A 72,089-nucleotide genomic window follows, 5' to 3' on the forward strand; every position below is an offset into this window, starting at 1 on the left:
GAAAATAGTGCCTAGCCTATCTACATGTGCCCGTGTGTCATGCAAAATGCAAACACAATTCCTTGATTAAATTAAATCATTTGTCTCTCCTATCATCATTCATCAACAAGACAAATATTGTACTCCACTCCACCCTCCCAAAATTTCATAATTTCTCATGAAAATAACGGTCCTCATGATATTGACCAAGAAAATTAACCCATCTCACAATTTGCAGCATCCTTCATGACCCTCAAACTCTCCCAACCACCTTTCCCACTCAACCAAAGGTTCCTAACTAAGTGATGAGAATCCCAACTTTTGTGCATGCAAGAAACAATACATGCACAATGAAAGGTGCTCCCTCAAATACATATGCATCTAAAGTTTACTGCATATAGCTGCAACAGGCCTCATGCTGTGCTAGTGTCAATGATGGTGCAAATTGTGCATCAACCAAAACCCATGGCATGGAAGTAATTAATAAAGTCAGGAGATGACCCATGAGTGCAATGCATCAAACAAGTACAATGTGAAGTGCTCGTGTGTGAACCCAAAATCCCTATGATGTGCAAGAGTCTCGGTAAAAAATCATACATGTTCCAAGATATTCGATGGCTATCAACAAACTCCAACTCCAACCTATCCAAAAAAACTCCAATGTGGACCAAGGCTATGAAGTTTCCCACTCAAAAAATCCGAACAAATAGACAAAAATAATTCCTAAGCTAGACAAACACAAAAAATCCAACTACAAAAGGACGAAAAAAAAAACCACGCAAGTAACTAAGCTAGCATAAAATCAACCAATCTACAGTTTTTCTAGGGGTTTTTAGTTTTCTAAAAAACGCTCGATGACATGATCAAGAAAGAAGTTCATTGTAATGTTGACTGTGACTCACAACACATCCACCTTGCCATAGGCAATGTTAGAATAGTAATGGCTTTCAGCACCATAACCACCCAAAAGCCTGTAGTGCCACTGATAGTTAACCCTAGTGTCAACCCTAAGGAGGGATGTAGTGCACCACAACGTACACCCATTGTGAAGTCCCACTAGCATCTTGAAACTACACCCAAATCTACATATCAAACAATCAAGTGGATCCCCATGTATAGACCATAGCCTCACAAAAGCCAATCATTAGGAACTCATAGTGTTCACACCTCAAACTCTAGACCTAAATAGAGGAGTTGGCACTCCTATGGTATACAGGTGACTAGGCCGCCCCGTTGGGTCCCAAAATCCCTATTGTGTGCCGAAGGTCACTACGAAGGTAGCATCTTGGTGTGGCTACCCAAACTCATAAGTAGCATGTATGCCCCTCAATCCTAGGCTCCAAAAACTAATGCCCAAAAACACAAATCAAAACAGGATAAGAGAAAATCCAAGAGGAAGGATTCACAATTGATGAGTGCTCCAATGGTCTATCGACCAACAAAACCTCAACCAATGGTCAATGAGAAGGCAATCATCAATGAGCTCCCACCTAATAACTCTGATGTGATCACCACTACACAATCCAATGACAAAGAGTCAATCGAAATTCAAACCCAATCAACTTCTCAAACCATGCTCACCAAACCTGATGAGAATCCCAAAGTAGAAACACCACGTACCAACCTGTCCAATCCAATTAAATCAAAGTCACCGGTAGGCCTTAAGCCATCAAAACAACCTAATGAGAATCCCAAAGTAGAAACACCACGTACCAGCATGTCCAATCCAATTAAACCAAAGTCACTGGTAGGCCTTAAGCCATCACAACAATGATGATCCATTCTTAAATTGGCTTCCAACATGGCCATGGACACAAGAGATGACTTAATAATGTGCATCTAATGATTGGACTTAACTTTTGCCTTGTTTTCTAGAAGTTACGAATGCTTAGACCCAGGCCTACTTGACAAACAAATAGAAAATGAGGTACGTTCATTGCCATGTTCTTGAGAAGAATACGAATTGATCTTCACAAAGGCCTCCACCATTGTAGAAGAGTTTATTGCCAAGGAAATTTTTGGAAAACATGCCTTAAGCCAATACTTATACACATCCCTCAAGAAGAACAAAATTTCCATGACACCACAGGAACTTGCTGAGCTCCAATGATTAGTTGAATCTAAGTACAATTTCTTACACAAGTGGTATACTCTATGGATTCAATGGGAATAAGAGGGTTATCAAATCATGACCAATGCATAGCAACACCATGCTGTCAAGACTTCCAAGTATGACCAAACATATGTGGCCCCAACTTCATTTAGGGTATTAGCAATGACAAGAAATTGACCATTAGAAGACAATATCATGCTACATCCATACTTGGATAGGATCCTAACAAAGGAGAAACTCCACATTGCAAGCTGAATCAACTTAGATAACCTCTTGACCAATGTATTAACTTATATCACACATGTGGGCATTTATCCACAGCATATGAACCATCATGCAGCGTTAGAGTATAACCCAACCTTTTGTTGAGAATCAGCAATCACACTCAAACGGCCTCTTTGTATGGAGTCTCAGGGTCAAGGACATGCAGGCTAACTTATCCCATATGCACAATGGTGCCTACTGCAGTTTCCTACTTTCCTATAAAGCATTGTACTTGCTTCCTTTCTTAATGCAATGATAGTACTCTTTTCATTTTCAGTAAAGTGTCAATGTCATTGTCCACATATACAAGATTGTGTTTATGAGTCCAAGTCTCAATCTTGGAACCTAATTCACTTGTGTAACAAACAGTGTCCATTCCATCATGAGTCTACACTTCTCCTTCCATCCTCCATAGCTTCCGGTTATGCCATGCTCTAGATCCCGCATTTCTCACATGGTATCAGAGCACAGCTGAGCATGGCTTAGCATGTCTCAGGTCTCCTCTCTGCTCTTTTAGCTCCTCTTCATCTCTGGACAGCTCAAGATTGGTGTATGACTCTATTTCCAACTTCATCCTCACTCTTGTCTGCCATAGCCAGACAGTACCCAGCTCACTTGGAGCTTCTTGATCTACTTCTACAGCCCATATTTCCCCACGCTTCCTTCTGGAGAAACTTTCCTATGGTCCTAGTGCAACTCCTTGTCACATCAAAGCCCGACATTGGTAAATCCTAGCTCCAGCATTGCACAAATTGAAAGTCGCTGCCCATTCTGCGCCATATTCTGGTCGTATAGTTCGTGCTGCCTCTGCGTGCTGTGATCTGGTCCGTGTCCATAGGGCAATTGAAGCTCATTACCCAAGCTTCCTTCCCATCAAGTCTTGTGCAAAATGGTTACGTCCACGAACTGCACGAGCTGGAAAACCAGGCTGCACCCTGCAAACCCTAAAGGGAAGCCATAGCCCTTGAACCAAAGCTCATAAGCCTATTCAATTTCTCATTCCTTTGGGCTCAACCAATAATTTGCAACTCTGATCTACTCAGTGCCTCATTCAAATCAGCAAGGGAAGTGAGAAATCATAGCTCAAGAATCAACATCAAGTGCTTGAATTACATAGTATCTCTTGATACTAGTCTAGTGATTCTTGGCACTCATGTTTTTTTAACACGTTCAAGATCATCTAGATTGCTGGTTATTCTCAGTCATTAGAAGCTGATTCCTGGTCATACTAATGCCAAACATGAAGTCTTTAAGTGGATGCTTCTCATGAAGAGTAGCATTACCCTTGCTACTCATTTCAATTACATAGAAGATATTTTTACTCTCTGAAGTTCATTTAAGTACTGTCACTCAGATCTGAAGGCATCAACATCAAATCAAGAAGGGGAAGATAACTTGGAGTAAAAGACTTTTGCAGATTTGGTATTCATTGACACTCAGTTAGTGCTTTTTAGCACTTGTGTCTCTCAATCAATTCTTCTGTTGCTCAAATCTAATAAAGTCTGAAGTTGATTTGCTACTATTCCCGTAAATCTAACATGGGCAAAGACTCTCCAAATGCTCGATTCAAAGGAGTCGGATTCCACACTTGGCAAACCCGCATCAAGCTCATCCTGATGAAGAAGGGTCTCTGGGCCATCACAAATGGCAAAGAGAAGAAACCTCGGGACGCGGACCTTGCAACTACTTGGCAAAAGAATGATGACAGAGCCCAGGCCATTATCAAATTGGAGCTAGACGACAGTTATATCCATCACGTGGATAACTGTGAGACCTCACAGGATACATGGAAAAGACTTGACACCCTGTTCGGTGCACAATCTAAATCATCAAAGTATGGTCTCCTAATTGAATTCTTCAGGCTTGAAATGAAGTCCAGCACATCACTTGCCACACATCTTAATTACATGGAAGGACTCCTAACCCAACTTGCAGGAATCAACATTAAAATGGATGAAGATGTTTGCATCGGTGTTCTACTTAAGAGCTTGCCTCCTGAATATAATAATGTATCAACAACTTTAATCAACATGCCAAATCCTGAACTTGTTGATATCCAGGCATCACTGTTAGAAGAAGAAAAGAAGCTAAAAACTAAAGAAGAACCAAGTACCTCTAGAGATGAGCATGCATTATATGTTGGCAACAGGTACAAAGGCAAGAAAGATCAGCTCTTTTGTGACTTCTGCAAAAGGACCGGACACACCGAGAAGTTCTGCCACGCAAGAAAGAGATCCCAAAAGGCCTATCTAGTCGCAGTCAAAGAAGAAGAAGAAAATGAAGCAAAGGAAGAAGAAGATGAAGACCACCAGGATCGGAAGGACAAGACTCATCAGTCCTTGTACTCTCATAATTCTGATAGACTGTTTTAATAGCCTTGTATTTTTCCTTGCCCTAATGCTTCCTGCCATAAGCTTTGTAAACTCCTTATGTAACTTGGCATTATAGTCCCTGTACACTTTGTGAGGCCCCTGTTACAGCCTCTGGATGTCCACCATGTTTATGGTACCCACACTTAGCTTTTTCTGCGACAGCCTCTGGTGTTTTGCCATGTCTGTGGTATGCCCACACTTTGCAGGTGGTTCTCATTACAGCCTCTACACACTTTGTGCCTTTCCTAGTTGTGATTGAGGAGGGGTGTTGAGAATCAGCAATCACACTCAAACAGCCTCTTTGTATGGAGTCTCAGGGTCAAGGACATGCAGGCTAACTTATCCCATATGCACAATGGTGCCTACTGCAGTTTCCTACTTTCCTATAAAGCATTGTACTTGCTTCCTTTCTTAATGCAATGATAGTACTCTTTTCATTTTCAGTAAAGTGTCAATGTCATTGTCCACATACACAAGATTGTGTTTATGAGTCCAAGTCTCAATCTTGGAACCTAATTCACTTGTGTAACAAACAGTGTCCATTCCATCATGAGTCTACACTTCTCCTTCCATCCTCCATAGCTTCCGGTTATGCCATGCTCTAGATCCCGCATTTCTCACACATTTTACAACCAGCTCTTGAAACAGTGAGGTACACCAAGGACACACTAAAGGCCCTTACACCTTTACTTTCACAATCCTAGGAATGATTTTCATCATTTTTAAAGGGAAGGGGTAAAGTGGAAGGTGAATGAAAAATCAAAATAGGAGTTGAACTTCGAAAGAAAAGGATGAATTAAATTTTCTTCCTCTTTTAGTAAAAATTCTCCATGAAGTTCTTGCATGGAATGTATGGATTGATTGATGTGGAAATTTTCATTTCATGGTTTATACATTTCACCATCTGATAGCATTTATTTCTAATCACTTTATCTTTTATGCAAGAAATGTCCTTCAAAGAGAGCTCATTGTGGATTATTGTGCAGTGCAAGAACTCAAATGGCAAGGCAGCAAGATAAAACCAACAAGCTCCCATTCTCAGAGGAAGAATATAAAAAATATTGCTTAGCCACTAGGACACATGTCTTCAACAAGCTAAAATATTGTAGCATCCATAACCCAGAGGAGTTGTTGACATCGGAAGAGGTAGTCAAACAGATAATAGAATAGTGCAATCTTGCTAAGTACCTGGAGAAGGTGGGCAAGGATATAGATGATAGAAAATGCACCTAATTTTTGGAAAAAAGAATACTGGCATGATGACAATCAAATAGGGAGATGCCATTAGGAGGGTGGAAGTCAAACTTAGCCCGGAGTTTTGGAGAAGGCCTTAGGGTTAGTGGACAAACTAGAAAAGAGACCGAAGAGAGATGTCTATGGGATGTTAGAAATGGATAAGAAGAAAGTTTACACAAATGGCGAAATCAGCTTGGCTGATATTCTCGAGCCCACCATCAAAATGCAAGTGAAGATGGTCCATACTCTCTTCTTGAGTCAAAGATATAACACCTTTATGAATAGAATAGGAGTGCTCTTTTACTTGAAAGCCTTGCAACACATGCACAGGATGAGATAAACTAGAATGCTTATGTCTGAAAAACAATCCAAGCATAAGCAAAGATGCTAGCAATAGCTCCAAGGGAAACAAGAGGAGTCTCTGGCTACAACAGCGAAATTAGAGAGGAAAAAACCTGCATTCAAGGCATCAACCGTAGGGTTTAGAGGGGTGCTCACAACCATAATACAGGAAGCTATGGGCATATGGAAAGAGAAGAAGTAGTGGAGGAGACCCCTAAAGCATCACTGATCCAAGAACAACATCTCTCTCCCACTCTAGCAAGCCTCCCACTTCATTCTCAATAGGAAATTTGGGGCAAGAAGAATTCAATAGAGTTCAATATGAGGAGGCAAAACAAGCTACTAAGAAGAGAGAAGCTGACCGCCAAACTCAATAATAAGAAACTTCAAGTAAGAGGATGATTAATGAACAAGGGGAGTAGGATTCTGCACCATTAAGCCACAAAGAAATGAGAAAAATCATGTTGAGAATCCCAAGCAGAAATGTCAGACCCACAACAAAAAAGGGGGTAGAGACCTAGAAGCCGCCCAAGCAAAATCTAGGAGACTGGAAGAAGAACGCAAAAAGAAACAAAAGGAAGAAGATGAGCACTTCCAAGGAGCAAGAGAGAAATAAAAAAGATCTGAAGAAGAATTCAAAAAGAAACGAGAGGAAGAAGATGAGCACTTGCAGAGAGTGGAAGAGGAGTCAAAAAGATTTGAAGAAGAACATAAAAAGAAACAGGAGGAAGAGGAAGAAAGGTTGAGAGGAGAGGAGGATGAGCTGATGGCACTTGCCATTAGAAGATTAGTAGAGCAACCCTCTTGATCTGAATAGCTAGCCATGCATAGCCCAGAACATAAAGATGTGCCTAGCACAAGTGTTGCCACAAAAGAGGTAGAACAAAGGCTTGTAGTAGTTGGCGAGGGAAAGGCTCCCCTATACCCACCCCCACCAGTCATGGTCACCACAACCACTTCAATGCAAGGAACCACAAAAAGGAAAGTCAATAAAAGTAATGTCATGGCTTGGGTGTAGTATCTTGTAAACAAAGTGTAAGAGCTTGCAACTGCACCAAGCAAAGGAGCTCTACTCGCAAGAACTAAAAGGCCAGCAACAGCAAATCACGCCAGGGACCAAAGATACTCCACCTTGAAGTATCTATTACTTTGGTGCCCTCAGTAGCAATGCACAACATAGAAGAATATGATGAGCTGGTGAAAGAACTTCAGAGTCAACATGACAAGATGAATGAAGAAAGAAAGACCACACTTACCAAGCTAGACAAAGAAAGGAATGCCTTTACAAAACTACATATTAGAAAAAATGAGACAGATAACCATAATAACCAAGGAAGTGATTGCATTAAAACAGGCCTTAAAGGCAAGGTAGGGTGAAGAGAGCTTGCAAGACCTGCATGATGAAGAAAGGGAGAGCCACATTGCTCTAGAGACATAATGCACCCTCACATCTCAGGACAGGAGACACCTTGAGGAAGAGGTCAATAGCTTGAAGCAACAAAGAGAACAATTATCTAAAGAACTATAAGAGGCAAAGGCACAAGGTGAGCAAGAAGCAAGGAGAAAGATGGAGGAGCTTAAAAAAAGCTACAGGGCAAGATTCTCCAGTCAAGAGTGGCTAAAATAACAAGTAGAGGACTAGAACTAAGAGAGATTTGAGAGAAGTAACAAATGAGTACATTATGGTGAGAGCAAGAGCAAGTAATCACTACTCTCGCACAATACCAAAACCAAGGATTGGAGCAAATAAAAGGGAAGCAAGAAGAATGGGTAGCTAAAATTGATGATAGGATTGACGATTTAGCTTACCATCTGGCACATTCAAAGAGTGAATCCATTATGGTAGAAAGTAAAGTTGAAGCTATGGGGACATGGATGCTTGTATAACAAAAAGCCTTCTTGAACACACAACATTGAATGCCACCTAGGCAAGAGAGGAAGAGACAATTGATGAACTCAAAAGGAAATTAGAGCTAGCAAGGAGAGAACTTAAACATCGATTCCATGTGAAGGCACCCAAACCTAGTACCAGCTTAGGTACGGAGCAACAAAGAGCTTATTTGATCACAACTGGATTATCCATGCAAAAACTTGAAGTACTAGGGTTTGGGGGGAGCAGGAGTAGCAAACAGACCCCCCCCCTAAGGAGCTAAGAGAGTTAGTATACAAAGAGGGGCCAAAATTTGAGCTAATACATGAAGAGGGGCCGAACTTTGAGCAAGACCATGATGAGGAAGAGCAATCACATGAACCAAGCTCCCCACTGCAAACACAAGCACAAATAGAAGAGCAAGGTGAGGAAACCATACCCCCCAAGAGAATGGTGGAAATAAAGCACAACCAAAGAGAACATGTACAGATAGCATGAAGAAAACTCCAAGCCAAGCGACAACAAGTTCTGAATGTGGACGTTCCTCAAGGAGAGGAGTGCTATCTTGTGAACTGAAACCAGGAACTTGCGGTATGGGAGCAATAGGAGAATCATAGCCGACCATTTGAATTCCCGTTTACCTTCCCTTGAACATTGAACAAAGTGTTATCTCAAAGGGTAGTGGAGGAAGTGACACAAATCTCAGTAAGGAAAGAAAAGTGAAGATCAAAGGAAAGAATTAGACACCCCACAAGGTGGCAATAGGAGCTTGCAAACTTGGTGCGCAGATCGGATGCCGTATGCTTGCGTAGTGAATGCCGGAAGGTCCCCAAGAACAAAAGAACTCTACTTTTTGCACAAAACTCAAGGTAAAAAGCATTCACGACATGAACAAGAGACCAATTGGGTGCAATCTCCCCCCATGCCTTGTGTGAGCGCTCCACAAAGCATGTATTTTATGTATTAATCATCTTCAAGCTCAAATAATAGCCCAAATTACAAAATAGCAAGCTTTTGGCTTTTGAGTTTGCTTTAGCACAAAATAGAAATAAAGCTAATGGGCGGTGCTCAAAGAGTCAGGCGTACCCAATACAATGTCCAAGTACAAATAACATAATCGTGCGCCCATGCGTATACAAAATAATAAACAAATATCCAATGCCTCAATAAATAGGCGCGAAAAAATATAGGCGCCATGCCTAAGGTATGCGCCCATCAAAATATAAGTGATAACTCGAATAATCGCTATCCTCCAATGCTTTCCTCCGCCACTGCTGCTGTCTCTACACATCAACTGAAGCATTCACAATCGTTAGTAAAATAATACAATTAAACCGACAAAAGTGAATACCTAGCAGTCTTCAACTACATAAATAAATCAACTGCTTAGAAATCAATCCTAACCTTAATTTATTACGAGTGCGCACTCTAGACTCATAAACGTTTATTAATTTAATATGCATTTTGCGGAATCACCCGCTATGGAATCACCCATGTACACACTAAATTAATGAAACTCCCGAAAAGGATAGGCGTCCCCATCAACTTCTCGCACAAAGAATCCACTTTGTGTATGAGCCCCGGTCAACAAAGTCTACAGAATCCACCGTAAAACCTCATGGAATCCACCGTGAAATATGCCTCCTGGCATCATACCCTCGGGGTGGGATAGCAACTGACCTCAATTGCTATTAGCTCAATGTGGAGCTAACAGAGTGGGGAAAGCATTTAAGTCTCTAGCGTGCATCCATTGGGCTTCTTCTACAGGATGGTTCTTAAACTTGACTAAATATCTAGAATATCTTCGGCCAGTTCTAGTGGTCGTAAAGTCAGTGTCTATGATAGTTTCAGGTTCAAGTATTTCAGTCTCTTCCTCTAACAAAGGTGGGTTTTCATAAACACGGTGTACAGGTAATTGGCCTCTAAAGGGTCTTAATAAACTAATGTGAAATGTGTTGTGAATTTTCCAGTGAGGTGGTAATTCTAACTTGAATGCATTGTCATTAATTTTGTGAATGATCTTAAATGGTCCATAGAATCTAGGGGCTAATTTCACAACTGGATGTTTATCTACACTTTGTAATCTACGTTTTTCTATTCTCAACCAAACATAATCATCAAATTTGAAAATCATTGCTTGTCTTTTCTTATTGGCTTGCTTGGTATATGATTGTTGGGCTTTGGCAATCATGTCTTTAACCTCATCAAAAATAGTAGCGTGCATAGTAGCAATATCATCAGCACTCTGAATTCTATTTGATAAAGATGCAACAGGTGTAGACAATCTATAACCATAAATCACTTCAAACGGTGCTTTCTTTGTAGATGTGTGTGGTGTATTGTTATATGCAAACTGTAATAAATGCAAATGTGTGTCCCATGTCTGTGGTTTAGAAATAGTGTAAGCACGTAAAAGATCTAAAATAGTACTATTAGTGGCTTCTGTTTGTCCATTAATTTTAGGATGAAATGCAGATGAGAAATCAATTTTTGTTCCTAGGTTAGCAAACAAAGTAATCCAAAAGTTACAAAATCTAGAATCACGATCAGAAATAATAACTTTTGGTAATCCATGGTTAGTAAAAACAGTTTTCAAAAACAATTGTGCTGCCTGAGATGCTGTTAAAGTTTTCTTACATGGAATGAAATATGCTTGTTTACTAAACCTGTCTACTACAGTCCAAATCATATCATGGTTAGCTTAAGTATTAGGTAAACCAGTAATAAAATCCATAGAAATCTATTCCCATGGTCTTGATGGAATAGATAAAGGCATAAGTAATCCATATTGTTTACCATGATGTCTCTTAACTCTTTGACAAATCAAACATTCAGAAACAAAGTTAGATACATCAGTGTCCATATGTGGCCAATAAAAATCTTCAGTTAATGTACGTAAAGTAGATATGATACCTCTATGACCTTGGTATGGAGGACAATGAATCTCATTCAAAACAAAAGATCTGAATGGAACTGTAACACATAATCTCTTTTCATAAAACATGAATCCATCATTATAAGACAGTGAATCAATAGGAATCCAGTTATTTCCAACTAATTTATTCCAATCAGCATGAAAAGTAATGTCTTGATGATAAGTATCTTTCATAGGAATTAAAGAATCAAATGATATAACAGAAATACTATGAATAGTGGGTCTTCTACTTAATGCATCAGCCACTACATTTTCTTTACCGGGTTGATATTGAATAATGGGATGAAAACTCTGAATAAAGACTGCCCATTTGATATGTCGGTCAGATATTTGGGGTTGGCTAAGTAAATGTCTAATACTTTGTTGGTCGGTCTTAATCATAAATTCAGAACCCATTAAGAAGTGTTTCCATTGTCTTAAAGCTTGTACTACAGCTAATAATTCTTTGACATATGTGGAATATTTAATTTCAGAGGGTTTCAGTTTACAACTAGAATAGGCTATGGGATGATTATCTTGCATAAGTACGGCTCCTATTCCAGATCCGCTAGCATCAGTAACTACTAAAAAGAATGGTCTATTAAAATCAGGTAGTTGTAATACAGGAGCATGGGTTAATGCATGTTTCAATAAGTCAAAGGATTTCTGTTGATTATCAGACCAATGATAAACAATACCTTTCTTTAAAAGTTTAGCCAAAGGCAAAGCAAGTAATGAAAAATTACGCACAAATTTCCTGTAAAAACTAGCAAGACCTAGGAAAGATCGTAACTCATGTACATTTTTAGGTATAGGCCAGTTCAACATTGCTTCTATTTTCTTAGGGTCAACCTTAATACCATCTGATGATACGATATGACCTAAATATTCAATTTCTGTTTTAAAGAACTCACTCTTTTCCGGATTAGCATACAATTGATTATCTTTCAATAACTTGAAAACCAAGGACAAATGTTCATAATGTTCTTTCTCATTTTGACTAAACACCAAAATATCATCAAAGAAGACAATAACACAATGCTGATATTTCAAAAATATACGATTCATCATTCTACTAAATGTAGCAGGTGCATTAGTCAATCCGAAAGGCATCAGTAAAAATTCATAATGACCAAATTGTGTTCTAAATGCAGTCTTGAATATGTCAGACTTATCTAATCTTACCTGATGATAACCAAATTTAAGGTCTATTTTACTAGATATGGCAAATCCTTGCAGTTTATCCATAAGGTCATCGACTCTAGGAATTGGATACCTATTCTTTACAGTGATCTTATTTAAAGCACGATAATCAATGCACATACGATAAGTATTATTCTTCTTCTTTACCAACAAAATAGGTGCACCAAATGGAGAACTACTAGGTCTAATTAATCCTCTATTTAATAATTCCTCAACTTGATTTTGAATTTCTTTTTGCTCTATCTGGTTATGCCTATATCGTGCTTTACAAGGTGGTTCGTGTACTAGGAATCAAATCTATTTTGTGGTCTTCTGGATGTGAAGGAGGTAAACCAGGTGGTAGATCTCCTGCAAAATAGTCTTTAAAGTGTGCAAGAAATTCTTTATGCCTAGGGTGCATATGGTTTTCTTTAACTTGCAGTTCATTCACCCAAATGAGATACGATTTACTAGTTTTGCGTAATGCACGTTTAGCTTGAGTATGCGAAAGCAGTGGAAAAGCATTAGATGCATGCATACCATACAATGTAATATGTTTTCCTTGAAATTGAATATTAATTGAATGTGTGGAATAATCTATATCAGGGTTATGCTGATGACGCCAAGGCATACCTAAAATAATATCACTAGACTGTAATGGTACAACTAGAAAATTCCTTCTTTCAGTGTATTCACCAATTTGAATTTCTAAGACATGCACCTCTTATGTTCCATTATACCTTGTGCCTAAGAATGTTGCTTTAATGCGATAATGCGTAGGAACTGTTTGTAATTTCAATTCTTTTACTAGGTTTGCAGAAATAAAATTATGAGTACTACCATCGTCATACAAAATAATCTTTTCTTTTCCATGCACTAAACATTTCATTGTCAATAAAGAATGTGGAGTTGGCATACCTTGTAAAGTATCCGAAGGAGTGGTAATGTCGTTTTCATCTTCCGTGAAATCGGGCATTTCTTCATGTTCTTCATCTTCCATTGCTCCAAGGTAGTTGATGTGGACAGGTGGCTTCTTCGATAGGCAATTGGCTGCTAGATGTCCAGGTTGGTGGCATTTGTAACACACTATAGGTTTGGCTTTGGTTACATTGTTTGCAATGGCAAGAAGTCTAGGGATATTAGGATTTGGTTGTGGAATTGGCTTGTGATTTTGATTGGTATTGGATGGTAAAGCAGGTGGTTTTGCCCAAGTCTTACGAAAAGATGATGAAGGAAAACGACCTTGATTAAGTCTTCTAAAATTTGAGTTGAATTGCTTAGATCCATAGTTACCATTGGTTTGAAATTGTTGTGGACACTTATCTCTTCCTCGAAGCTTGTCTTCAGTGTCATGGGCTAAAGAAATTGCGTCTTCAAGAGTTGCAGGCTTGAACATATTGACTTCAGTGTAGTAATGCCCAAGTAATCCAGACATATACTTGCGCTTGTGTGTCGCTTTAGGTACGTCTTCAAGCATGCGTAACTGGAGTAATGCATTCCAAAAGCGCTCGGTGTATTGAGGAATAGGCTCACGATCTCGTTGCTGAAGAAGGTCCCATTGCTTTATGACTTTTTCATGAAATTGTGGAGGAAGGAAATTCTGCATAAACTTCTTCTTGAAATTCTCCCAGGTAGTGGGACAATCTATACTCTTACGAACCACGGTCCACCAAAGAGATGCTCTATCCACTAAATGATTAGTGACACACTTGATTTTATCTTTTTCTGCGTATATTTCCTCATGAAAGTAATCATCAAACTAACTGATGAATGCAATAACAGTTTTTCCATCTCGAGTGCCATTGAAAGTACGGAATTTGAAATTTCTTTTACTTATCTTTGTTTCTTTGCGGATGGATTGAGCTTCAAGAGTTGCGTCGATTGTACGTCGAATAAGATCTTCAGATTGTGGTTCCTCTTTGTCAGTAGTCGATCTTTGTAAATTGGCCAATTGAACTTGCAATGCTTGCCGGGCTCTTCGTTCTTCGTCCAAATGCATCATAATTAAATCCAACTTTTGCCCCATCGTAGGTCAGGAAGATCGCCTTCAGCCATTAAATCATCCATATTTTGTTCCGTCATCCTGCAAAACTTCAAAAGACCTCACACTCTCAAAATCCAATTAGCGGGATGAGCGTAGCTCAAGATCGGGTGTACAAGGCTTATATATTTTTGTGTGTGGCTTTCACAATCTTCGTCTTTGGCTATTGCGGGATTTGTAATCTTTGAAAAACCTAGCAGTCTTCAACTACATAAATAAATCAAGTGCTTAGAAATCAATCCTAACCTTAATTTATTACGAGTGCGCACTCTAAACTCATAAATGTTTATTAATTTAATATGCATTTTACGGAATCACCCATGTACACACTAAATTAATGAAACGCCCGAAAAGGATAGGCGTCCCAATCAACTTCTCGCACAAAGAATCCACTTTGTGTATGAGCCCCGGTCAACAAAGTCTACAGAATCCACCGTAAAACCTCAAGAAATCCACCATGGCATGGAATCCACCGTGAAATATGCCTCCTGGCATCATACCCCCGGGGTGGGATAACAATTGACCTCAATTGCTATTAGCTCAATGTGGAGCTAACAAAGTGGGGAAAGCATTTAAGTCTCTAGCGTGCATCCATTGGGCTTCTTCTACAGGATGGTTCTTAAACTTGACTAAATATCTAGAATATCTTCGGCCAGTTATAGTGGTCATAAAGTCAGTGTCTATGATAGTTTCAGGTTCAAGTATTTCAGTCTCTTCCTCTAACAAAGGTGGGTTTTCATAAACAGGGTGTATAGGTAATTGGCCTCTAAAGGGTCTTAATAAACTAATGTGAAATGTGTTGTGAATTTTCCAGTGAGGTGGTAATTCTAACTTGAATGCATTGTCATTAATTTTGTGAATGATCTTAAATGGTCCATAGAATCTAGGGGCTAATTTCACAACTAGATGTTTATCTACACTTTGTAATCTACGTTTTTCTATTCTCAACCAAACATAATCATCAACTTTGAAATTCATTGCTTGTCTTTTCTTATTGGCTTGCTTGGTATATGATTGTTGGGCTTTGGCAATCATGTCTTTAACCTCATCAAAAATAGTAGCGTGCATAGTAGCAATATCATCAGCACTCTGAATTCTATTTGGTAAAGATGCAACAGGTTTAGACAATCTATAACCATAAATCATTTCAAATGGTGCTTTCTTTGTAGATGTGTGTGGTGTATTGTTATATGCAAACTATAATAAATGCAAATGTGTGTCCCATGTCTGTGGTTTAGAAATAGTGTAAGCACGTAAAAGATCTAAAATAATACTATTAGTGGCTTCTGTTTGTCCATTAGTTTTAGGATGAAATGCAGATGAGAAATCAATTTTTGTTCCTAGGTTAGCAAACAAAGTAATCCAAAAGTTGTTACAAAATCTAGAATCACGATCAGAAATAATAACTTTTGGTAATCCATGGTTAGTAAAAACAGTTTTCAAATGAATCTCATTCAAAACAAAATATCTGAATGGAACTGTAACACTTAATCTCTTTTCATAAAACATGAATCCATCATTATAAGACAGTGAATCAATAGGAATCCAGTTATTTCCAACTAATTTATTCCAATCAGCATGAAAAGTAATGTCTTGATGATAAGTATCTTTCATAGGAATTAAAGAATCAAATGATATAACAGAAATATTATGAATAGTGGGTCTTCTACTTAATGCATCAGCCACTACATTTTCTTTACCGGGTTGATATTGAATAATGGGATGAAAACTCTGAATAAAGGCTGCCCATTTGATATGTCGGTCAGATATTTGGGGTTGGCTAAGTAAATGTCTAATACTTTGTTGGTCGGTCTTAATCATAAATTCAGAACCCATTAAGTAGTGTTTCCATTGTCTTAAAGCTTGTACTAAAGCTAATAATTCTTTGACATATGTAGAATATTTAAGTTCGGAGGGTTTCAGTTTTTAACTAGAATAGGCTATGGGATGATTATCTTGCATAAGTACGGCTCCTATTCCAGATCTGCTAGCATCAGTAACTACTAAAAAGAATGGTCTATTAAAATCAGGTAGTTGTAATACAGGAGCATGGGTTAATGCATGTTTCAATAAGTCAAAGGATTTCTGTGGATTATCAGACCAATGATAAACAATACATTTCTTTAAAAGTTTAGTCAAAGGCAAAGCAAGTAATGAAAAATTACGCACAAATTTCCTGTAAAAACTAGCAAGACCTAGGAAAGATTGTAACTCATGTACATTTTTAAGTATAGGCCAATTCAATATTGCTTCTATTTTCTTAGGGTCAACCTTAATACCATCTGATGATACGATATGACCTAAATATTCAATTTCTGTTTTCAAGAACTCACTCTTTTCCGGATTAGCATACAATTGATTATCTTTCAATAACTTGAAAACCAAGGACAAATGTTCATAATGTTCTTTCTCATTTTGACTAAACACCAAAATATCATCAAAGAAGACAATAACACAATGCTGATATTTCAAAAATATACGATTCATCATTCTACTAAATGTAGCAGGTGCATTAGTCAATCCGAAAGGCATCAGTAAAAATTCATAATGACCAAATTGTGTTCTAAATGCAGTCTTGAATATGTCAGACTTATCTAATCTTACCTGATGATAACCAAATTTAAGGTCTATTTTACTAGATATGGCAAATCCTTGCAGTTTATCCATAAGGTCATCGACTCTAGGAATTGGATACCTATTCTTTACATTGATCTTATTTAAAGCATGATAGTCAATGCACATACGATACGTATTATTCTTCTTCTTTACCAACAAAACAGGTGCACCAAATGGAGAACTACTAGGTCTAATCAATCCTCTATTTAATAATTTCTCAACTTGATTTTGAATTTCTTTTTGCTCTATCTGGTTATGCCTATATGGTGCATTACAAGGTGGTTGTGTACCAGGAATCAAATAGAAATTCTTTATGCCTAGGGTGCATATGGTTTTCTTTAACTTGCAATTCATTCACCCAAATGAGATACGATTTACTAGTTTTGCGTAATGCATGTTTAGCTTGAGTATGCGAAAGCAGTGGAAAAGCATTAGATGCATGCATACCATACAATGTAATATATTTTCCTTGAAATTGAATATTAATTGAATGTGTGGAATAATCTATATCAGGGTTATGCGGATGACGCTAAGGCATACCTAAAATAATATCACTAGACTATAATGGTACAACTAGAAAATTCCTTCTTTCAGTGTATTCACCAATTTGAATTTCTAAGTCATGCACCTCTTGTGTTCCATTATACCTTGTGCCTAAGAATGTTGTTTTAATGCAATAATGCGTAGGAACAGTTTGTAGAGGAAGAGCAATTACTTTAAAAAAAGCCTACTGCTGTAGAGAAAGAGCAATTACTACCTCTCTTATTTGACATTAATACAAGGATAGATAGTTGTGCAATGACCTACCTCATGATGAGAGCCACCCTCTTGCCAGCATTTTGTATTAGCTTATTAGAAGATATGAACAATAGTAGGTTTACTGGGTGCATCTACCTATTTTTGTCCACCATACCTCTCAATTTAAGAATCAATTTTAAGGGCTATATGCAAAGCTTATCAAATCCCTCAAGCCTCTTGGATCATGCCCATAAATGAGATGCCACTTTAGCGTGCTCTCTTGTAACCAAAAAAAAATTAAAAAAGAAAGAAAAAAAGTAAAAAATAAAAAATATATCTCCATTTATATTGTATAAGTGTCACAACCACTACACCTAGGGACCACCCTAGCCCCTCCCCCACTTCACAACTTAGGGCACATCAAGGATAGGATATTTTGATAGACATGTCTCCCTAAGTCACACATACCACCTCCCTGTACACAAATCGGGTCCTCACGTGTGGGCCAACACCTTAGGCTTGCTTATGGTTCGGACCCATCTCCTAGTTTCACCATCACTTGCATAGTGCACTGTACGTTAAGGTAGATACACCCCCTAGGAAGTGCATTCATTCTTCTTTTCAGGTACATTGTGCAGGAATGCAACAAGCCAACAACTACGGAGGCCTTCTTCAACCACCGATCTATCTTTGACATTATCAGCCTTAAAACCTACTTCATAAAGTGTCTCCAACATGACCAACCTCCCCAAAGGCTCCAAGAACCATTTTACACCAACCCTCAATATCTGCATCCCATACCATCAAGTGCCATGGGACTAGCACTTAGCTAGGAGGGGGGTAATGTTAACCCTTGGAAAACCAAGACAAAAAATCTAGAAAATCAAAAGCGGAAGACAATCCCAAGGCAAGAGAAAGACGGAGGACAAAGGTGCACTAAGGAAATTTTGAAGACACAAAGCACAAGAAAAAATTCTAAATGTAAAACAGAGGCACACAAGAATAAGTGCATATTAATATTTTTACAAAAAGAGCATCAGGTGCATTGTAATTTATTTTATAAAAAAGTATTGGTCTTTCTCCCTGCAAGTTGTAAAGAATAAGAAGCATGGGTTAAGGCCAAAAGTGAATGAAAAAACTCATTCTTGGTGTGTGGCCAAACTTTCTCTCTTCTTGTTTCTTACTTATTGCTTCATTCTTATGTATGAGAGAGAGAGTGTGTGTGTGTGTGAGAGTGAGGGGCTGTGGAGAAGCTCTTATTCTTCTCTCTTTATCTTCTCATTCTTCTCTTCTCTTTTCTCACACCTTGAAGCTTGGAGCTTGGAGATGGAGCTTGCTTGAAAGTGCATGTTGGATCATGGAGCTACTGATGGATTCGTGGGAGGAGGCAACTCAATTGGATTCAAAGGTAAGCTCACTACACTTGTGTGTGTGAGTGTGCATGACTATATAAAAGGCAGCCATAGCTCTCAACTTGAAATGCTTGAAGCAATAAGTGGTATGTGGGACTTGGCGGTGTTCTCGTGAGAGTGCCAATACAACCTTATGATCTTGATTTTCTATATGGATGCTATATCGATTGCTTGTGAAAGCAACCTTATGATTTTGATCTTCTATGTGGGTGACATGTTGATTGTTGGGAGTGCTCATGATGAGTTGGATGCCTTGAAGGGTCAGCTCAAGTAGATCTTTCACGTGAACAACATGGGACAAGCCTCACATATTCTTGTAATGCACATTATGTGTGATCACTCTAAGGAGCTCCTTTACTTTTCATAGAAGGAGTACACTCGGAAGGTCCTTGATTAGTTTCATCTACAAGATGTTAAGCCTATTGGCTATCCTTTACCTTTTCATATGAAGATTAGTCATGTTAATTATCCATAGTTTGATAAGCAAAATTTTGAGATGGACACGATCCCTTATACATCCTCTAACGTGCCTGCCTATTGAGGGAAGCGGGCGGGCGGAACCCCCAATGGATCTGCCTTATAGTAGGGTGGTCCTAGAGAACTGAGAGGCTTCTCGCAAGTTATCTTGATCTTAGAAAAATACTAGGTTAGAAGGGGACTGGAATGGGACTATGCCTTATGGGCAGAGAGGTCAAGCGATGCATCCCTCTCATTTCCCATTCTCTTTGAACCAAGTGCACCATGGATCTGCTTCAGCTTGGGTATCTCTGCATAAAGTAGGATATCCAAGACCTTGTTGGGGTTAAAGGCCCTTAGGCCTGCCCGTGTACACTGACCGCCCATATTCTTTATTCATATATATGAGATAGTGCAATAAGGCTATCATATCATTCTTAATAGCGCCTACATTGTGTGTGCTCTTCTCTCCCGCATCTTTCTCTTCTCCTTCTCCACTACCATTGCATCCCCTTCAACTGGTATTAGAGCTTTGGATCAGAGCTTGATCGTGGATCTTTGCCCTGTATTACTTCAACCCGGATTGAAGACCTAGAGCTTGGAGCTTCAATGCCAGCAATGGCTTCTTTCCCCCGAGGTGAGATTTCATCTCCCGCCTCTCCCCGGCCCTCATAGGCTCTTTGCATGTGTTTGTTGGCTTCATTAGGCACCTTTTATGCCCCCATTTTCCCCCTTATACTCAGGATAACTAGCAAGCCCCACAGTAGTAGCTCACATTTTTTTGCGCCTGTTTCAAAATTTGGCTTAAAAACCCCATTGTTTCTCATATCTCGAGCATCTGGAACCCGATTTAGGCAAGGTAAGAGTCTAACTTGGGGTTTTGGCACGCTCCAGATGCAAAGGCGATGCCAGATTTGCCAAATTTTGATCATAGAATTTTTTACAACAGATCTGAGTTGATTTACAATAAGAAAATATCATGTTCTTAACTTACGTGATGCTCCTGAGGCTTGGTATTTGATGCCCAGATGCTTTGGGATGTTTGCCCAATGTTTTGAGATGCTTTGGGACTTGGTTTGAGCTTCCATAGCTTAATTTATGCAAGGATTTACTCTTGTACATTGTTTGGGCAGTAAGGTTTTATCAAGGATGGCTTATGCATATTGCTCTTTATTGACATTCAGGTGTCCTATTGGATGTATTGATGCTTGTTCATTATGGTTTATGCCTGGATATGATATTTGAGAGCTATTGAGCCTTGATTTGGATGCGGACACTTCGTTGTTGGTTGGGATTTATGCGACCTTGGTTGACATGTTATTTTACCTCTAGTTTGGTTATGCATATGTCTACGGGTGCTCCCGACTACTCGAGATGATATGTTGATGTATTTGGATGATGCCACTTTGATGTTTATGCTCCCAGATGTTTCTTGATCAAAGAGTAGAGCTCAATTCTTGGTTCATTGTCATTTTCTTTGCAGGTGGTATTTCACTTGACAAGGTTTATGCCGTTAACTGTGTAGCATATTTTATACAACCATACTCTATATTTCATTAAACAATATGGAAGCCTACCTATCTGGTCAACCCAAGGCATGGAAAAATCACATTATCAAGTAAAAACAAAATACTTTAGGCACGCAAGATATGGAAGAGGAAGTGTCAACGCAAATAGTTTATTAAAGGTCTTTCAATGATTTTATAGACAAATTTGATATAATTCAAGCTTAAAGATATAACCATATTATGCAATACATCATCTTTGGTAAAAACCATACAAATGGTTACCCAAAAAAGGAAAGAGGGATATCTAAACTCTTATGCAAAGTAGAGATTTTCAGAATGGTTACAAACTAAACAAAGGGAAGGAAAAACTGATGTGGATGCTTTTGGGTTTGGTTGCAATATGGCAGAAGCTTGGGCTTGAATCGACTTGCATTTGAGAATTTTGTGGAGCAGTTTGCATTTGGTCGGCTTATCACTTATGCAGCTTGGATGCTATTTGGGCCTTAATGCCCCGATTATGGATCTTAGATTTACTTGGATGTAGATAAATGTTTGAGCAGTGCTTGCTCCATTGTCTTGGTAGTTGGTTATTGAGATTTCATTGCTCATTGATGCTTGGTTATTTGCGGGTTACTCCTTGATCATTGGACTTCTTGACAGTACTTGGGTTTAGTAGTTATAGCTTTATTGCTTTTGTATTGCCTAGCTTCTCTGCTAGTTGGGTTGCTTTTGCCCATCTAGGTCAGAGAGCGGTTGATCTTGATGCTTATGCGGCTATGCACTTTGTCTACTATCATGTACTTTACAAAGCCACTTATTTGGATGTTGTTGTACAAATACTTGGGCTTTTCTTGGAGCTTGACTCTTGTAGGATTTTTTGCCTCTTTCTGATCTTGGCTTGACTTGGCTTTTCTGAGATGGCATTATGTACTGCAGAGCTATGCTTATGCATATGGTTATGGACTGATTTTATGGCTGAAATCCTTAAGCTCTTATGACAGATGTCTTATGCTTTACTGTACTATGGTTGGTTATGTCATGCATTTGGCTATAACTCTTCTTCATGTGGAAGCTTTTGCATCCTTGGTTGATGCCTTTATGTCCTCCCATCCGTTGAGGTTTCATGAGCCTTTACAGCATGCTTCTACCACTGATGTACTTGCAGATGATTGTCTTCATGAGCAATTTTCCTCCGTTGGGACAAGCCTTGACTCCTTGAGCTCCATGGATGCTATGGATAGCCCTATTCATGATGACTTGGATTCCTTGTCGTCTTCTACATGTTCTTCAGATTGGCTATTGGACTCTATGGCATCTTGTCATGTTACCCCTCATAGAGCATGGTTCTCTTCTTACAGGGAAGTTGACAAATGTATTGATTTGGGCCTTGAGCAGAATTATGCTATTGTTGGTACAGGGGACATACACCTAGCTGTGCCTAATGGGATTTCTCTTGTGCTCCATGATGTATTACATGTTCCTATGCTTAGTAAGAGCTTCCGTCAGTTATTGTATGATGCATGTTACTCTGTTTCTCTTCAGGATAGGTCATGGAAGATCTATCGTGGTTGCTTGGTTTTGGCTAGAGGTTCTAGAGTTGGTTCTCATTACCCAATGCCTCTCTCATGTGAGAGATTCTATGGTTGCAGTTATTTGGATACCACATGCATTGTTATGGCATTATCGCCTAGGCCATATGTACCACAGAGAGATGGAGATCTTGCCTCATTTAGACTCATTGCTGCCTCCTTTATCACATGAAAATCTTGATACTTGCCTTGATTGTACTTGTGGTCCTTGTAGAGCCCCTTTGGCTCATGGCGATTGTGAGAGGCATGATCCTCTAGATCTTATCCATTGTGCAGTTTATGGACCTATGAATTTCTAGTCACTTAGTGGAGCATCGTACTTTATGACCTTCGTGGATCATGCTGCCCACCGTGTTTGGGCTTTTTCCTTGGTACGAATTGAGGATGCCACAATTATGCTTGTTGGCAGGTTTATGGATTCTGCTAGTTGCAAGCCTAGGTGCTTGCAGATGGATTATGAGAGTCATGCTATCTCTCCAAGCTTTCAATCCTACTGTCAATAGTCTGGCATTGATTTCCTATACCCATGGTATTACGGGATTGCTCATGGTATGTGCCTGACTCTACAAGCAAAGGTTACTTCTATGCTTACCACAGTTGGTTTGTCTTATGGCTTTTGGGTGAGGCCCTTATGACGGTAGTCTATTTGGTTAATAGGATATCGTGCTTGACCTTGGATCATATTACACCCCATGAGGCATGGAGTGGCATGCTGCCCTCCTATGATTACTTGAGGATGTTTGGTTGCTAGGCATCTGTATGTATGCCACATGAGCATATGTTACACAGATGTATCCTCCTTGGTTATGGAGATGGCGACTTTCAAGCTTACAAGTTATGGGATTTGGATGCCCAACAAGTTATACACATGTCATGCTGTCTTTTATGAGACATAGACATCTCTCAAGCCTCTTGATGTGTATTCAGTGTGCTTTATGGTTGATGCTACAGCCGTATGTCAGTCTTCCACTTCCCTGAGGCCACATACTATCTTGAGACCTCGTCTCTGGGATGCTAGCCCTTCTTCTATGATTAACTTTGGAGAGTCTATGTGCTCTCAGCTATCTCCTATGCGCCACACTGATGCTATGTGCTACTCTGATGCTTATGCATTATAGCCTTGCACTCATGAGTTGTGCTTACTTCATGAGAAGCATTATTGGATTTCTCCACTGTATGGAGCTGCAGGATCGCTTATCTCCTGGATGTCATAGACTCGAGGATGCTTGACTCTTCTTTCACAAAGGTTCCCACTTATTACACAGCTCGCTTTTTGATTGGGCGTTGGGTGAGATGTCATAATTCCTCACCTTGTCTCTTTTCCTTTTTTCTTTGTTTTTTCACCCCCTAGCCCATTGGCCTTTTAGTGGGAGGTTGTTGGGGTAAAAGGCCTTGGGCCTGCCCATGTACACTGATCACCCATATTCTTTATTCATATATATGAGATAGTGCAATAAGACTGTCATTCATTCTTGACAGCACCTACATTGTGTGTGCTCTTCTCTCCCACATCTTCCTCTTCTCCTTCTCCATTGCCATTGCATCCCCTTCAAACCTGACACTAGAGTGCTATCATGAGACCTTAATCACTAGAAACCCAAATTTCAGGTTGATCCTAGTGGGTTCATTCCATTGTGGGGTGAGCTCAAGAAACCCTAGGTGACAAACCCCGTAACATTCCATGTGAATGCCAGGCAGCATCGCTTAGATTCATCTCTTGATGGATCACTAAAATGTGCTTGGACAGCCAATAAAAGTGGGTGCGTTAGAGTTGGTATCAGAGCAAAACTTCATAATGATATGTGGTTGATTAATGTATGGTTCATAGACATATCCTAAACAGAATAACCTAAGTGGTATGGCTTGATTCTTAGGCACCTTTTGCACCCACAAATGCTGACATGCAAGAGAAGAAATTCCATCTCAAGCTGATTAAAGCACCCGAGTTTGGTGGAAAAGGAATAGACATCGTAGCGGAGGTGGAGATATGGATTGAGTCGATGAATGATTATTTCTATGCTACCTAAAGCAGTTGGAATTAACCTTGGAAGCTTACTACTTAAATTTTGTATCCCTACTAAAATACGCACCACCTATGGATATTGCGCAGCAAGTATCCAAGTCTTGCCATGGCCTGTGAACACTCCTCTAAACTACCATCTTGAAGCAATGCATCCAACAAATTGCAAGATGCATTACTTCAAGCAAAGCCAATCATCCAAGAACTTAAATCAGGCAATTGTGACAAAGATAATTCCCGAGATCAAGACAAGAAATGCCACATGTGTGGAGAGATAGGGCACATTCATAAGAGATGTCCCAACCATCGATGCTTCCACTGCAATGAGCTAGGGCACTTCCAAGCAGACTGTCCCTAGAAGATATTGAGCCTCCAAGGAAACAAAGCTACACAAGTGCAATCTTTGGATATATAGAGGAATCAAATGAAGACAAAGACCTAGAACCCACTACACCTCTTCAAGATGATTAGAAATCCTAGAACTTTATCGACATGTAATACAACTTGTATTGGAATAAACCTTACTCTTGTAAATGCATTTAACTCGAGCAATATGAGTTGCATCAATTTTGAGCCTAGAACTTACAAAAAGCGATCGGAGATACTTTAGCAAGGAATGACAGTCATAACTTACAGTGAATTTCTCTTAAGTTGTTTCTTCTCAACTAATATAGACTAGATCTTACTAGAATGTCAAAGCTTGGGAGTATTGTTTAGTATTACAAGCAAGGCTGATTGTCCATGGATCTCAGTCTAGATCTAAAAAGAGGACAAATTGGAACAGAGTTTTTGAGATAAAGGACCACTTCAGTCCGCTAAAAGGATCCTAGGGCAATTTGGTCTAAAGAAGAAAATTCTGCCAAAGACAACCAAGAATCCTAGGGCAATTTGGTCTAAAAGAATCCTAGGGCAATTTGGTCGAAAGAAGAAAATTCTGCCAAAGACAACCAAGAATCTTGTGACCCCAAGTGATAAAGTCCCACGATATTTCTATTGCAAGGAGCTAGGTCATCTCAAAAGGGAATTTCCAAAGTACCCTAAACACTGATGCTCCTAGTGCCACAACATTGGACATATCGACATCAACTGTTCCAACATGACTCAAAGAGAACTTGAATTTACAAGAAATGAAGTTGTACAAGCTTCGTATCTATATTGATAGTGATCCATAACCTACTAGGAAATTATCAAATACTTAGGAAAAAACCTAGAAGATATTCATGAGATGTAACTACAATAAACTTTTTTCTTGTAATCCAAATTTGGATATATCAAATAGAATAAGTTGTTGTTTTAAAGACCGCATGCTTATGACTGGTTAGAGTGTCACAACAAATGCATGATGGGTCTTACCCCACAAGTTCTAGAATGAAACCCCTAGTTCCTTTCGAGATGAGGACATCTTGATTCCTCTAAGGGGGGGAGAATGTAACATTGTTGAGATATCGAGCTCCACTCGTGATATGCCAGGGTGACCGTTGTGCATTTATGTCACCGACTTGTCAGTTGCAGATGCGGTTGGTACACCGCCCATGAATAATAGCTACATGATAGCTATCCTTATCTACTCTAATTCGTGGCTCAGTTAGTATGCCACCTTAGTTAGTTGAGTTTGGTTTGAGACCCATATATAGGGTTCTACTATTTCTTTGTATGAGAGTTCTTTTGGCTTACACAACTAAGAAGAGGAAAACTGTTTTCAGCCTCCACCCTTGTGTGTATTCCCCCATTGTGCAAGCAAGAAAGCTACAAGTGAGTCTCCTTCCTTCTCTCCCACAATCTTGACATGGTATCAGAGCCTTGTTCGTGGTAAGGAGCTCAAGAAAGCAAGCCAAGCTCGCAGTATTCTGGTAAGAGAAGCAGTGTTGCTTTCATTTTCTGTTTTTGGGAGCAGATCTCTGCAGGTAGCACAACCGGAAATTGCAAGAGTGCATTGTCTCAGGTTGAGATGCCCTTCGTGGTGAAGCAACAGGGCAGTATATGCTGCGAGAGAGGGCTAAAGCCCTCTTGGCGACCTTGTTTTTTTTATTTGAGGCCATTTCGAGGCCTGTTTTGGAGGCGGAAGTTTTCTGCACGCACTCAGGAAAAGGCCCAGTTTTATGCTGTGCAGCCACTGTTCTACAGGTCGGTGAAAAGTTACTGTAGAAATTACATCATATACCTGTGCGCAGAGACATTGGGAGTTATAGAATCATCCCCATTTCCTATTGATGCAAAATCGTCACTAGGAAGTGACTGTGTGGTCAAATACCACTTTCGTCAGTTTTGCAAATTAGCCCTTGTGAGGCTGAAGTTGTGTTCTTTGTAGTGACAGAATTTTTTGCAGTGTTCTGTAATGGCGTCTGATTCTCTTTCACAAATTGTCACTGAAAAGCTTGAGAAGAACAACTTCCAAGCATGGAAGTTTAGAATGACGAATTTCCTTATGGGAAAAGGATATTGGGAATTTGTTGCAGGAAATGAAGAAGAACCAGTTCTTCCTGATGTTCTCAATCAACAGCAAATGCAGGCATTCAAAGCATGGCATGAGAGAGCCAGGAAAGTTATGTACTGGCTGTCTATCAGTATTTCAGACTCTATGATTGTGCATATTCAGGATGCAATTACGCCAAAGGAGGCATGGGATACTTTGTCAAAAATGTATAGCACAAATACGCAAGCCAGGAAAATGCAGCTCAAGCAAGAGTTGCATAATGTGCAAAGAGAAAATATGAGCATCAATGACTACCACATGAAGGTGAAGAAGATTGCAGATGCACTTGCTTCCATTGGGTCGCCAGTGGAAGATGATGATTTAGTTTCTGTGACCTTGAATGGTCTAGGAAAGGATTATGCACAGTTCCAAGCATCCATTTCCGTCCGTGAAAGATTTCCTGATTTTGAGGAGTTGATTGCTCTTCTAATTTCTGAGGAGCAGAGAAATGGTGGTGCATCTTCTTCAGGAGGAACTTCAAAAGAAGCTATCTTCTACTCAAATGCTGGAAGAGGTAGAGACAGAGGTAGAGGAGGCCGATTTGGAGGCCGTGGTAGAAATCAGAATATGCAGCAAACTCAAGAAAACCAGTCCTATGGAGGAGGACGTGGTAACTCTAGAGGCAGGGGGAGCCAAAGAGGTCGTGGTGGATGGCAAAGAGGCCAAAATGCAAACAGCAATGTTGAATGCTACTACTGTGGTAAAATGGGTCATATGGCTAAAGACTGCTATAAAAAGCAGAATGACATCATGAATGGGAAATTGCAACAAGGGAATTATACATCTTCTAGTAGACAGGGTGATGACAGAAATGAGCATTTGTTTATGGTGCAGCACATGAACAATTCTGTGACAAGTGCAGAGGAAAGCAACGATGTGTGGTATGTTGACTCAGGTGCATCAAACCACATGACAGGTCATGCAGAATGGATGGAGGATGCAAGGAAAATGGAAAGACCAGGATTTGTGGAGACTGGTGATGATACTATACATCCTATTGTGCAGATTGGAAAAATTCCTTTGTCTATGCAGGATGGAAAAAAGAAATACCTGTCCGATGTATTTCATGTCCCGAATATCACCAAGAATCTGGTTTCTATTGGTCAAATGGTTGAGCAGGGCTTGCAGGTCAGATTTAATCCTCATGGATGCTTTGTTGAGGATATGAAAAATAAAGGTCGCTTGATAGCAAAAGGAAAGAAGAAGGGCAGAATGTTTACGTTGGATGCAGACATGTCTGAATTGAGTGCAGCAATGTTTGCACATGGGACTGGTGTAGTTGCAGATATTGATATCTGGCATAAACGCATTGGTCATATTAATGTACAACGACTTAAATCAATGCATGCCCAAAATATTGTTGCAGGATTGCCTAAATTCAAGGTTGTAGAAATGCATAAGGTATGTGAAGCCTGTCAATTTGGAAAACAAGCAAGGAAGCCATTTCCTAGACATGTTCAAGAGAGTGAGAAGCCATTGGAATTAATCCACTCTGATATGTGGACTAGTAAAGCTGCATCTCTTGGAGGCTGTCATTATTTTGTCACTTTTATTGATGATAGTATAGCAGAAAAGTTTGGGTGTATTTTATGAAAAAGAAAAGTGAAGTTTTTGGGCATTTCAAAACTCTTAAAGCTATGGTTGAAAAAGAAACAGGCCTGCAAATAAAATGCCTAAGGTCAGATGGAGGGGGAGAGTACCTCTCAAATGAGTTTGCAAGGTTCCTGCAGGAGCATGGCATAAAGCAGCAATATTCATGCAGTCATACCCCACAACAAAATGGAATTGCAGAAAGGAAAAACATGCATATTGGAGAGGTATCTCGTGCCATGCTCAAAGAAAAAGACTTGCCAGATTTTTATTGGGCTGAAGCAGTTACTACAGCAGTCTATATAATGAACAAGACTCCCACTGCAGCAATACATGGGATGACTCCAGAGGAGAGGTATACTGGTAGGAAACCAGATATTTCTCATTTGAAAATTTTTGGTTGCATTGCCTATGTACATGTGTCAGATGAGTTGAGATCCAAGTTGGATCCAAAAGCTGAGAAGTGCATCTTTATTGGTTACTCTCTGCAGCAGAAAGGGTATAGATGTTATAACCCTTCTACTCATAAGTTTACAGTGAGCAGAGATATTGTTTTTGATGAGATGAGTAGCTGGTATAAACCAGTAAATGTGATTGATGATGTAGATGCACAAAATGGTAATGCTGCACAGAATTCACAGCAGCAGTCACAAAATATTAGTGGACCTGGAGCGTCCTCTAGCAGTGGTTCACATTCTTCGCCATGGACAGGCAGATTGAGATCAGGAGAATCTTCTCAAAGCAATGCAGATAATGGTATGCAGGTATCACGAAAAGGGAAAGAGAAGGTTGATCAGCCCATGTTTGATGTGAATGCAGGTCACTCTTATGTGGATGGTGAATCCAGTGGCTCAGAACAAAGCATTGATGATGAGTTGGGTATTCCTTCTATTGTTACACCTAGAGTAAGGAAGACCAGGGATGTTTTGAGAGCACCTGGGAGTGAACCTATTTTGTGCAGGTCTACGAGAGCTAGGTATCCTGTGGATAGGCTGAAATATGATGGATTTACAGCCATTCACTATGCATATATGGTCAAAGTGATACAGGAACCAGAACCCACTTCTTTTGAGCAAGCCATGGGAAAAGAAAAATGGGAGAAAGCCATGGATGAAGAAATGGATGCCTTGGAAGCAAATGCTACATGGGAATTGGTACCTTTGCCTAAAGGTAAGAATGCAATTGGCTGTAAGTGAGTTTATAAGGTGAAGCACAATGCAGATGGTTCTGTGAACAGATACAAGGCAAGATTAGTAGTCAAGGGGTATGCACAAACATATGGCATTGACTATGAAGAAACATTCAGTCCGGTTGCAAGGATGGCAACCGTAAGAGTAGTCATTGCTATGGCTGCATCAAAGGGATGGTCTTTACATCAGATGGATGTAAAGAATGCCTTCTTGCATGGTGATTTGCAAGAAGAGGTCTATATGGAGCAGCCACCAGTTTCTGTGCATGCTGTTCATCCTGAGTTTGTTTGCAGTTTGAAGAAAGCCTTGTATGGCTTGAAGCAAGCACCTAGAGCATGGTCTGACAAGATAGGACAGTATCTTGTCACTATTGGCTTTCAGATTTCCAAGGCAGATTTCTCACTTTATGTGAGAAAAACAGAGAAATGTATTATGCTACTTGTCATTTATGTTGATGATTTGATTATGACAGGTGACAGTGATGAAGATATCCTTCATGTGAAAATGCTATTGAAGCAGAAGTTTGAGATGAAGAATTTGGGAGAGCTGCGTTATTTCTTAGGCATTGAGGTGATTAGATCACCAAGTGGGATACAGCTCTTGCAGAGGCAGTATGGATTGGACATGCTGTCCAAATATGGCATGACAGCTGTAAGCCTATTTCAGTTCCTTTGGAACAGAATGTGAAGCTGAGCGCAGATGCAGGTGAGCTTCTGGAAGACCCTACTATGTACAGACGCATAGTAGGAAGCTTGATTTATATGACTATTACTAGGCCAGATTTGAGCTATGCTGTTGGATTGGTAAGTCAATTTATGCAGGCTCCAAGGAAACCGCATTTGGATGCGGCTAGACGCATACTCAGGTATGTGAAGTCCACATTGCAGTATGGACTATTTTATGAGACTGGGGTTCAAATACAGTTGCATGGATACACTGATGCTGATTGGGCTGGTAGCATTTCTGATAGACGTTCTACCAGTGGATATGTGTTCTCTTTTGGGAGTGGCGCTGCAGTCACTTGGAGCAGCAAGAAACAGCCTACAGTTGCCTTGTTGAGCACAGAGGCTGAGTACAGGGGTGCAGCAATGGCTGCATGTGAGGTAGCTTGGTTGCATAAGCTACTTTATGATATGCATCAGTCTACAAATGGGCCGGTTGTCATTTATTGTGACAACATGAGTAGTATACACTTGGCAAATAACCCAGTCTATCATGCTAGAACAAAGCACATTGAGGTGCATTATCACTATGTGCGGGACAGGGTTTTACTAGGTCTTATTGATCTAGTTTATGTCAGCACAGAGGATAAGATAGCTGACATATTTATGAAGGCATTAGGCGCAGAGAAGCTGCGCAAGTTCAGAGACCTGCTTGGTGTGCAGGAATTGGGATTGAGCTCGAGGGGGAGTGTTGAGATATCGAGCTCCACTCGTGATATGCCAGGGTGACCGTTGTGCATTTATGTCACCGACTTGTCAGTTGTAGATGCGGTTGGTACACCGCCCATGAATAATAGCTACATGATAGCTATCCTTATCTACTCTAGTTCGTGGCTCAGTTAGTATGCCACCTTAGTTAGTTGAGTTTGGTTTGAGACCCATATATAGGGTTCTTCTATTTCTTTGTATGAGAGTTCTTTTGGCTTACACAACTAAGAAGAGGAAAACTGTTTTCAACCTCCACCCTTGTGTGTATTCCCCCATTGTGCAAGCAAGAAAGCTACAAGTGAGTCTCCTTCCTTCTCTCCCACAATCTTGACAAACATACTATGCCAAAAATTGTTAAATCTCCCTCTCTCATTTTGCACTCCCTTCCACGTGTACGAACAAGACTTGAGGAGGCTCTTTTAAAATGATTTTTTTCTTTAATGAAGGCAAAAAAAATTATCTTCTTCCCCCATGTTGATGCCCAATAGGTGGCGGAGGGGAAGAAGAGAAGATAATGAAGATGATGTTGATGCCCAATAGGTGGTGGAGGGGAAGAAGAGAAGATAATGAAGATGATGTTGATGAGGGGAGAGGCCACATGGCCTACCACCCCACGACCATCTTGTCCAAACCGCTGGCCACCTGGGGGGCTGAGGACACCCCCACCACCATGCATACACTGATAGGTGGTGGGTGGGGTGAGACACCACCACCACCACCCCATGCCACCTACCCCATTATAAAACCCCCTTCCTTCCCCCCATCGCAACAAGGAGGATGCCTCAGCACACTACATAGATGGAGAGAGAGAGAGAGAGAGAGAGAGAGAGAGAGAGAGAGAGAGAGAGAGAGAGAGAGAGAGAGAGAGAGAAGGTTCTAGAGGGTTCCTTTTTCTTTCCCTCCTTAAAGGGCTGTATCTTTCTTGCATGCATGACATTACCATAATTCTTCATGAGTGCATCCCATGCATTCTTCAGGGAATGGCAACTAGTAATCTGAATAGCCATTGCATCAGAAATGCACAAAGAAAACCAATGCAGTACTTTACTAGCTCTTTCCGACCATTGTTAGTGAGCTCTCTGTTGTTCCTGTGTCAGATTCCATTTAGGCAATTCGGGTTTAGCTTCAACCCCGGTACATAAATCCCAATAGCCTTTGTCAATCAAGAAATTTTGCATCCAAAACTTTTATAGAGCAAAGTTTTTGTTGTTGAGCTTCTCACCGATAATTTGAGTGATGTTATTAGTGCCTTGAGCATTTTCCATATTTGCAACTAAGGTATTCAATGCTATATGCAATCTATAAGTGCTTAACTCCCTACAATTCAAGAATAGACTTTTTGCAGTTCAAGAATAGTCTTCCCACAATTCAGGAACAGACTTTTGTAGTTCAGAAACAGTCTTCCTATAGTTCAGGAATAGTATTTTGCAGTTCAGGAACAATTTCCTGTAGTTTTGGACCAGTTTCTTGCAGTTCTTCAACCAGGTACAACTTCTTGACAACCTGCTTGATGTAAACTATATTCTAGTAATGAAAAAAAAACATAGTCAACTGAGCATAAACCAAGCTCAAATCAGTTCAAAACATTCTATGGTAGCGGAAAACATCCCAGCAACAAACTATGTCCATACAAGCATCAATAGATGCATAGAACTAATGTTGACATTCACTAGACTTTCCCATAGTTTATGGCAGGCAAGTAGCCTGTTATGACCAATAGCATAAAATCTACAATAATCAAGGTATTCTTAGCTCACAAATATCCTTAAACCACCATAGACATGTCCCAATAAATTGGGGATTCAATATGTGACCAAACAAGCATCAATGTTTGTATTGTATGCAAGTAGCAGTGCCAAATACCCTTGCCATAGGTTGTTTACAGCCAATCCAATGCTATAAGTAGCAATATTTCAACCTAGATTTGAGAATTTAATGCTCATTTAAATCCACAAAAAAATATTATATTCATGGACCAACATGCAAGCATTTAAGAGTACCGAATTGGTGTCAAGATACTTCAACCCTGTAGGTATACTGTTTCCAAATTCAAGACAGCAACTAGTTCATTGTTTCCAGCCTACAAATATGCTCCAAAACTGAGAATTTAGCACTCCAATATCATGCCCATGTATACATAAGTGTTGCTATAACACTTGCCAAGCATCCAAGATGATTGTCTCTGCATCATTCTCAAGCCTTTCTTGATCAAACAATGCCCTATTTTAGTGCTGGAAATTCCAGGACAGTTTTCAGCCTGCATTCTGAATAGATTTTAGCCTGCTATTACCATTTAAATCTGAGTGTTGAACTCTTCAAAGCCATGCTAGAATGCATGAAAGTAAAGGCATATACATTGCCAAGAATCAGTAGATATTAGTAGAGGTCAATATAGCTCCCAATGAGTTACAACCAAGTAGATGTTTGTTGTCCTTCTATGATTAATAGCAAACTTGCTCTATTTTCCAACCAATGTTTGATTCAAACATCCCACAAACCAGATGAGAACAGAGATACCAATGCTGTGAAGCTTTCTTCAATCCCTGACAAGTTGTTATGGCTGTCAATGTCTAAGTTGGAGCAGGAGATGATGACTAGCAAATTGGCACAATCTATGTAGGTCACGTTTTTGACCTTGCTGTTGTTTTTTCCATCAATACTCATAACACAATATTAGTAAGTTTGGGAATCTCCCAATTCCCATTTTTTGAATACTAAAAAGGTGGCACCTAGATAACATACCCATAACTTTCTCAAAACCATATGATGTGACCTATCATTGGAAAGCGCTTGAAAAATGGAATCTATTGAGCTATAGAGCACTTGATTTGGAGTTATAGTGTTCAAGAACTTATGGAAAATTCCCATATTCCCCACTATGGTGTTTCATGCAACAAAGCTCATTCAAGCGACAGAGAACCCCTCTAGGAAGCCTCAATAGGTTGCGAACTGATAAACCACAAGAAACATACCTTCCAATTGATCCAATGGCTGCCAACACATGAGCTTTTGCAGGTCACAATGCAGCTCCCGACATCAGGCTCTAGCTCTTGCAATGCCGATGCCAATGCCACCGCCAAGCCTTCAAGCTTCAAGCTCTGATACCATGTTCAAGATTCAGAGGGAGAGAGAGACAAAGACATGGAGCTGTAATAGAGATTTGTGAACACTCATTGTTCTCTTCTTCTCATTATTCCATAATGCTTACTTAAGTCTAGTCACACATAATTGAAAATAGACTAGATCACTAGTTGATCATACCACTAACTGTGGTTGAGTCTGACCGACTAAGTTATAACAACATACATGTAAAGTGACAACTAAGACGACAGCTATCTAGATAATGTCAGTCGTGTTGGTGATACTGATCATGAGCTTGATTCTCAACATGTATGGCCTCAATTATGAGAAAATTTTCAGCCCATTTGCAAAAATGGCAACCATGGGAGCTATCATTGCTTTGGTAGCATCTAAGGGATGGAAACCTTGGTATATGGATATTAAAAATGCATTTCTAAATGGGATATGATTGAGGAAGTCTATATGGAACAATCCAAGGGTTATGTACATCCTAATTACCTTGATTATGTGTGTAGGTAGGCTAAAAAAGGCACTTTATGGTCTAAGCAGGCACTAAGAGCATGGAATGCTAGGATTAGTTCTTATTTATAGGAACTTGGATTTTAAATGGAAAATGCAGATCACAATTTTTTAACTAAGAAGAAAGATACAAGGTATGTCTTCTTAGTCATTTATATTGATGACTTAATTATCACTGGGGATTATGATTCTAGTATTGTTGAAATTAAGACCATGCTACATGTTGAATTCAAAGTGAAAGACTTGGGAGAGCTAAAGTATTTTATTGGTATTGAGATAGTGACTACATCTCAAGGAATTTGGCTGCTACATAAGTAGTATGCACATGATATGCTGCTTAAATATGGAATGATGGACTATAAGCCCATGGAAACTCTACTAGATTAGAATGTAAAGCTTGTAGTTGATGTTGGCAATGAGATAGAGAATGTTACGATGTACAAGAAAATGGTGGGTAGCTTGATCTATCTTACTATTACAATTTCTAGCCTCACTTACTCAGTGGGGCTAATTAGTCCATTTATGCAAAAGCCATGCAAGCATCACTTGGATGCAGTCATCATGAGGATTATGTGGTATGTTAAGGGTACATCGGAGCATGGGCTATTTTATGAGTTTGGAAAACCTCTTGAGTTGACAGGATATACTAATGTGGATTGGGCTGGTTGTTCATATGTCAGATGATCGATGAGTAGATATGCTTTCATCCTCAAAAAGAAATATGATTGGTTGGAGTAGCAAAAAGCAAACTACAATCACTCTCCCTAGTATAGAGGCAATGTCGTATAGAGGTAGCGTATAAAGATGCAGCCCTAGCTGCATGTGAAGCAATTTGGCTCTTGAAACTACTAAATGACTTGGGCATACAGATGGACAAATCAGTCACATTGCATTGTGACAACATAAGTAGTGTGCTTCTTGCTAACAATCCAATTTACCGTGCTATATCAAAGCACATTAAAGTACATTATCTCTATGTCAGGGAGATGATGATTGCACTGAAGATAGACTCGATTCATGTGAAGATGAAGACCAAGTAGTTGATATCTTTACCAAATCACTTGGTAAAGATAAGTTCATCTACTTTAGAGAGCTACTTGGAATGCAGTAGTTGACTTGAGCTTGAGAGGGATTGTTGAGAATCAAGCTCAGTCTCAGTGACCAACCACAGTTGTAGCCTTAGCTATCATCTATCATGTGTGGTATAATAAATGAGTCAACCGTAGTTAGTCTGTGTGGTCAATTAGTGACTTTCACTACAGTGTGTGACATAGTTATTGTTGTGTATTATTCTGCATCTATGAAACAATGAGAGAATGAGGATACACTGCTCTTTGTTCTAATGGCTCCATTATCTCTCTCCCTCTCTTTGAGCGTACAAGTCCCTTGATACCTCCATTTTAGTGAGAGGCAGACTAGCCATGATTAAGTCTATACTTGACCAAATGGCTCCATCCTATGTCTAAACCTGACTTTGAGGAGTTGTTTTCCTTGTTGCATTATGGAAAAATCTAAGTTGGGCCTTAATGCATCTAGTAATGGGAATAATACTAGTTAGGATTGTGTGTTCTATCATCACAAAGGCCATGATAGCTCATCTAAAGCTAGAGAATCTTTATATGGTCATAAAGATATCTTTGCACATGGTTGTAGCTCTTTTGGATGTGGTGATATTATGCCTAAAGATAGAGGGAGATCCTACTCTAGAGGTAGAGGACATTCTAGTCCACAAAGAGATAGTGCATATCATTATTGTAGGTTGTTTGGTCACTTTGAGAGGGAATGTTATCATAAGTAAAATTCTATGTTTAGAGGTTGAGGAAGGACATAGTTTGGGCACTATGTAAGTGCATATAGTAGTATTGGCTATGGTTCTAGAGGTGGTTCATCACATGGAGGTAATATCTTTGCTATGGAGTATGTACTTAGTAGCATGACACATTCCCCTAGAGAGGATGACTAGTTTTTAGATTCAGGAGCTACAAACCATATGTCACATCATGCAAAATGGTTTGATAGGAAGAAACAAATGCAAACTAATGAGTATGTGGCTATAGGAGATGATACATTACATAAGATTACTCACATTGGCACTATTCCATTAGTGACTATAGATGGGATAGAGAATAAGCTTGGAGATGTCTAGTATATGCCTACCATCACTAAAAATTTGGCTTTAGTTAGACAAATAACTAATTAAGGGCTTCCAGTAAGGTTCAATAAATATGGTTGCTTCATTGAGGAGTTTAGAGATGAAAAACTTGATAGGCTTATTGCTTCTTCTGGTCAAAAGAAAGAAAAGTTGTTTTCTTTGGATGTAAGAACTCTTGTCATATAGAGTTCTATGTATGTTGAGACTCGACATAGACAAGATAAGGATGTTGAGTTATGGCATAGATGACTTGGTCATGTTAACTTACAAATATTGAAACAAATGCAATCTAGATAGACTTTTTGTGGGCTTTTGCAATTTGGCTATGTCAACTATGATCATGAATGTGAGACATGTTAGTTTGGTAAGCAGTCGAGACTCCCATTTCCAAAGGGGGGGAGAGTTAGCACATATCCTTTGGACATATTACTTTCAAATATTTGGAATCCATGTCAAAATATTTATTTGAGTGGAAGATGTAGGTTCTATATCACTTTTATTGATGACTTCAATAGGATGGCATGGGTTTATTTCTTGCAACATAAAGATGAAGCTTCTGAGAAGTTTTTGGAGTTTAAAGCTATGGAAAAAAAGAAATTTGGGAGCTACATAAAGTGCTTGATATTGGATAATGGAGGTAAATATACATTCAATGAGTTCTTTGACTATCCGAGAGATCATGGGATTAAGAGATAGGTTGGATATAGATATACATCACAGTAGAATGGTGTTATAAAAAGAAAGAACATGATCATTGCGAAAGTTGCAAGGGCTATGATAAACCAAATGCATATGCCTTTGAATTATTGGGCAAGGAGGCAATACACATTGTGGTTCATATTATGAATAGGATACCTATAGCATTGACTCATTACATATCATTGTATGAGAAGATGTAGGGGAGAACACCTATAGTTTCCTATTTAAAGGTGTTTGGTTGTGTATGCTGTGTTCATGTCCCTAATGATTTGAGAAAAATGATGGAGCCAAAGGCTGTCAAATATATTTTCTTTGGCTATCTAGATGAGAAAGGTTATAAATGTTATGATCCTATCTCTAGAGAGGTCTACATAAGTAGATATGTAAGGTTTGGTGAATATGAGACTTGGTATAGACGTAAAGCTATAGTTGAGATGGATGCTTATGAGAGTAGTGATGATGAATGGTTATGGAAACAAAATTGCAGCAAACAATGGTCAAAGAAATTAGTACATTGGGGACATGTCTAGACCTTACAACTATGAAGAAAGCAATGGGAATTATAGTCCATGGAGTGATAGCTTGAGGACTACACAAAAGAAGGCAAAAATTGCACAAGTAAAGAAGCATATGGGTGAAAGTTCAAAGGATGAGTCTATGGATTATGAGTTTGGGATACCACATGTTAGAACTCTAAGAATAAATAGTGCATGAAAGTATATACCACCACATGCAAGAACGATTGAGACATGATCTAGTGCACCTTAGTTGAGAAGATCAAATAGAATAAAGCATCCAATTGATAGGTTGATATATAATGGCTTTATGAAGATGTATCATGTAGAGCCTAATTGCTTTGAATAAGTAGTAGGAAGCAAAGATAGGAAGGAAGCCATGGATGAGGAAATGGATGCATTGACCAAGAACAAGTAATGGAATCTAGTTGAGTTGGTTTATGCAAGAAAGCAAATGGTTACAAGTGGGTGTATAAGGTGGACGGATCTTTGGAAAGGTATAAAGCAAGCTTGGTTTGCAAAGGGCTATGCACAAACATATGAATTGGACTATAAGGAGACATTTAGTCCAATAGCAAAGATAACTATAGTGAGATCAATGATTGCCTTGGCTTTGATTTATGGCTAGAGTTTATACCAAATGGATATCAAGAATGCTTTCTTGAATGGTACATTGAAAGAGGACTTATATATGGAATAGCTCGAATGATATATGCACCCTAAGTATTTGCATTATATATGCAAGCTAAGGAAGGCATTATATGGGTTGAAGCAAGCATCTAGAGCTTGGTGTGAGAGGATCAACAGATTTCTAAGTAACATGGGATTTCAGCAAAGCATGGTTGATCATTCACTCTATGTTAGACACATAGAGGATGGAATGTTCATTGTGGTTATCTATGTTGATGATCTTATCATCATAGGTACTCTCAAAAGAGAGATTGCTGAAGTAAAGCATGGGTGGCACAAGGAATTTGACATTAAAGACCTTGGGGTTTTTAGGTACTTTTTGGGCATGGAAATGATTAACACCACATGGAATTTGGTTGGTGTAAACACAATATCCATTAGAGATGTTAGAGAATCATAAAGATAATTGATGATGGACACTATGTTGAGAATATCACTATGTTCAAGAAGATGGATGGTAGCTTGATCTACCTAACCAAATAATAAGATCAAACTTGAGTTATTCAATAGGAGTGATAAGCCAATTCATGCAAAGCCACGCAAGTCACATTTGGATTTGTAGTGAAGAGAGTCTTGAGATATGTGAAGAAGATGGTTAGGTATGGCTTGTTCTATGAGAAAGGGATCAAGCCTACATTGTTTGGATAAATAAATGCAAACTTGGTAGGATGTTTTATGGATAGGAGATCCACTTGTGGTTATGATTTTTCATTTGGTTCAACCATGGTGAGTTGGAGCAATAAGAAGCAACTCATAATTGCTTTGTCAAGTATGGAAGTAGAGTGTAGAGGTATAGCATCGGCAGCATGTGAGTATACATGGCTCAAACTACTTCTATCCAATATGGGGATTGAGATAGATGGTGGAGTTATCATGTATTGTGATAAGTCACGAATATCTTTACCAAAGCATTGGGTAAAGATAAGTGTATGCACTAAATAAAAGAGAGGCTATGTAAAGAGACTTTATAGTCAAAAGTTATCTATCACTTTAGTGAGATACATTGTTTGTAGACTATTGAATGAAAGAGGAGAAGAATGAAAATGAAGAAGAAGAAGATTTATTAAGCCTCCATAACTTGTGCCATCTCCCTTATGTTGCACATCTAAATTGATTGCTTTCAAATCAAACATAAACACATGCATAAAGCAAACACAACACAACACTTTTATGTCTGTAAGAGCTAGCAAACTTTAGTAGCTCTATAGCTAGATTTAGTACTCACACTTCCATTATTGATAGCACAAGCTTATGATACATATTCATATGTTTCTACATTGAAAAATAACCACGTGCACAAAGCAAAACACAATGCCTAAAGCTTTAGCTAAAAGAATGTCCCAACTAAATGGGAAACAAACAAAATTGCTTCATCAAGGCTAGGTCATTCTAATTCCATTCTCACAATGTAGGAAGACCTTTCTCATGCACTTCAAATTGATTTATGAGGATCCTCCCAAGAAAACACTAACTATACTTTTTGAAAAGAAAAAATTAATAGTCAAATTTGAGCATCTCCTAGCATTAGTTATCAAGTCAGCAAAAACTTGAGTTATCAATAAACTAGTTAGTATAGTTAGTGAGATTGGGAATTGATTGAGCATGACCTAGCACTAGTTATCAAATCAATATAAATTTGGCTAGTAATCAATTGGTTTTAGTAGTTAGTATACAATGCTTTAATAAAGTTACTGAGATTGGGAATTAATTAGTCAGTTACTTTACCTACATGGTTAGCTAGCATAGGTTTTAGTTAGTACTAAAGGTTAGTAGTGTCTATGGATTAAGGTTAAGGGTTAGTGAGATTGGGAATTAATTAGTCATTTAGTTTACTAGTAGACAAGCTACTTGGGTTAGCTAAATAGGTTTTAGTTAGTGTACTAAAGGTTAATAAGGTCAAATCAATAGCTACAAGGTTAGTAGTGTTTATGGATTAAGGTCAAGGGTTAGATATAGTAGTTAGTCTATCTACATTATTTCCCCTTCCTCACTCATGTTATCCCAAGTGTTGAGGTGGCAAGTAGCTAGGCTGACATGGTGTCCCTCTATGGTTTTTGACCCTCTTCCCTCTACAGCCTCTTCTTTGCCATAATCAACATGGTTTCTAGCATAGCAAGCAAGCTCATCACTTCCATGGACTAGTTGCCCTATGCATGATCCCTCTCCCACTAGTGGTTAGCCTTTGTGTCCATGATCTAACCCTCCCCCCACACATGGCTACACAATAGATGGCCCCTCCCCTTATCTACTATATAAAGGCCCCCCCCTCTAACCTTAGTCAACAAATACTTGAATGCCATGAATTGCAAGATTAAGGCTAATTTCTCAGAGTATTAGGGGGGAAACATACACTACTATGTGGGTAATTTGTCCAATATAGGAGATAAGAGAAGTAGAGTGAGAGAGAGTTAATAAAGAGCTAGGTAGTGGAAAAAAGAGAGTTATATGAAAAATCAAGAGGGGTGCCTCAAAAAAATATGAGTGTACCACATGCATTCAACAAAAGGTCTATTTTTTGTTGAAATATTAAACCCATGATATACACTAATGGAATGCACAAGAGGCACATTAGCTAGACTTAATTATTTAAACCTATGCTTTGTTCATGTCAATGAAGGGAGAGTCTCTCTACACCCGCTACACCACACAAACCCATCTTTCACCTAACAAGTCCACTCAATTGGGGGAATCTACCAATAAAGCGTCTCTCTACACCCACTACACCACAGGGACCCATCTTTCACCTATCAAGTCCACTCAATTGGGGGAAACTACCAATAAAGCACTTGGGTGACATAGCGTCTACCAAAATCACCTTGCAATACTAATAGATGTAATGAATTTATAAAGCCAACAATTCACTTTTTGCTCGCTTTCACATTGATTATATTGCATTGTGTACTCATTGTACTCATTATTTCTCTTCTCCATCTCTCTTTCATTTCAACATGGTACCTTAGATTAAGTTAGAGGTATGGATCCTTCCTCCTTTGTTGTCCTACAATCAAATTGAAGAGGTACAATTGCCTACAAAGGGTTACTTCTACTTGCCCTTGATGACCATGACATTAAAGGTGGAAGAAGAGATCAAGTTTATGTTATTGATGTTCATTTTTGTTGCCTATGGTGAAGCTCTAATTACCTAAAGGTTTGTTGCCAAAGAGGGTTCCATTTGTTGTTGCTTCTTACTATGTTCAAGTGAGTCACTCCATTCACTATGGTTATGTTAACCCCAAGTCAAGAAGGCAGAAAAATGAATGAAAAAGAAAAAAAACGATGGAAAAAGAGCAAAGATAGGCAGGCGACCTCTAAAGCTAAGCTAGGGCCAAAAGCGTAATTTTAAATGAAAGGCACCTCAAAAAACTCCAAAAACTTGTGTAAAAGAGTGCCAAGCTCCCTCTTGTGCCAATTGTAAAATATTAGACAGGTGTAGACTAGAGGCATAAAGCTAGAAGAGGAAATAGAGAAAGGACCTTGCCACAATGACCGGTCATGTAAAAAAGGGATGGGTGCCCATAGGATTTTAGGGCTTGTATATAAAGTTCAAAAAGTGAATGGAAGCTCATTCTTTGGTGTGTGGCTAACAAGAGTTCTCTTCTTCTTCTCTTCTCCTTTCTTGTGTGCTCTTGAGAGAGGGAGTGTGAGAGTGTGAGAGAGTGAGTGTGTGGGAGTGAGGGATCAAGAGGGTGAATCTCTTCACCATCTCCTCTTCTCTTCTTCTCTTCTCTTCTCTTCTCTTTTCTCGTACGCACGTCTATGGTGGATGGAGCTTGGAGATGGAGAAGGATTGAGGATGCTTGAGCTAGCATCTAGGATCGTGGAGCTACCAATGTGTGCGAGAGAGGAGGCAACTCATATCGGCATCAAGGTAAGCTCACTACACTCGTAGGATCGACGGCACGTCGGCTAGGTGAGAGATAGCCATTAGAGCTCGCTTGAAACGCTTGAAACAATAAGCGCTCCGTGGGACTTGGCGGTTGAGGGTGAGCTCCCTCTACATTTTTGTTCCATTGCTGGGACAAACAGATTCAAGCTTGAGCGCTTGCGCGCCTCATATCGAGCATCGAAGTAAGGGATTCGTCCCCGAAATAGAGCTTGAGATAGGTAAGAAGTTTGGGTGTTTTAATCTTCGAAACAAGTAAGTATTTTTTGTTAGTTTGTTTGTTTGATGATTGGAAAACATGGAGAAATCATTTTAGTTTGTTTCTTTTGATTCTTGTTGCATTTAGCATAGGATAGGATTAGGAAATCGAATCGGGAAAGGGTAGGGTTTACCGTTGCAAAATAGGGCAAAGCAGGGCATAAATCATGCAAAAAATGGCAAAAAACTCTTGGGATGCTTAATATCGGCAAGTGAGTGATTGGGAGCATCAAAACCTTACTCAGGAAGGGGTTTAAGAGCTAAGAGACCAAGGGAGAGCTCATTTGCAACCATTGCAGTGAGAGAGAGAGAGCCCCCGCAAAGATTCGATTTGATCTCGTCATCGGAGAGCCTACCACTCACCTCAGGTTGGAGCCCCGAGAGGAACACCAAGGAAAAGGGAATTCTCTTGCAAGAAAATCTATCTTGTAACATCAACAAGCTTGTTTATCATATTTCATATTATCACAATGAAGAAAAGAACACCAGGCACAACAAATCTTCATGCAGCATCATGTAAATCTCCCACGGTTTTTAATAGAATCAACCATATTCTTCAATATCTTCACAAAATCCATCAATAGAACAAAGAAAGCAAAGAAGTACACCATCTTTGAATGGAAATACATCACATAGTATTCATCTTCAATATCTTCATAGTCTTCTCTCTCAATCTCTCATATACAATCACTCTGTTTGAGTAGAATTGGCTATCTCTGACTCTCTCTCACACACTCCATCAATAATACATCATATCCTCACTACAATCTCTCAAAATCACTCTCAATAATCACTCTTAGGTCATGGATACCCCTCCCAAGAGGTATGTCTGATATGAAGAGTCACCAGAGCCACTACAGTGTCTCTTCACAGCTCACTACTGTCACTTCACTCTAGTCTTCTCTTGAGTCTTCAGCAGCTACTTCTTCCACTTCTTTCAGCTCTTTTGCACTTGTATTCACCTCTTTCCAAGGCTAGAAAACTTTCCCAAAGTCACACATACATTCCACAGAACACTTACAGAAGCATACAGAACAGTCTACAGAACAGTACCAGAACAGCTACAGTACAGAACAGAACAGAAACAGAACAGAAGCAGAAGCTCTACAGAAGACCTACAGAAGGTTACAGAAGGTCATCAAAACCACATCACTCATTCTCAAACCATTCCAAACTCTCACAAACCATTCAATAAACTTTCACAATATCTCATTCTTCATCAATCAATACTCCATCCCTCCTTACAGAAGATAATCAGAACAAAACAGAAGGTATACAGAACCATTCAGAACCTATCAGAACATCACAGAACCACCAACAAACATCATGATCTTCTAAAACACAATCATTATCATCCAAAACACTCTCAATCCACTTCCAAATCAACCAATCATCCCATAAAATCAACCATTCAGCTCTCAAAAACAACAAAAATCAGCCAAAAAACAAGTCATTTCAACACTCAACATATCCCCACACTTAATAAGGAAGCGTCCTCGCGACCCAGGAAAAAGGGAATACAAGTTCAGTGAAAAGCTTCACTTTGATCTTCAATATCTTTGCAAAAAAAAATCCATCCACCACGACCCCAACTTATAACCTGTTTCTGATTTAAAAATACAAAGAAAGGAAAACCCTTTATACATTAACACCTCTTATCAAACTAAAAATCACAACAAATTTGTAAAGGATATAAGAGTTTGCTTCTTCTTCATCAGCATCAGCTTCAACTCTCCAACCACGACCCCATCTCGACAAATCTCCAAAATATAGCTCGTACACAAAATCCAATAGGAAACCACCACGTTCGTTTGACATAAATGAACTCACAACATAAACACTAATACACAACACAACCATCTGAATGACTTCTTCAAAAAAGAGAGTTGTTCATTAAAAAGCTTCCAACATACATTGGAAAGGCATCAATGAAGATGATCCCTCTTAAAAGATTGATGTTGTCGGAATCGATCCATAGATAAGGATTCATCTACAAAGTTTTTAGGAGGATTTTGGAAAAATTGGAGACAGCACATCCTTTCCAATAGGACCAAGTATCTGCTAGGCAAACAGAGGGCATGAAAATATAGTATCTCCAACTGTTGGGAATCAATGCTAACATTGACATTCATGCAAAACTTTGGAATAGGCTTTGAATCAGTATGAGAATGCTTATGCATATACGCCAGGTACCAAGCAAAGTGAGCAGTTAATCTCACTGAGGGATCTGCAGACTGTGAATATTGTTGGGCAAAATGAACATAGTTTTGATAAGCTTGACTTGAAGCTGTCCATTCCCCTGGAATTACTGGCCAATTAATCTGCGGTCCTGTAAGGCAATCATCCGAACTCCATCCCCTTCTTCTGGAAATCTGATTATCAAAACCGTCACAGTCACTAACCAACTGAGGTGGTTGAGATATGGAAGTGTTAGGAGAGGGTAATGGAATAAGGGAAAGTGGATGTAGGGAAGGATAGGAAAAATCATAAAAGGAAGAAAAGGTTAAAGAAGGAGTGGCAGAAATTTATAAGGAATCACTAAGGAAAGGTGTTAACTGATAAATAGGAAATGTAGAGGGTACATTAATGAGGGGTGAAGGACAAGGTGGAGAAGGGGAAAATACCCTATCCTCAATAAAGGAACAGTAAGTGAAAATAGGAATTTGAGGGAAATTGGAAGGTTGGAAAAGAAGTGGTAAAATTACTGTGGAATTAGTTTGACAAAGGGAAATATATATAGCATAGCGGTGAGCTAATTGTTGGTAATAGAGGAGGGTAGGAACAGAAGGTCCTAAGAGAGATCGTCTATGATAAGCATCAAAGAAAGTAGCATCAAACGGATTATGTTTGGAAAGATAGGTTAAGAGATCCATCCTCAGTTGGTTAGTACTCTGGGCAAAGGTAGGAGCTGTGTTTTGTCTTTGATTTAGGACCACCGAATCAATCATGGGATGCCACGAACTATCCTGACAATCAGCCACTTTGGAGGAATAACTCTGAAACATAACAGCTATGCGCAACTCCAAATGATTGACATATAGAACAGCCTGTAAGACCACATCCCCCACATACCATGCCATATCTACCTCATCTGGAATTAACAAATCTCCTCGGAGATACATGTATGACATCAACATGGTATCTGGCGTGACAGAATCTTCAAAGACCATTCTGACTACCTCTGTCAACAACTCAGCAGACCAAGCTCCACTCCAGCCATCCTCTGGAAAAGGTAAATCCATCGTGGAAAGCTTCATATAGAAGACCAACTTCTGTAAGTGGTAGTGGACAAAGAAAGAATGGTCTGGTAAGACATATTCCTGAAACTGCTCAAAGGTAGACCATAACAAGTCCATTCTGGACTGCAATCTTTCCACTTTGTCTTGGAATAGAGGGCACAAAGTAGCATGTCTCTGTAAGGCAGCCAAGTCCTGCTGTGAAAGAGAAGGAATTAATGGAACAAGAGGGCTTGGAGGAACAGAGCGGGACTTTGCAAGCTGATCTTGCAACTGCTGGATTTGGGAGGCTTGGTTGGCCACTGTGTCATTAGCCATCTGTAAAGCTAAAAGCTTGTCATCTAAAATAGCTTGGAATTCCTTCGCTTCTCTGGACATCCTCTCCTTCTCTGTTAAAAGGCTAGTAACCTGTGACTGAGCCTCGAATAACTGGGTCTTCAATGAAGAAATCTCATCACTTTGAGTGGCAACCAGTTGGGTTTGTTGTTCCGTTTGCTTAAATAGATCTGCTAGGGTATCCTTAGCAGAAGCTAACTCAGATGTTGCCTTATGCAACTGGTCTTTGGACTGCATGAGCTCCTCATAGAAAGATGCGTACAGCTGCTGAACACAGGCTGTCACTGACAACTCAATGGAACTTTGAATATCCTTGCAGAGGAAAGGAATGGCATCTCCTGAAACGAGACTGTTCAGGGAAGGAACTGAGATCTCCAAGAATCCTTCTCGATGTGCTCGGAACAGATTATTGCAAGTGAGATACCCAGGGAGTTCACTGCCAGAAGTAGCAGGGATAGACACTGAGGGAAGTACAGCAGGGGCTTTGTCCGCTACCCTTTTCAAGCGTTTGCGTTGTATGACCAGGGGAGGCGGAGAATCATCATCCTCAATGTCAATAGGTGCTGACTCTTCTGAAGGTGGAGGAGGAGGTACTGGATCTGATGGAGGAGGTGGAGGTACAGTCTTCTGTAAACCTGAATAGGTCAAGAAGGCAGACAAATATGATCCGTAGGTAACATTGGTAACATTACCCCTCGTGACTTTAACAAAATGCTGATTCATTTTAGTAAGGAGGTATGTGCTCCAATCAATAGCAACTCCTTTCAGCACCATCCTGGAAGCTGTGAAAAGCTCTTTGGACAAATAGTGGGATGGCGTTTTGGCAGGCATAAACCTGTCCTGAAGGAACTGACAGATCGTCTTCCATACGGGATCAGTGATCATAGAAAACGAAACTCCTGAAGAGTTTATCACTTTCTTAACATCAAGGACTTCCCTTGTCTGCTTCTGCAACAGTTTGAGAATCTCTTCATTAGAGAAGAGCTGACGAGTGGTCACAAAAGGTTCTCCTTTGAAGGGAAGAGACAGAGCCTTCCCTAAGTCTCTAGATGTCAATGTCATAGACATTCCTTAGACTACGCCTGTCTTCTTGCTGTAAGAGGCCAGGAACTCATCACATAAGGACGGATCCTCTGGAAGTAATGGAAAAGGAGTGGCCACAAAAGCAGCAAGTCCCGCCTTCGTGAGGGGCTCAAAAGTAAGTAGGGACGAGTAATCCCTACTAACTAGTGGGACGTACTGAATAGGGGGAGGAGCATGAGAAGGCGCCATTCAGATGGTTACACACACACCACAAACACAGACAATCAAGGAGAATGCCTGCAAAGCAACAGACAAAAAACCAAGGATAAGAGAATTACCAATCAAATGTGACCCGACCTACTAACCCTAAGCAAACCACATCCTAGAAAAAATTTGACATGACCTTGAGACAAATGCGACCGAAAGCTTCATGCGATGCATCAAACAAACACCCGGAACCCCGTATCAGGCAATAAAAGAAAAAAAAACTGCATACCATACCCGTAACCGTAACTAAGACATGAAACCAAAACCATACCATATCTGACACATATCAATACGACATTTGTGATAGAACCAAGACTGGACCATGGAAAATAACTCTAAAAACTGCGTATACCCATCCCACGAAACGCTTCATTAAAAAAGGGAATTAAGTGCAGTGAGGGGGGAATTAATTTAATGAAGGGTTGATTTTAATCAATTATTAAAAATGGGTGAATTTTTATTAGGTGATAAACCTTAATAAGAAAACGGCGGTTCCTTATTATAAATTTAATTACCAATTATTAAGTTAAACGGTGCAGTTATTCGATTCCCGGACTTCGATTCCCGACTGGGTCTCTAAATGCAATTCATTGATTATAATTTAAGGTGATGTGGAGCGCTTTTTTGCCAGCGCGTGCTCATGTGACGGCTGGTTCATTTTAATTAAAATTTTACAGTGCCTCTGTAGCGCATGTAGCGCGTGCTAAGTGAACGGTTGGTTGATTTTAATTTAAAAAAAATGTGTGTTTAGCGCGAATGCGCGTGGAAACTGTGGGTGAATTAAAGGGTTCATTTTAACAATTAATTTGTGATTAAGGGGGAAAATAAAAATAAAGCACATAAAATAAATACCTGGAAGGGGTGTGTATGTAATGCAGAAATGCGCACGGAAGAGTTCCAGTAAAGGAAAAGTAAAGAACACTGGTGAAACAACAATGACAACACCTTAGCAGATGTGTTAAGTTGGTTTGTGTTGGTTTTTTATTTTTATTTATTTTTTATTTTTAGTTGTGATTTTTTTATGTTTGAATAAATGGAAAATGAGCAAGGGAGGTGAGGGGAATTTTTTAGAATGTTTTTAGAATATTGGAGGATTTTTTACAATTTTTTAAATGAATTTTCTATATTTATTGGCAATTTAGGGGTAAATTTAGGAAATGTGGAATTTTCAGAAATTATAGGGTAGGCAATTTCCAGCAGACAAAGTTCCAAAAATTGGCAAAAGGCAAAAAGAATTTTTAGAAATTTTTCTGAAATTTTTTAATGGAAAAATTAATGTAGTGATTAATTAAGTCACCTAAATCACATTAATCACATAAGTCAGTTAAACATAAGTCAATTAAGTCAGGTTAGTGGGATAAGTCAGGTTAGTCGACCTAAGTCTAGTCAGGTTAGTCTGGGTTAGTCTAGGGTAGTTAAGTCAATTAGGTTAGTCTGGGGTCAGTTCTAACTAACCTAGGTGAGACTAACTAACCTAGGGTTAGTTAGTGGGGGTAGTCAACTAATCATGGTTAAGTTAGTAGGGTGTAAACTAACTAGGGGTTAGGTTAGTGGGTAGGGGTAAACTAACCCTAGGGAGGTTAGTGGGTAGGGGACTAACCTTAGTTAGGTTAGTGGGACTAACTATAGTTAATGAATAACTAACTAGGGTTAGGTAATGACTAACTAAGGTTAGGTTATTACTAACTCGGGTTAAATGGTGGGGGTTTTATTAACCATGGTGCAGTTAATGGGGGGGTTAATTAACCATACGAGAGTTAATTCTAACTAACTAGAGTTAAGGACTAACCAGGAGGTGGGTTGGAGGTGGAGGTGGTGGGTGGGGGAGAAAGGAGGAGGAGGAGGAGGGTGGAGGGTGGTTGGAGGCAGCCGCGGGCGGAGGTGGTAAAGGGGGAGGAGGCAGTCGCGGGCGGAGGTAGTAGAGGGGGAGGAGCCAGTCGCGGGCGGACGGGCGGATGAGAAGGCCGCGGGCGGGCGGGCGGATGAGAAGGCCGCGGGCGGCGGGTGTGGAGGAGAAGGCCGCGGGCGGAGGTAGTAGAGGAGAAGGCCGCGGGCGACGGGTGGAGGAGAAGGCCGCGGACGGGAGGGTGTGGAGGAGAAGGCCGCGGGCGGCCGCTGTGGAGGCGAGGGTGGAGGAGAAAGGAGACTTGCGGGCGGGCGCACTGTGGAGGAGGGAGGTGGAGAGGAGTCGCTGGGAGGAAGGGGAACTGGATGGGCGCCGCTGGAGGAGGGAGGTGGAGAGGAGTCGCTGGGAGGAAGGGTGGAGGAGCAGGGTAGGAGGCGAGGGAGGAGAGGGAAAGAAAGAGAGAAAGAAAGAAAGAAAGAAAGAGAGAGAGAGAGTCTCACGGGCGGGTGGGGAAGGGGTGGCAGTTGGGGGGGGAAGGGGTGGGGGGAAAGGGTGGGTGCCCATGGGGGGGCCATGGGATGGGGACAAAGGCAGGTACCCCCGTCCCTCGCTCGTGCGCGGGGCGGGGTAAAAAAATTTGCCGTGACGGGATTGAAATGGCACGAGGAAGACGGTACGGGTTACGCGGACATGACCGAGGCGCGTGGAGATTCGTAAAATCGAAAAAGGGCGCGTTCACGCGCAAAACGAGCTCGAGAAAAAACGTAAAAAGAAAGAAAAATTAATAACTCCCAATCCGGACGTCAAAACGAAATAGCGTAAAAACGAAAAGTGGGCAGGACGACAGGGGGGAAACAAAAAAAATACGGGACGGGGGTTCCGGGAGGGGTAAAGGGCGTTCACGTGCAAAAACACAAAAAACGAACCAAAAACGCAATTTAAAAATTAATACCGAAAGATCCGTGCATCGGAATGAGGTGTGGAAAAAAGGAAAACTATGCAGAAAGATGTGCCCGACAATCCTATCACAGCAAAACATAATTCCGACTGAGATAAGACGCGTTCACATGGGAAAAACCCCAAAAAACAAACCCGAAAATGGGATCGGAAATTAATATCGAACAAACCATTCACCGGAATGACATGCAGTAAGAAGGAAAAATGTCCACAGAAAGGAGTGGCACAGGGTTATTACGTTAAACCGCAGTTCCGGAGGGAATAGGAGGGGTTCACATGTGAAAAACTCCAAAAATACTCCTAAAAACTCATTTAAAAATTAATAAGTAAAAATCCAGAAGTCGAAAAAGGGTGGAGGAAAAAGGAAAAAGGTAGGGGAAGGCACAGGGGACACGGTTGTCAAATCAAATTGGAATTCCGATACAAATAGGGCAGGTTCACATGGAAAAATGTCAAAAATACACACGAAAAAGTCGTGAAAACCCGGAAAATTAATAACGGACAAACCATGTAGCGGAATGATGCGGAATAAAAAGGAAAAATATTAGGGGAAAAGCGTTAGTCAGGGCTATGATGTGAGAGCATGATTCGGAAGCAAGAAAAGCACGTTCACATGGAAAACCGCCTAAATTGCGTAAAATGCTTCAAAAATTAATAACTCAAAAACCGTGCACCGGAACAGGGGTAGGTAAAAAGGAAAATTGATCAATTCAATGGGGGAAACAGGGCTATAAGGTTGGATGAGGACTTTGGTGAACGTAGGGTGCATTCATATGGCAGGACCTCAAAATCAGGGAATGAAGGAAAACTGCAAGGGAACAGCCCCAAGGGTGGGTGGAACATAAACGGGTGGATGGAAAGGGATCCCATTAGGGTAAAAGCAAGTCATGGCATACATGCATGAGCAAGATAAGGCATATGCAAAGGATATGCAATGTAGACGCGCAGGGACGCGTCCCCACACTTAAGACCTTAACGGATAGGGTTAACCGAACATTAGGGACCTAGGACCACGCCACAGACCATCCACTAACTTCCCCACACTTAAAACATGACCGGCACGAAAAAACCAAAGTGTAGGGTTAGAAGAACTGGGCCCGTTGCGTCAAGAATCAAGGTTGAGTATCGATGCCACGTCCAGTGTTGTTGTCAGAGCTGGAGGGACCAAGGCATCTTCTCGGCACACGTTTGTCATGGCAGGGACCACGCCGCAGCACCCAGGGAGGTAGCTGATGAAAGGAATCGCAGGAAATTCGTCGATGATGAGGGATACTACACTCAACTCACAGTCACTCAATTGGAATGAAAGATCAGTCACTCGCCCCATGACTGATATCACTTGAGGAAGAATGATTGAAACCTATATCTCATACCCGGTTGAGGAATCGACAAGGGAGAAATGGTGCAGAAGGAGTATGCCAGGGTGCACAGTTGATGGTGCATTAGTGCGTCCAACCCGTCTGACATAAGTGCAAGGAGGAAGGCAAGGGAGCCTTACAGTGCAGTGTACAGAACAGGGTGATGTGTCTTGTGATGATGGCAAAGACCCATCCCGTGGGTGCACAGGGAAACGAGAACATACCTGACTCCAAGTGTCGTAACGTCCCTCAATCTCACCTCTCGGTAATTGATTGAAGAAACTCCAGTCACACTCAACCCACCCTCTGTCTCACGCTCTGTTGATAGATACAGGAGGGCAGCCTTTTCCTGAAACCCATTAATGTAATCCTCACAATCACTTGTACAAAGGGTGTATGCCTTGTGCGCATTTGATTGGTGCAACTGTGCATCCCGCCCTGTGCCGGTATACGGTGCAAGAATGAAGGCCAGGGAGCCTTATAGTGCAGTGCACAGAACAAATCGTGCTTTGTGCTTTGAGAGGCCCATCCCGTGCGTGCAACATTTCATTCACACTACTCACCTCTCATTTGATTTGAAGGGAAAAGACTGGTCTCTCGCCCCACCCTCTGTCTCACGCTCGGTTGATAATTACAGAGGGTAACCTTACTCACTTCCCCATCCGGTTAGGATGAAAGCTCACATCACTCAATTGGTTGTCGATGAAGATCGCGTCATCAGTTGTTGAAGAGGCGTACCCAGGGAGGTAGCCATCAAATCGATTATTGTATTTGATAGGAACACGTCGTCTGCTAGAGGACAGGTAGTCACTTTGTAGAGAGACCCATGACACAGCGTACCAAGGGAGGCAGCGTCGGAATTGGATCCTAGGGATATCAATCAATGAATCCGCTTTCTGGACTGCTGGGTGTTACCACCTTTTCCACAGCCAGCTTCCCGCCCAAGGGTGTTTACCACCTTTTCTTGGAACGAGGCCCGCTATGACAGGGAATTGCTTCCTTTTCTCTCATAACAGATTTGTTTTGTTTTTTTTCTCTTGTTTTTTTTTTTTTCCCTATTCCCGAGGGTATTTCCACCTTTTCTCGAAGAATAGGTCGGCATGACAGGGACCTAAGTCCTTTTCTCCCATGACCGATATGTTTTGTTTTTTCTTTTCTTTTCTCTTTTTCTTTCTTTCTGCAAAATGAGCAAGGGAATGGTAGAAAAACCATGTGTCAAGACCAACCTCGCCACTGTCGCTGATGGAAAATAGAGGATAAGAGATCAAGGCTAGAAGGGGGGTTTGGAGGGGACAGAGGGTTGCACCCTCTTCATCAGAAGTGATTGAAGAACGGCTATTAGAAGTAGCATCATAAGAAGTACGGTGCCGCGCCAACGAGGGAAAGGATCAAGTGTCCGTAATTGTCAAGATCCCCAAGGAGGGAAGTACTTCTTCAGGCGATATCCATTGATCAGAAAGGGATCATCAGAGGCATCAACGGTCTGCACTTGGACAGAACCATTAGGGTTGACGGCAAGTACCTTATAGGGGCCCATCCACCGCTGTTGGAGCTTGCCAGGAAACTTGCCAAAGCGTGAATCATAGGCTAGGACCAAATCACATTCTTTGAACTCCTTGTGCTTGATGAAACTGTCATGGTAAGCCTTACGTCGAGCTTGCGTGGCTTCCATGCACTGTAGAGCCATCCGACGAATTTCGTCCAAACATTCCAAGTGCAGGAGACGGCGTTGCAGCGAATCATCATCCCCCAAACGCTCTTTGATCGCCACTCTCAAAGAGGGTAGTTCCAGTTCAACAGGAAAAACAGCTTCTGTACCATACACCAACTGGAAAGGTGTCTGTCCCGTTGCTGCTTTATGGGAGGTTCTGTACGCCCAGAGGGCCTCTGTAAGTCGATCGTCCCAATCACGACGATGTGCAGCAATTGTTCTTGTCAGAATCGAGCAGAGGATGCGATTCGTGACTTCGACTTGGCCGTTGGCTCTGGGGTAATAAGGAGTGGACTTGCGATGGCGGATCTTATACAACTCTGTCAACTCTTCCATGACTTTGTTAAGGAAATGAGTGCCTCTATCACTTACCAGCTCTAAGGGACTACCAAAACGGGTGATGATATTCTCGTACATGAACAGGGTTACGCTGTTACCATCGTCCCGCTTTAGGGCTTTAGCTTCACACCACTTTGTGACATAATCCGTACATACGAGGATGTATCAGTTCTGTTTCCTTCTGGTGGGAGGATCGATTGGACCTACGAAGTCAATGCCCCACTTCTCAAACGGCTTCAACGGAAGGATAGGCTGCAATGGCATGGCACTTGTCTTCGTGGGTTTCCCCATTCTTTGACAAGCATCACATCTTTTACAGTAATCATAGGAATCTTTGTGGATAGTAGGCCACCAATATCCCGCTAGCAGAGCCTTCCTGGCTGTAGCTTCTCCTGCAAAGTGACCTCCACATGGCTCGTCGTGGCAAGCCTTCAGAACGATCCCAATCTCATCTCCTGCAACACATCTTCTGAGCACTTCATCTTTCCCTTTCTTGTATAATGCACCGCCGAGCAGGGTGTAGGGGGCTGATTCTAGCATGAGCTTCTTCCTTTCCCAACTAGAAATACCAGGAGGGTACTGTTGGGTTGCCAGCAAATTGGCAATGTCCGCATACCAGGGAGTGACAGTTTCTACCAAGAATAAGGAAGCATCAGGGAGGTCTGGATCATCTTGCTCCTCGTCTGCAGTTTGTGGGATACGCGCCAGATGATCAGCCAGAACATGAGAACGACCAGGCTTAGTAATCACCTCAAAATCAAACTCCTGGAATAAAAGGAGCCATCTCATCAATCGTCCTTTCACATCTGCTTTGTTCATCAAGAAGGACAGGGCCTCATGATCCACATAAAATTTAAAGTGGGTAGATAGGAGGTAATGGCGGAACTTCTCCAGGGCAAACACCATTGCCAAGCACTCCAGCTCGGTCACTGTATAGTTCCGTTCCCTCTCAGTGACTTTTCGGCTTGCATAATAGATCGGTTGATCCAACATCGAGGAGCCCTTCTGGCAGAGGACTGCACCTAAGCCTTCAATTGATGCATCAGTGTGTACATGGAACTCTTTTGTCCAATCAGGAGGTTGCAGAATGGGTGCCTCTATCAGACACTGCTTCAGAGTGTGAAAGGCTTTGTCACATTCTTCCGTCCAAGTAAACTCTACATCTTTCCTCAGGAGCTTGTGCAAGGAGGTTGCCTTTGTCGCAAAATGGGCTATGAACCTTCTGTAGTAACCCACATGGCCTAGGAATCCCCTCAACTGTTTGAGGTTGGTGGGTGCTACCAGAGCTGCAATCTTTTCAATCTTTGCAGGGTCTGTTGATATCCCTTGTGCAAAGACAATGTGGCCCAACAGAACTCCAGAAGAGACCCCAAAGATGCATTTGTCGGGGTTGAGGGAAATCCCATACTCCCGGCATCGGTCAAAGCATTGTTCCAAATGTCCCCAGTGTTCACTGATCAAACTATAGACACAGAAGTCATCCAAATATACCTCGATAAAGTCATGCAGATGATTCTGAAATGCAGCCATCATGACTCGTTGGAAAGTAGCAGGGGCATTGCAGAGCCCAAATGGCATCACTCGGTAAGCGTAGGTTCCCCATTCTGTGGTGAAGGTTGTTTTGGATTGGTCTTCTTCTGCGATTTGGACTTGGTTGTATCCGCTGAATCCATCCAGAAGAGAATAAAGTTCATGTCCTGCCACTGTGTCCAACAGTTGGTCTGTGAAAGGGATAGGAAAGTGATCCTTCTTTGTCTTGGAATTAAGCTTTCGGAAATCCACACATATTCGCAATTTGCCATTCTTCTTGGGTACAACCACGATGGGTGAAACCCATTCACTATTTGCCACTGGATAAATGAACTCGGCTTCCAGAAGCTTCAGCAGCTCCGCTTTCACCAATGTGGAATAATTCGGGTTCATTCGCCTCTGTCGTTGCCGTACTGGCTTGGCATCAGGCTCCAAGTCAATATGATGTTGACATATTGTGGGATCAATCCCCTTTAGGTCTTTGTAAGACCACGCAAACACGTCCAAATTTTCTTTCAACAAGTTGTACAAGGTTGACAACTCCTCTTCTGGGAGACTGCTACCCACCTTCAAGTGGCGTTCAGTGCCTTCTGAATCCACAAAGGTTAACTTCCTTTCACCTTCTTCTTCACGGATGAAGGTCCCGCGGACTGCTTCTGGGTAGAGATCCGAGTCCTTCAAGGGAATGGTATCCTCTTCTGATGTCCCACTAGAACCAATTTCTTCTTTTGGTGGAGACTTAGGTTGCTCTTTAAGATATTGGAATGGGATAAGAGCCGTTTCGGGTTTGGCTTCAAAGTTAATTACCTCTTGGCTTGAAGACTCATCTTCTGATAATGACACATCCAGGAACGTCACATAACAGGGACCCTCTGATGCTTGTTGGGTTGGTGGGACTGGTGCTTGTTGGCACGGTGCATCATCATCATCTTTCTTTGGCAAGGATGGGGTAGGACGGCAGGAGCCACACTTAAAAGACGGCTTGCTCTTCTTAATCCATTTCTTATAATGGTTTTGCATATGAGATTATCCATTTACCAGACCAAATGGTACCATCGCCATTCTGTCCCATAGCATGAGCTCATCGGCTTCTGATGCTTCTGGAACTTCTTCCTCAAATGTATCCTCTTCGGGTGGGATAGACTCTTTTGGATTACTTTCATCATCTTCTTCGTCCATATCATATCCATCCTCTTCTGTCTCTGTCTCTGTCTCTGCATCTGCTTTTGCTTCTGCTTCTGTAGGAGCTCTGTAACAGAAGAATAGATTCTCTGGTTCCTGTCCTGCCTCTGTCTCTGCTTCTGCTTCTGCTTCTGCTGTGGCCATGTAACAGGGAGAGCAGTACATCCATGCTTCTATCTCACTGTCAGAAGTGATTTCAGAAGTCATGCCTGATTTAGGCAGGAAGTATTCACCCGTTGATAACGGCTTTGCATCTTTTGGAAGTCGGCTTACAGTATCCACTGTTAAGGAATGTGCCACTGTTTTCTTGGGAAGGATCTGTTTGACAGCATCTTCGTCTGCTGATGTTCCATCTGTGGCCTCGTTAGGGGAATCAGAAGATAATTCCAAGGAGGTGGATCCATGTTCTTTTTGAGAACCATACAGTTTCATCACCACTTTATTGGGTCCTCTACCCAAGGTCAAAGTTCCTTTAAACCAATCCGTCCTTGCTCTGGCTTCAAAAAGCCATGGTCTGCCCAGTAACAGAGGATAGGATGTACCATAAGAGTTTGGCTTCACCACCAGATAGGTTAGCCAATAATCTTTTCCAGCCACTGTAGTCTTCACATATGGAAGAATGCCCAAAGGCTTGATTCTACTCTGATCCGCCAGTCTGATGAGCCATTGGGTTGGTTGCACACCTTGTAGGCCTAGATCCTTCATTGTAACATCCGTCATAATGTTCACCGATGAACCACCATCAATCAGTGCATTTGAAATAAAGCAACCTTCTATCCATACGCCAGTCTCTGGAGTACCCGGATCTAGAAAAGCATTAGCCACATCCACTTCTTTTACAGGCTCTGGAGCCTTGTTGGACTTTGTCACTGTTGAGGGAGCAATCCTTAAACCACGTCTTTTTGTCAGTATACTTTTGAACCTTTTCCGGCAACTGGGAGACAACATCAATAATTGTCAGAATGTAAGATTTGGTCTAAAGGTATCTAGATCTCTGACCAGATCGTATTCCTTAATAGGATCCACTGGCTTCTCTAACCGGTTAGGGAATGGGGCAACACCCATTTTCATTTTCCCTCTTTCTTCCATCAGAGGAATTACAGGAACTTCTTCTGCCACTTGTGGCACTTCCTCCTCTTCTGTATCCTGGACCTCTGGTCCTGTCTCTGTAACTGTCTCTGTAACTCTCTGTGGCACTGTAGTGCTCTGTACGGCACTGTTAGGCTCTGTTCTGTTCTGTTCTTCTAGTGGAAGATTGAACTTCACTGTTCTGGCAGGAGGGTTATTTTCTTTCTGGATAGGTGGTTCCTTCTGCTTTGCACGCGTGATGGCAGCAACTTCCAATTCCACTAAATTGGAGGTAGGCTCTTGGGCCTTAGCTGGACTATCAGGAGCACTGTTTTTCACTGGGGCTGGACTTGGACAGTCTTTTGCAGTGTGGCCTTCTCCTTTGCATCGACTGCATAAGGGCTTGTAATCCACTGACCTTCGAGGATTTGGACAATTTGGTGAGATGTGTCCCTTTTCTCCGCATCTGTAACACTCCACTTCTGATCTCTGACCACCGCCAGACTGTCTTCCTCTATAACTTTGAGAGGGAAATCTTCTGGGTCCAAAATTAGGACCAAACTCTCTAGGCTTGGGTCCAATATCTTGTGTGGTCATTTTGGATTCCAGCAGGTTGAATCTTGCGTCTTCTTCCTTCCTTCTCCTATCATGCATCTCCTTCAGAGAGCAAATGTCCTCTGTATGGTTCTTCCGCAAACAGTAGGAACAAAAGGCTCCAGGGATAGTTGGTTTTCGTGTACATTCAGTGGCTAAATGGCCTGCTTGATGACACTTACCACACCAAGTATTTGACCGCATCACATCTCTTCCTGCTCCTACAACGTTGGATATGCTAGCGGTATTCACTTTCAGCGTCTGTAGTTGTTCTGTAATCACATCCATCAACTCCTTTTTTATGTTTGCAACTGAATTGGATAAATAATCCTTCAAGCTTTCTCCTCCTGACGTACTGGCAGGAGGGTTTTGAGGAGTCTCTGTAATCACTGCATAAACGGGTTGGGCTGGTACAGAGGGGTCTCTGTTCTGGTTCTGATTCAGAGCTCCTGTTTGAACTGTTGACTGTTGGCTCCAATTGGTAGGGTTCCACTGTTGCTGCTGATTTGGCATTGAGGAAATTGGTTGGGACCATTGTTGTTGTGGTTGAGCCATCATTTGAGGCATGGATTGTGGCCACTGTGGATTTGGTGCACTGTATTGTGATACCGGGGGCATCTGTTGGTAGGGATAGGGAACAGTCCCTGGAACTGCATTTGGTGGGTACATCATTCCTGGCACCTGAGGAGGTAGGACTCCTCTTCCTGTATTCATCGCCAATCTAGCTTCCACTTCATCGTACAGTCTTGCACCTTCTGTTGCAGCTTGCAGTGTGGCTGGTCTTTGCAGCTCCACAAACTTACGGACTTCTGGTTGTAATCCTCTAAGAAACACTCCCTTCTGAATCCCATCATCTAAATTATGGTTAGTCCATCTCTTCAGGATGGATTCCATTCTTGAGACATAGGCTTCCACTCTTTCTCCAGAGGACTGACTTAGGTTCATAAATTCCTCTCTCATCCGTTCTTCAAAACCTTCACGCCTGAATTTAGTGAGGAAGGCCAACTTCAGGTCGTCCCATGTGCCAAAAGTTCCTGCTGCTTGTCTCTCATACCACTGAAACGCCGCGCCCTTGAAAGTGGCGGGGAATATTGCTAACCAATGCTCAGGGGTTCTGGCATTGTTAGCCACACACGCTACCATAAACTTTGCTACATGAAGATCGGGGTCTTCATTGTACTCTCCCTTGAAAACTGGCAATGGAACTACATTCGCTGGCCTGTCATCAATATTTCCAGGACGGATCTGGCTTGGAAGTGGACCTCCAGCAGGAGGAGGAAGGGCTTGATGTGCCATTGGGACTTCTGTAAAGAGTTCCACAAGGGCGTCAAAGGCGGCTTCTGCTGCGAGCTGGCTCTCGGCTCTGATTCTTGCTTTCTCTCTTCTCATATACCTCTGGACTCGTTCCAACGCTTGCCTTTTTATTGCGTCATTCATCAGGGGGTTGACTCCACTATGTTGTTAGTGCTCCACAGAGGGTTAACAGAAGACTTCAGTCTCTCGAGGACTCTCTTGCCAACATTTCTTCTACTTCTTTCTTTTCAACGTCCCTGAATTCTGCTTTCATGCCACTGCACAGAGGAAGGTATTCGGTTCTGAAGGTGTCAAAATGCATACGTCTGAGCATTGTGGTAGTGCCATCATCATAGTAATGCCAGCTTCTGATGGTTTCAACAGTGTATGTTGTGAAAAGCACTCTGTCTACCAACTTCCAGTGGGTTGCTAATTGAACAAACAGAAGATTATCAGTACACCAAGCATCCCATGTATCTTGCTGTTGAGCATCCACGAACAAATTCCAACTCTTTTCCTTCTTGTCCCTGTGAACCTCTACAGACCAAGACTCCTGAAGCTTCTTCACAATCTCCCACTTGATGTTGTCTGGAAACTTCTCAATGAATGCCAAATCTTCCATGGATGGTCATTCTCTCCGCTTTTGCTCTTCAGTTTGTTCCCAAACAGTTTGCCACCAAGATACAAGTTTCTGCTACTTCAACAGGAAGAGGAAACTGTCCACCACATAGAGCATACATCATGATGGTGATGTGTTTCCGCCATTGTGGGATGAACTTCTTGTGGAAAGTGGCTTTGATTATGAGGAATTCCAACTCTTCAGTGGAAGAAGGAACTTTACAATCATCCATTGAATTCTTCTCTTCTTGGCAATGCCAATTCCTTCATTTTCAGCCTCTTTTGGTGCTTGTTGATGGCAATTTTCCCCGGCTACGCACCAAAAACATGGAGCCCCGAGAGGAACACCAAGGAAAAGGGAATTCTCTTGCAAGAAAATCTATCTTGTAACATCAACAAGCTTGTTTATCATATTTCATATTATCACAATGAAGAAAAGAACACCAGGCACAACAAATCTTCATGCAGCATCATGTAAATCTCCCACGGTTTTTAATAGAATCAACCATATTCTTCAATACCTTCACAAAATCCATCAATAGAACAAAGAAAGAAAAGAAGTACACCATCTTTGAATGGAAATACATCACATAGTATTCATCTTCAATATCTTCATAGTCTTCTCTCTCAATCTCTCATATACAATCACTCTGTTTGAGTAGAATTGGCTATCTCTGACTCTCTCTCACACACTCCATCAATAATACATCATATCCTCACTACAATCTCTCAAAATCACTCTCAATAATCACTCTTAGGTCGTGGATACCCCTCCCAAGAGGTATGTCTGATATGAAGAGTCACCAGAGCCACTACAGTGTCTCTTCACAGCTCACTACTGTCACTTCACTCTAGTCTTCTCTTGAGTCTTCAGCAGCTACTTCTTCCACTTCTTTCAGCTCTTTTGCACTTGTATTCACCTCTTTCCAAGGCTAGAAAACTTTCCCAAAGTCACACATACATTCCACAGAACACTTACAGAAGCATACAGAACAGTCTACAGAACAGTACCAGAACAGCTACAGTACAGAATAGAACAGAAACAGAACAGAAGCAGAAGCTCTACAGAAGACCTACAGAAGGTTACAGAAGGTCATCAAAACCACATCACTCATTCTCAAACCATTCCAAACTCTCACAAACCATTCAATAAACTTTCACAATATCTCATTCTTCATCAATCAATACTCCATCCCTCCTTACAGAAGATAATCAGAACAAAACAGAAGGTATACAGAACCATTCAGAACCTATCAGAACATCACAGAACCACCAACAAACATCATGATCTTCCAAAACACAATCATTATCATCCAAAACACTCTCAATCCACTTCCAAATCAACCAATCATCCCATAAAATCAACCATTCAGCTCTCAAAAACAACAAAAATCAGCCAAAAAACAAGTCATTTCAACACTCAACACAGGTATACCAATCACTTCCCTTGGCACCCTAGTTAGGATCTGGAAGTTTGTGTTGGGAGCGATTGTCTAAATCATGAGATTTGATCGAAATCGTTGTCACACTGCATTAATCACGCCGCGTTTGGCCCGTTCGAGCGGTCGCTTCTGGGCCGAGTCCCAGAATCGGCCCTCAGCCCTTGCCATTCAGCCGACTCAGCCCGGAAACCCTAATCATCCCTCGGCCCAAAGTCTACTCGGCCCATCCGAGTGATGGCACTCGGCCCCATTGACCAACTCGGCCCTCGGCCCAAGACCCGATTTAGCCCTCGGCCTGTCCGAGCGACCCCATCCGAACGACAAGACTCGGCCCTCGATCCGCAAAAATTTTGGCCCTCGGACCAATGTGATTCGGCCCTTGGCCCATGTGCCTCAGCCCGTCTAAATCACCCACTCGGTCCCTACAATTCGGACCAGTTGGGCCGAGTGTGAATTTGTCTCAAATTTTCAAAAATTTGACCTAACCCGGCTAGACCTCAACATCGCAAACTGTTGCAAGTCCTCCTGACGCTCAGAACTTGATTCTGAAGCACGGAATAGACAAAATCGTAAGGCACAGTTGCTTAGCAGCTTGAGTAGGCTGTCGCGAGACCTAGAGACCTAGAGGCAACCCGTTGAGCCATAAAACTCTGATTGGACCAAAAACGAGCAAGGCAACGTAACAGAAAAACCCTAAACCCATCAAGACGGCCAGAGAATTGATCAACAAAGCCTATCAAGCCCAAAACGAAGCAAGAGTGCGTAAGACACTTAGAGATTGTTTGCCGCACTCACCTTGAATTTCCGCACTTGAAGTACACTTAAGGAAAATTGAAAGCCTGATTGAGCACAAGTGCACTGGAAAGAATACACACACTGAGTGGAGATAAATTGAGGATTGTATTTAATAAGTCAAGGAACTCACTCAAATAAACCACTCAAGGAACCCACCAATAGGAGAGGACCAAAAGACGTAAACAAGCCATCAACACACGAAGTAGGACCAAGCAAGCGGCGCCAACAAAGTGGATTTGACAAACCTACTCAACCTGATCGATAGCTTGGTGGAGCATGAGAACTCTACTATGGCAAAAGAAAGCTCAGACCGCAGGTCTAACAAGGAACTCGACTTAGACTTCTTCCCAGAGGCTATTCAGCAATTGGTCAGTAGCTACGATGCGCACGCCCGGTATGAGCACCGCAACAAGACAGCAGATGCTATCGTCGCAGACTTAGAAGAAGAGAGAAAGCTAGCCCATAAGGCATTGCAAAGCATAGTCAAATATAATAGAGACCAGTAGGCTAGCAGCCAAAGGCAAAGCACGAAGTTGCGTGAGGTGTAGCGGGTGTTGAACTTAGCCGGTAGAAATTGAATGGATCACGAGAGAGCCCTAGAAGGAGACTTAACGCTGAGCGAGCTTCTCATGAAGCGACTGCTAGACAACACCGCAGCAGAGCAAAGTGCCGCAGCATTGGTGACATCATTGCTGGCAGGATTAGGAGCAACCCAAGGCTCTAAGAGCTAGTCTAAAATCCCAATAGTCGCAAAGCAGCTCGATAAGTACCAGCCCCACGATGATCCATACAACTCTATAGAGCAGTTCGAGCAAGTCTGCGAAGCCAACAGCCTCAGCGACCTGACTCAGCACTCTCAAGAGTTCGGGCTCTGCTTAGGTGACAAGGGTAGGACTTGGTATACAAGCTTAGATGCCGTAGAGCGAGCCAACTTCAATGGCCTCAAGAATCTGTTCATCAAGAGATTTGCCAAGTCTGGATACTCCGACTATCTGCTAGTACGACTGATGAATGTCAAGCAGAAAGAGAAGGAGGACATTTGCGATTACATAACCCACGTGAGGAGTCTCTTCAAGAGAATCCCTACGGGCGAACGACCGACTGAAAGAGCAGTTTCAACTGTATTCATCAGCGGAACTATATAAGGCTTTGGCAGGCAACTCGAGCTTGCAACAAGACGCGCTAGCTAGGGTTTTTGAGGAAGCCATCAGAGTTGACGATCAGCTGAAAAAGTGGAGCTCCAAGAGCTCAAACTCAGAAGAAACCAACTAATGAAGTTCAGAGAGAGCATCAGCCTCTAGTGAACTATCAGTCCCATCATCCCAAGATAAGGGGAAAGCCATCGAGACAAACCAAGACTTGGTTGATGTCAAGATGGAGATAGCCAAGCCACAAGACATGTTGAGATGACCAACGCGCCCACATGTCCAATGAGTGTACTGTGGTAGAAACCACTTGCCAGCCGAGTGTCAAGACCCTAGGTCAAGACCTTGCGCTAACTGCGGAAGGTTCGGTCACAACGTCATGCATTGCAAATTGCTGAGAAGACTTCCGTATCGCAACCATACAGCCAGCCTTACCTAGCGAACAGGTCGCAGCCACTCTTCGAAAGGGGAGCCCCATTGGCCCTTCCTGCCCCTAACAACATTAAGCCGGCTGTTCCTAGGATGGACATAAACCCTACAGGCATACCTAGACCGCCTGGTCCCTACATGACCCATCCATCGAGTGATGCTCCAATCCACTACTTGGAAGAGCCAAATGAGGAAGAGACTTACGTATACCCTTACATCTCTCACGACGATGAGGGCAATGCAGTCATTATGGACTATCGACCAGTACCGGTGATGGCATTAGGGAGAGGACAAGGTAGAGGCCTAGGAGGGTAGACACAGGATCCAATCATCTGTTGGACTTGTGGTCACCCAAGTCATGTCTCATCATGTTGCCCTGAGAGGGAGCAGCAGAACAGAGACAAAGCTGACCTAAGGTGCATTGAGTGCGGAATCACCCATCTCTTCGTCTATTGCCCAAAGCGAAAACCTTCTTCAAGTTCAGCCAACGTACCATCTGCCCCATTGGGGTTGTTTGGTGTCGAGAACCTCGATGGGGAGGCCACACCTATCCCATTGCGGGTCATGACCCATGCGCAGATGAAGCAGGCTGGCATATCAGTACCAAGACCTAGCAACCTCGATGCAGCCTCGATAGGGAAGAAGAGCCGCGGGCGAAGAAAGAAGAAGTCGGAAGCTAAGATTGCACTGAAAACTGAGAGTGCTACAACTCTGCCTGTTGGAAAGAAGGTCATAGATGCAGAGGCAGAAAATTCAGCCTCTAAGACAACTGAAAAGGGAAGTGCCAAGGTAGGGGAATACCCACATATCCGAAGTGCCAACTAGGGCCATAGAGAAAGTGAAGGACTGGGTGAAAGAGACCCAAGAGCACTTAAGGGATGCTGAGCCCATCCTAGAGGACAAGATCGATGATCTCCCCAGCATAAGCACGCCAGTCTCACCCCCTCAATCAAAGTCAGGAGATGTGACCGCACCACAAGTAGCATCGCTTAGGCCAAGCCTTGATGCTACAGGCCCACAAATCAGTCTCACGACCATTGGCCAGGACAATCCGGTTTAGGAGAGAGACCAGCAGCCAACGACCTCCTTACCACACTAGTGACCACCCTTGTGATGTTAAGCCTAGGAGACCTGCTTAAGCAGCATCCCACCCTATGGCAAGACCTGAAGCAGTGGGTTGAGGGGTCACAAGAACAAGCTATTGATCTACATGACCATGATGCAGAAACACAAATATCGAGTCTAACACTGCACGCATTTAGAGATCATTCCATAATTAAATATAGGCAATTAGTAGCACGGAAGTTCCGATGCTAGTCCCTAAAGCAGCGCAGCACGTAACGCTTAGTTAAAATTCATGAAAGAACTGTTTTTCGCACCTCACATGGTTGTTTTTTTTTAATCATAAAATGATTGTGCACAATCGTCATACACCTTGCATCAAGCATCCCACGTGGTATCTCCTGGAATGCATTGCAATTGATTGATAAACTTTGACCAATGCTGAGAGGACATGAAACCTAAGTCATTGGTTAGACGGGTGCTTCCCTCGGGAAAGTTTTGTGAGGCAAATCAAAATCTCTTGGAATTCTGAATTATGAAAGAGTGGAGTTTGTGCGTTATGTTTTATATGTTGGAGCGACACATCTTGCGGCCAATCCTTGAGGTGTAGGAGAGTCATAGTGGAGCCGCAGCAATCAGCCAAGAGGTGCTTCCCTATGTGTGTACTACGATGCATTATGCCTATATGTCATGGGATCTCCCTCTGAGGAGAAGAGAAGGTGAATGTTGGACTATATATTGGATACAAATGCAAAATCGTCATAAGCATTTAGTGCAAAGTGAGTTTTAGATGCTCTTGGCCCGCGAGGCCGTGTGGTGGGGTTGTCTGTCATATGCATGAGGTCTGGCTAGTGCCATAGCCAGTGCCGGCCCATTTTAGGTCCCATCAGTGGTGCATTCGTCGGGAGCCGCCAACAAGTGGTGGTTCTCGAATCTAGGGTTTTTAGGGATCAAATAGTTGGTTTATGTCCTCTGGCAAGGACCATCAAGCCGAAATACAAAAAGCAGAACGTGCTGAGAGGGCTAGATGGCTGTTGGAGATTGTAAGACACTATTCTCCTCAAAGGAGCAGCCCATTACGCATAAGTGGCAGTGGTTCTAATAACCTAGATGTTACAAGTAGCTCTTCGAGTGCAAGTGGAAGTCTTGGTACTTCCCTATTTTCAGTTAATCAACCCACAACAAGTGGGGGTATAGTGTTGCCTACACAAACTCCTGTTGTCAATCCGGTGGTAGCCATGGCACAACCTATCGCAATTCCAGCAGGTACACTGGATTTATCGGGATTAGAAGCACCATTGCCCATTTTCCATGGGTTAGCAAAAGAAGATGGAGAACTCCACATTAAGGAGTTTCAAATGCTCATGTTGACTATCAAATCCAAGACAAAGGACACCTAATGATGTTCTTCAACATGACGTTAAAAGGAAGAGCGGCAGTGTGGTATCACGATCTAGAAGCCAGAACCATAACTAGCCGTGCCCAATTCTTTACGGCTTTTCGTAGAGAGTTTGCCCCTGAGAAGGGTGGGCAATATTGGTTGCGTGTTCTGAATGTAACATGCCAAGAGCCAAATGAGAATGTCCAGGCATATGCCAAGAAACTAAAGCAAGTTCTTTGCAAACTTAACGCTTATATTCCCATTCCAGCGGTTGCACACTTGCAATATTTCCTACATGTATTGGAATGGTAATAATTTGGCCTTGACCAATGGGAGTCAAGGGGACCCCATGTTAAATACGAGTGGTAGAGGGAGTATCATGTCGAATTTTCCTATGTTACCAGCTCGTCCTAGTATGACTATGCCTATGGCTAGTCAGGCGGCCTCACTAAATAGTGGTGGAAACCAAACAATGAATCCTAATGTTGTTCCAGTTGGTCACCGACTAATTCCTAATCAAGTGGTTAGGCCCATGGGGCGACAAACGGACGATCGCGGCTATGAGTCGAGTGCTTCTAATGTCCTTGGTGAAGTTAAGGACATGATGAAGTACAACACTGATATGATCTCTGAACAGTATCGACAAATAGCTGTGGATGTCAATTTTCTTAAGAAGCAACTGAATTTGATAGGGAGCCCGACGCCCTGAAGAGGGTGGCCCCTTAAGATTTAGTTGTAAGTGGTGTGGGGGCCAACATTTCCCTAGGAATTGTCCGAATGTCAAATGTGATATTTGCAGAAAGTCTAGCCACTTAGCTGCTACCTGTTGGAGTAAGATTAGTTCTCTCCAACAAGGGAGTAAACAACCAGGTCCAGTTAACCATCGGACACAAGGGAATAATCTCCAGCAAGACAATGGACCAAGGCAAATACTACAAAGAGGAAAGGCTGTTGTAGAGGAGCTACCTCATGGCAGTGGAGTCAACCTTATTGATGTTGTATGTGTCAATGATGCTGAAACTTCTAATCTACGAGCCGTAACAAGAGGTCAAAAGATTAAAGAGGGTGACAAAGGAATTATAAAACCTGTCAGGGAAGCCCTAAACAAGATGCTAGGGAAAAGTGAGTCCTGAATCTTGATATGGAAGGTGGACCGTTAAGACCTATTGGCAGTAAAGTCGATCCCGATGAGGATAAAGGGTTGCCAAGAAAGAAGGTAAAGGCTAAAAAAGAGGCACCAAAGCCGATGGAAAGACCAAAGGAGAGAATGGTTTGGTGCGAGAAGAGAACTTTGGCTAATTATCACGACTTTGATCTAGCGAGCTCCCTTTGTGAAGTCAAACCAGACGTGAATCTCCTGCAATTGATTAAAATTTCTCCAAGAGTACGCAAGGAATTCAAGAAAATCCTGCATATAGGGTATATAGTAGAACCTTTGGGTATAGCTAGAGTGGGGGAAGATTGGTTTGATCATGCTGAAAAGCATTGCCCTAGGGTTCTAGCATATGTGGATGGAATATTAGTGGAGCACGCTATCGTGAACATTGGATCCTCCGTCAATATCATAAGCTCAGACTTAATGGAGAGGTTAGGTCTAGAGATCCAAAAAGACGGCTCCACACTTCTTAGGATGACTGATGATAGTCTAATACAACCAGAAGGTTGCATTACTAAGGTCCACGTTATAGTTGTGAGTGTGGAATGCTATTTGGACTTTAGGGTGATAAGGTTTGCAGGACGTCCTAGCTATCGAGTTTTGCTAGGCAGGCCATGGATTCTACGAAGAGACTACCAAGTCGATATACCTACTGGTTGAGTGATTCTAGGTCGAGGTGCCCATCATGTAATAGTGGATGCTTACCCTGAGTCTCCTCAGAGTGAGAGAGCTCCACTATCCTCCACTGAACTAGAAACAGTAGATGATCCATCTAGTACTGAGACGTCATCGAGCGATGGATCTAAGGAAGGGTCCACTACAGAGGATATTTATCAGATAACCTTGAATGAGCTGATAGAGCCTCATGATCGAATAAGAGATGCAAACGTTATTGAGCTGGACCTTGGTACGCTAAATGATTCGTGGCCAATTAGATTAGGGTCCATGCTCAGTTCGGAAGAAAGAGAGGATTATGTGTCCTTAATTCGAGAGTTCCGCAATATCTTTGCTTGGATCTATGACGAAAGAGCTTCGGGGTATTCCTCCCAGTCTAGCTGTGCATACTATGTCAAGATTGTGGGAGAGAAGGAAGGAGTCTCACTTGTAGCTTTCTTGCTTGCACAATGGGGGAATACACACAAAGGTGGAGGCTGAAAAACAGTTTTCCTCTTCTTAGTTGTGGAAGCCAAAAGAACTCTCATACAAAGAAATAGAAGAACCCTATATATGGGTCTCAAACCAAACTCAACTAACTAAGGTGGCATACTAACTGAGCCACGAACTAGAGTAGATAAGGATAGCTATCATGTAGCTATTATTCATGGGGGGTGTACCAACCGCATCTACAACTGACAAGTTGGTGACATAAATGCACAACGGTCACCCTGGCATATCACGAGTGGAGCTCGATATCTCAACACTCCCCCTCGAGCTCAATCCCAATTCCTGCACACCAAGCAGGTCTCTGAACTTGCGTAGCTTCTCTGCGCCCAATGCCTTCGTAAATATGTCAGCTACCTGATCCTCTGTGCTGACATAAACTAGATCAATAAGACCTAATAAAACCCTCTCCCGCACATAGTGATAATACACCTCAATGTGCTTTGTTCTAGCATGATAGATTGGGTTATTTGCCAAGTGTATACTACTCATGTTGTCACAATAAATGACAACTGGCCCATCTGTAGGCTGATGCATATCATAAAGTAGCTTATGCAACCAAGCTACCTCACATGCAGCCATTGCCGCACCCATGTACTCAACCTCTATGCTGGACAAGACAACTGTAGGCTGTTTCTTGCTGCTCCAAGTGACTGCAGCACTCCCAAAAGAGAACACATATCCACTGGTAGACCGTCTATCAGAAATACTACCAGCCCAATCATCATCAGTGTATCCATGCAACTGTATCTGAACCCCAGTCTCATAAAATAGTCAATACTACAATGTGAACTTCACATACCTGAGTATGCGTCTAGCCGCATCCAAATGCGGTTTCCTTGGAGCCTGCATAAACTGACTTACCAATCCAATAGCATAGCTCAAATCTGGCCTGGTAATAGTCATATAAATCAAGCTTCCTACTATGCGTCTGTACATAGTAGGGTCTTCCAGAAGCTCACCTACATCTGCGCTCAGCTTCACATTCTGCTCCAAAGGAACTAAAATAGGCTTATAGCCTGTCATCCCATATTTGGACAGCATGTCCAATTCATACTGCCTCTACAAGAGCTGTATCCCACTTGGTGATCTAATCACCTCAATGCTCAAGAAATAACGCAGCTCTCCCAAATCCTTCATCTCAAACTTCTGCTTCAATAGCATTTTCACATGAAGGATATCTTCATCACTGTCACCTGTCATAATCAAATCATCAACATAAATGACAAGTAGCATAATACATTTCTCTGTTTTTCTCACATAAAGTGAGAAATCTGCCTTGGAAATCTGAAAGCCAATAGTGATAAGATACTGTCCTATCTTGTCAGACCATGCTCTAGGTGCTTGCTTCAAGCCATACAAGGCTTTCTTCAACCTGCAAACAAACTCAGGATGAACAGCATGCACATAACCTTGTGGCTGCTCCATATAGACCTCTTCTTGCAAATCACCATGCAAGAAGGCATTCTTTACATCCATCTGATGTAAAGACCATCCCTTTGATGCAGCCATAGCAATGACTACTCTTACGGTTGCCATCCTTGCAACCGAACTGAATGTTTCTTCATAGTCAATGCCATATGTTTATGCATACCCCTTGACTACTAATCTTGCCTTGTATCTGTTCACAGAACCATCTGCATTGTGCTTCACCTTATAAACCCACTTACAGCCAATTGCATTTTTACCTTTAGGCAAAGGTACCAATTCCCATGTAGCATTTGCTTCCAAGGCATCCATTTCTTCATCCATGGCTTTCTCCCATTTTTCTTTTCCCATGGCTTCCTCAAAAGAAGTGGCTTCTGGTTCCTGTATCACTTTAACCATATATGCATAGTGAATGGTTGTAAATCCATCATATTTCAGCCTATCCACAGGATACCTAGCTCTGGTAGACCTGCGCAAAGTAGATTCACTCCCAGGTGCTCTCAAAACATCCCTGGTCTTCCTTACTCCAGGTGTAACAATAGAAGGAATACCCAACTCATCATCAATGCTATGTTCTGAGCCACTGGATTCACCATCCACATAAGAGTGACCTGCATTCACATCAACCATGGGCTGATCTACCTTCTCTTTTCCTTTTCGTGAAACCTGCATACCACTATCTGCATTGTTTTGAGGAGGTTCTCTTGATCTCAATCTGCCTGTCCATGGCGAAGAATATGAACCACTACTAGAGGACACTCCAGGTCCACTAATATTTTGTGACTGCTGCTGTGAATTCTGTGCAGCATTACCATTTTGTGCATCTACATCATCAATCACATTTACTGGTTTATACCAGCTACTCATCTCATCAAAAACAACATCTCTGCTCACTGTAAACTTACGAGTAGAAGTTTTATAGCATCTATAACCTTTTTGCTGCAGAGAGTAACCAATAAAGATGCACTTCTCAGCTTTTGGATCCAACTTGGATCTCAACTCATCTGGCACATGTACATAGGCAATGCAACCAAAAATTTTCAAATAAGAAATATCTGGTTTCCTACCAGTATACCTCTCCTCTAGAGTCATCCCATGTATTGCTGCAGTGGGAGTCCTGTTCATTATATAGACTGTTGTAGCAACTGCTTCAGCCCAGTAAAAATTTGGCAAGTCTTTTTCGTTGAGCATAGCACGAGATACCTCTCCAATATGCCTGTTTTTCCTTTCTGCAACTCCATTTTGTTGTGGGGTATGACTGCATGAATATTGCTGCTTTATGCCATGCTCCTGCAGGAACCTTGCAAACTCATTTGAGAGGTACTCTCCCCCTCCATCTGACCTTAGGCATTTTATTTGCAGGCCTGTTTCTTTTTCAACCATAGCTTTAAGAGTTTTGAAATGCCCAAAAACTTCACTTTTCTTTTTCATAAAATACACCCAAACTTTTCTGCTATAGTCATCAATAAAAGTGACAAAATAATGACAGCCTCCAAGAGATGCAGCTTTAGTAGTCCACACACCAGAGTGGATTAATTCCAATGGCTTCTTACTCTCTTGAACATGTCTAGGAAATGGTTTCCTTGCCTGTTTTCCAAAT

This window comes from Lygodium microphyllum, chromosome 10 (genome assembly GCF_053477565.2).
Source record: "Lygodium microphyllum isolate KBCC chromosome 10, Lygodium_microphyllum_v1.1.10, whole genome shotgun sequence".
NCBI lineage: Eukaryota > Viridiplantae > Streptophyta > Polypodiopsida > Schizaeales > Lygodiaceae > Lygodium > Lygodium microphyllum.